Below are 72,089 nucleotides of genomic sequence, written 5' to 3' on the forward strand. Positions count from 1 at the left end.
TATAGCCCGTGTAAACTGTACACATGATCTTGTTATGCTCAGATATGTTTCATAAACTGATTTTGAATGTAACTCTGTATAAATGAACAAACTGTGTGAGTATAAACTTGGTCTCATTGCTATAGGGGCGGTCGGGTAGCCTAGTGGTTAAAGCGTTCGCTCGTCACGCCGAAGACCCGGGTTCGATTCCCGACATGGGTACAATGTGTGAAGCCCATTTCTGGTGTCCCCCGCCGTGATATTGCTGGAATATTGCTAAAAGCGGCGTAAAATCATACTCACTCACTCACTCTCATTGCTATATGGCTGAAATAATGCCCATGCGATGTTAAATTTTAACTCACTCACTCACTTATTTCGTCCGCCCGCTCTCTAGTTAGTTGAGGTCTGAGGTGAGAAACACATACATTAAATATGGATGGCCTTATGTAATCAACAGGGAACTGGGTCAGTGGGACCCGCCATGTTTCACGGATCGAGTTACTTTGGCATGAGGAGCTTCATCGGACAAGTTTGACTTTGCCAAAATACATTGCTACTGGGCAATGAAAACATGTGACAGAAACGACAAAAAACTACTTTCATCACTTGAAAATATTTTTGACCTTAGCTAGGTTTTATTTTACGATCGTTGTCATCCAGATTCCAGATGTTGATCCAACGCAATATGAAAACAACGAAAAAAACCTGTTGAAAACACTGATTGCCGTATATATTGTGAGAAATGCTATTCATAAACTGCAGATATACCGTACATCACAGGATTCTGATTGGTGCCGAGATACATATTATAGTGTTTTGTTCAATTACACGGCTGTTCACGACAAACGCATTTCGTTCTCGTCCAAAGAATGGGAAAGAATTATAATTTGTGTGTTGGACTGTGTTAGATAAATCTTTGACATTCCACAGTATCGTTTTATGAGGTGAGGTGAAATGGGGTTTAACGTCGCGTCTAAGATTATTGCATTTATATAGCGACTATCGTTTTATGAAGATGTTAAGACTAGATGGCAGGTAGATTTTGAAACCATTGACATTTGGGTTTGTTGAAAAATCTTGGAATCGTTTGGATATTTATTACCATTACAACTGACGTGCTTGTAAAACGACCCACGTTGGGGGGTGTATACATGACGTTAAGTGTTTGCGCATTAACAAATGAAATATGTGTATTATCATGACGTCATATTGACCGGTCAGATCACTCGTATAAGCTCCGCCCACTAGAGATGGGGCTTTAAGTAACAGGATCAATAACAGAAGTGTCCTTCTTGTAATGTAAACATTCTCTCGTTGTTAAGAATTATCACAAGGGAAAATTCCAATATATACAAAATATACAATTTTGTATATATGGATAGATTTTACCACTGCTTTATTGATTTTCTTCAGGCCGTAAATAGGTATTTGGGGGGTTGGAAAATATTAGTAATGTTACCGAACAGTATTATTGCACGTGACAATAATACATTAATACTATTTTCAATATGGCAACTATATTTGGAGTGTTATGAAATAATTTGTATTTCTTTATGTTGACATCATTTTACATAAGAAATAGAACATTTGTGCAGATTTTAGTAACAGATCAATGATATAAATAATACTGCTGTCTTAACTACATCGCGGTTAGAAAAAGCACTGTTTGCATAACAAAAGGCTGCCGCTGTTTTAACAAGGTCGGGGTTAGAAAAGTACTGTTTGTATAGCGAAAGACTGACGCTGTCGTAACTAAATCGGGGTTAGAAAAGCACTGTTTGTATAACGACAGGCTGTCGCTGCCTAAACTAGAATAACCAATAAACGAAACAGCAAGAGAGTAGCCTTTTCGCGATTGTCACGATCATTGCAAAATAATAGATAAAAAATCCATGAATATAAAATTGTACAAGGAAACATATATATGGGAAACACTTTGTTGGAATATATTCCTGTTATATTACGTTCACGACATTAGTTCTGGAGTTTTCAAAGTAAATTTTAATATAATCGTTTCTGTGATTTCATGTAATAGTGATTCTAAATATAAAATATTGGTTGATATTGTTTGACAAACAGTTGTATACACCGTCCATTGTGATGCTTCTACTTAAGGATGTTTGTTTAGTCAATTGACATGCGTTCATTGTAAACAAGGATCATTAGTGTGAAAGGATTACTAAGTTTGTCATCCAGTATAATGCACTTCCTCGATTAGCATATATAACTAATGTTATATTTGGGATAACACTTTCTTAGTAAAGTACAGATTCTAGTACTTGATTAGCATAATTAGAACAGAGTTTGTAATTAGTTACATCTGGACTCCAGTTAATCAAGGCAGCTACATCAGTTGAGAATGTGAGCAACTGGAGAAGAGGCGAGCAACTCAATGTGATTTATGAATTAGTGGAATGTTAATAAATTAACGGACGCCTGTCGCAATAATGCATTCGAACATTGAACACGCACAATCGCAGATATTTCTATCGTACATTTGAGGGTGAACGTGAACGAAGTCGTGCAGGATGCCTTACAGCGATTTGTCTTCAGATCCCACAGTGAGCTCAGGTGAGTTTATTGATGATGATATTTTCATTCATTCATTCATAGATATGGCAATCATGAGCGCTGACACTATATGTGTTCGCAATAGAACATTTGGAAGACTAGACACATATTGATTCACTATATGACAACATCAAATCCAGTATTTATTTAATGCAACAGGTTTAAAGCATTCAAAATTGTGCATTATTATAAAATACAATGTGTGTCGCTTCGTCTTCCATGTCAAATACATCAATGATTTTTTAAAAATATAACTTAATATTACTATGACTTTTAAATTATATCTAAAATTAAGGAGCCTTGCATGTCGAGCCAACAATTTATTGTACATATCATTCACATTGGAATTTCTGTTTACTGTGTTTGAGGTTGGGTCCAGACAATTCCCCAAATGGACAATTCCAAATACTACTGCGTAAAATATTAATGCCGATTTGGAGAAAAATACCAAATGGATGAAAGCAAGTAAAATTGAATCCAGAGAAAACAGAAACTTTTCTATTTCACGTTAAAGTCTTCCCAAGTGCAACACCTAATCTTAAAATGAAAGGAATTAATATTTATGGCTTTGGGAATAATATTTAAGTCAGATTCTGATATTGACGATAGAATTAAAAAGGAAAGCCCTATGATTAATTGCCTTAGAAGTCTTAGATACCTTTCTGATGTCCACCGCCGTGAACCATACTCACTCACTCAGTTAAATAACTCCTTTCACGTAATAAGTTATGTTCAAGTATATAATGCCCATCTTTTGGATAATTGTACCAAGAACAAGAATTAATCCTAGAATGTTTATACTAAGATTCATTTCGGACGCTGAAATAATGCCGATGAGACGTTAAATTTTAACTCACTCAATACGGACTATTTGTGGGGCGATAAGGGGTACAGGCCACGAGAAAAATTATAGAGAAAGCCATTACACCTTTTTACAAGATGGAAAACATCTTTGCTGTTAGTGATTACATTTATAGAAATCGAACCAATATACAGGCTATATGTTGTAGAACAGAATGCTATGCCAAGTCATTCCTACCTGATGCCATTAATAATTGAAATAGTCATCTGATATAGAGGATTATTAAACTTGGACAGTGTTACTTGTATACAGTTAAGCCTCGGACTCGGTTGTAGTGATTTAAACTTCCATCAGCTTAAAAGACAATATATTAAGAAACGATTCGCCTTTCTATTCTAAAGGTTAAGCGAGTTTATATTCAGTGGTTTATGGGAAACAATTTGTCAATTTAACTATTTTGAAATCAGTCCATGTACATCCTACGTTGGGTGGATTTGCACTAATGTAATAACTTATTCATATTTTAAGACACGTATTAAGTATTAAACAGTTAAATTATAGCTTTTCTTAGTAATTGAACACCTTTCCATCGACCACACCAAACTGTTGACCAATCGTTTTTGTTCTGTTTTAATGTATATATGCATTATTTAATACAATGTGTATATAGGAAGCTTGGTGGGGACTTTTGGGATATAAGAAATGAATACAGAATGCCATATTGTTTGAATGTCTTAACAATCACCGGGTGTGACCATGTGGACAGGATACTATTCGAATTTCTGATAATTACTCCAAGAACATACTGGGTATTGGTGCTTCGGGATATTAAATGTAACAGTTTGTTATCAGAGGTGATTGATAGTGAACTTTTAGTACCAGTTAGATATGATATCTATATGACTTTTTTCTGTTTGCAAAAGGATTTAGGGTTTGCAATCCTTTCACACTGGTGGAAGAAAGTCACTCAACCAGGTCAAGTTTTCTGCGTTAAATACAACATATATATAATTACAACATCCTCAGGATACCAATAACAAAGAAATGTACAAATTAACAAACATGACCAACATTATTATTTCATGTTAATTTAGGTGTCATGCATGTAATTATAGCTATATAAACATATGTTTATTTTTTCAGTGTGTGTGAAGTTGGCCATAAATACAAGAAACAGTTGATTCTGAAATTCTTAATCATGTACTTTTAAGTATATTTTCCCAATATTATATTATCCCCAAAAGTGCAATTATATTCATGTTATATTTTTTCAGTCAATTTTTGAATACGAATTACGTAATATTTATGTTACTTTGATTGTGTAAGACCAATGTTGTTGTTACAGACCCAGGGACTGACTAGGTTCATTACATGTCATAAAAGTCACGGGACATAATGTGGTGGCAATACATTCTCTAATTTACATATTAACTCCTGGCACAAAGGGACGGGCCATTTGGGTTTGTCCTCAAGGAATGTGTTATGCAATGTACTCACGAAATAACATTCAACAAACTATGTACTTAGTCCGGTGATGTAGGATTGATGCATTCGTACTTCGTAAAAATAAATGAATTTAATTTTTAATGTAGAATACGTCAGTCACTCAACCAGTTCCACTATTATTTTCCCAAAAGATCAAAGATTAAAAACAGTTTGCAAGATTTATTTTCCACATCTTTAGCAATACTTAATCTTTACATGGAAACTGCCATCTTGATGTATTATTCTGTAATACTTTTTTATTTTGAAGTTTACACGATATACGGCTTTTCCATTGGACAAGAGGTCGGTCATGTAACCGCGAAATTGACATTCATAAGTGTATGAACGACACAATTTGACGTTCATACGTTTTTCACGAGATCGTGTTCTTGAAATGACGTAAACACTGACGGTCTACTTCAACATTCACAGTCGCAAGCTCCGACGTTCATACATTGTTTGGCCCTCACGGTGTCCTCCCATTAGTTAGACGTCCCAATAGTTAGACAGCTTATAACAACACTATAAACGGTTGAGTGCACACTAATCCTTATGCTTGTTACCTCAGACTTTAAAATGGAATAGTCCAGATAAGATCTGACAAACAAAGCAAAGCAGCTTTAAGAAGATACTTTAATATTATACTTAACATTTAATGACACTTTACATTTGATAAATATTATACAGTTTGTAACAACACTTTGTGACAGTTTCTGGTATTGTGCACTTTACATTTAATAACTTTTACAGTTTATTTATCCCAGACGAAGCAAGTGTCCACAAGCATCTAAATACTCAAAAGCAGACTTGTCACCCTGCTGCAACTGATCTTTGAGGCGTACCAGGCGGTTCTCTGTCTTTCTGTAGATTCTCTTGCGGCAACGTGGTGCCGCACCAAAGTTCAATTGCATCACCTTAGTCCTTTCACTGAACTCGACTTTCTCGATGACTTCAATGAACCTGTAGATGTTAGAGTGAACATGTGGCAGTAGGTAGTTCAGTTCAGCTGTGGAATCCCTCAAGGTTGTTGTTGGTTCTGTGTCCATCAGTTTCGAAATGGTTCCACATGCGCTTTGGGAATCTGGCGTCGTCATCCACCCAGGTTCTCACAATGTCTCTGACCATTTGTCTTCAATGTCTACCGCTGACTGCGACCTGGGTAACACTGGAATAGTCTTGCGACGATGCCTGAAAAAGAACAAAGGAACAGTTACACACATGTTACATCAAATATTGATAATGATTTCATTAACTTGAAACGGTTAAGAGCGAAACAAGTTATGTGGGACCTAAAAAAGAAGATGTTAATTCTAACCAAGTAAAAAATACGGGATGATATTTACCTGTAAAGTGCACTTTTCACGCTCTGAAATGAAGACATCGCTGGGATGTTGGCTTCATCTACTTGAGTGACTTGCTCCTCGTACAATGCCTGCATCTGTGTGGTTTCTTCTCGCGCTCTTTTATGAAGATTACTGACAAAGTTCACTCTGGTTTCATCTTCAGGCGTATGGTTATGTTCCGACTGATTGCGAAGAAAGTCACCGACAGTCGTACATTTCCCATTGCACGTCTTGACGACACATCTCTACTTTCCTTAAACCAGCCATATCGATACTGATAATGATACGAACCCCAAGATCATTTTCATTTGTTTGATAAGTAGATAATCTTAACTCAACTCCTTCAACTGATCATACAGTAAGACAATTAAGCTACTCCATAGTTCACATAGTTAATCTCATGCCTATTGAACCTGTGCTGAGAGTAAGGTAATTTAGGTTAATTAAACGAAATTGTAACATATATACTCCCTAAACTGTGAGTCCCCTATCCCTACTCAGTACTTTAATCTAATTAGGACTGATCCGTTACACCTGTAGGTATATTCCCTCTTTACCTAAAGAAAAATGTCTAACAATTGGGACGTCTAACTAATAGGACGTCTAACTAATGGGATATAACCGCCCTCACTCTATGAAGGTTCATACTCCAATGAACTCACACAAAGTGAAGGTCAATTCTTAATTGAATGACATTAGATAGATGCTCCTATACCGCCGCTAGTGTCTTATTTGCGAGAATTAAACATTTGGTTTGCATCCAACCATGCGCGTGCCAAATAATACAGCGTCAAGCTTTCAGAGCGCCAACTAAGTTTTACAAAGTAGAAATTAAGCAAAATGAATATTTGTCAAGTTTCCTTTTGCTACAACATATGCATGCTGCTGTGTTTTTTCAAAAAAGTCTTCGTTCTCTCTGTTGTTGACAATATTAAAACAACAAGTACTATAAAATATAATACGGAAATATATTACATATTATTTACGCATCCGGCTGCTCACAATACAATGCTAGTAACCAATATGTGTGTCCCAGGGAGTGAATACCAATTAGACCAAGCCAGCTCTACAGACACTGACTCTCTCAAAGACAGCAAGGTACATTATACAGTTAACTGAAAACTGTAATCTCAAACATATCTAATGCTATTTCAACACTTTATCATATACTTAGCAGTTGAATATTCTGTATAATTGAAATTAATCCTCTATTAGTTTACAGTGACGATTCTTGCAGGCTATATAATGCAGGCATGGCCCGTTATGTATCATTCAATCTTTATCTTTCTCACTTTCTTATAAAGGCATAATGATCGATAATCTCTTGTGTTGCAGTGTGGAATGTTAATTTATTGTGACTAAGGCTAATCCCTTTCTCCAGACATTATTTGATCACTCACCAACAACTGACAAGGGATTTGTCCTCGTTAAGGCAGTACTAAGTGATACAGTATACTGCAAGCTAACTAGATTAATTAACTAATGAAGGGTTAAATGAGATTGGTTACTTAGAGTGTGATGTAATCTGTTTGATGTCGAATTACAAAGAGCGAATCTCCAAAAAGGGTATGCATACCCAACAATACCGGTAGCACCTGCCATTCACATAAAGTGTTGTTCTAATTCACCAAGCTATAATACTGACACGTTGCTTAAGGGTTATTGGAATAATTTGAATTTGATTTTCACATATTTTCCTCCTTTGCTCATGAGCATATACATGGATATACATGCACATGCATTATAAATTTGAAATGCAGTTGTAAATATAGTTGTTGTTTTTCTTCAGAAGAGTCGTAACCGAGTCCTCGGATACGCCGTCGCGACCTTCCCGTCCAGAAGAAACAGAGGTACGAGGACGCATTAAAGATAGCTCAGTTGATGTCCTTCGAGGAAAGTAACTATGACGAAGACGGCATAAAGATTTTTACAGTACAACCAAAGAACTGCGAGTCGACGGAACTGCAGATGGCGAAGAGGCTCGCAGATGAGACATACATGAAGAAGCTGGACAGTACAGCAGCTTTCCCTTAGGCAAGACGTGTCCGTTGACCACCAAAATCCCATTCCCTGACATGAAGAAGGATCTGTCATGGGTCAATACCGAGTATGGAATCCCTTCGGAGCGGTGCGGTGCGGTGCGGTGCGGTGCGGTGCGGTGCGGTGCGGTGCGGGTGTGTGTGTGCAACGTTATATAGATAGGTAATTTTTAAAGAAAGAAAGAAATCAAGATAAACAGATCAAGACTGAATTAGATGCATCCCCAAAACAAAACTTCATGTACATTCATGAAATAAAAATGATTAAATCAAACAGGGCTGCAGTAGAATCTTGGAGCTCCTAGATTATAGCTATAACCCGGGGTAGATTCTGGGAGCTCCCTCATTATACCTCCTGGGGGTAGATTCTGGGAAAGGGGAATATATTCTGGGAAGTCCCCAAAATCTACCCCGGGGTAGATTTTGGGACCTCCCAGAATCTACCCGGGTATACTCTGAAGGGGGGTAGATTTTGGCACCTTACACCGGCACGTATTGGCGTTGTTATGATCTAAAAAGTGCGACTTCCAACAGGATGACGAAGATCGAAGTTAATCATTCATGGTTATACAAAGGTCAACGCCGGAGAATAACCAGTCTCGCTAATCCGCCGAAACGGATTCCATTGTCGTAAAGGGTTAGAATAGGTCTTCAGCAAGCCATGTTTGTCGTAAAAGGCGACTATGCTTGTCGTAAGATGCTACCAACGGGATCGCGTGGTCAGGCTCGTTGACTTGGTTCATGCATGTCCTCAATATCCCAATTGCTTGGATCGATGCGCTTGATATCAATCACTGGATTGTCTGGTCCAGACTTGATTATTTACAGACCGTCATATATTTGGCGTAAAAAGCAATAAAGCGGTGAATTATATGTGAAAAATATATGAATGGCACTAAGAGTTGGCGAAAAAGGATGAGCATGTACTGTCCTCCCGGTAGCACCCAACACTCACTCAATTTGCATGAAATAGTGAGAGTTTGTTGACTACAACCCTGAATTGTGAATGATTACCAATTTTTGAGAAAGTGTTTTGGTTCAACGTTCTGAAGCAAAGATGTAATTTATCCCTGTTTTTGTTATGCGAAAGTAAATTTTAACGTCTTTCCAAGAGAATATTTAAAATTCCACAGTATAACCCGATGGTCCGGGACATTTTCATTTCCTTTATGTTTGAGGGCGTTTGGTACTTCATTATGGGTTAATTCTCCCTCTATGCTATTATGTTAATCTGTAATAGGCTTAGGTGTACCAAATGTTCGAAATCCTCGTGATATTGGTAATATCTTAATACATTTGTACTTGGTTGATGAATTATTTTGTTTTTGATACAGTTGTCCCGTTTTTTGGTTTCAAGTTTCACCAGTGTTTAAAAACGTCTTTCTCTCAATGGCAAAAATATGTTTAGTTTTTTTCAGTCCATTGCCTTTTGATCTAATAATAAAACCTTCGATATTTGTATTAGTATTTCTTTAGTTTTTGTTATATCTATGTTTGGTAGCAAAAACAAAAACCTCATTCAACATATAAATGCTCGTTCACAAAAATCTAATATCACTGTGAGTCTAGACGCTGTTGCCGTGGATCGGTTGCTGTCGGCGTGGCATGTATCCGTGTAGTTGACGACAGTCGCTTTTGAAAGCATTTGGAAAACTCTTTGTAATGAACCAAATAGCACTTTACTTTAAAGTCATATGATCTCAAAGGCACATTCGCTGAAGGATCCGGTTACATGATCTGGTGTCAAAACTTCAGATACAAACGAATTTGATTTTCTATTGGGACTGTTACATGCCCAAGACTAATATAAAGATATCACTTTGTCCAGAGAAAAATGTCTTTAAAAGAAGATCTTGTTAAATGAATTGCCATTTCCAAACCACAACCTGCTTTTTCATCTCTGCCCACTTGTAAAGGCAAAATATATACAAATCTTAACGGTAGTCCTACTGACTTTATAGTCGCATTATGACTTGAAACATTTATCCAGTCATAATATACTTGAACCAGAATTAACATGATCATACATGCAGGTCGTGAGAACCGTTTCTTGGACCTCCGCAGTTTGTCTTGGCATTGTAATTATCTTAATAGCGAGTCTTCCCGCTCGAACCTGAACCAACATGTTCATATGTGCCGTTTCTTGTCTGAAAGTATACCCCCCCACCCCCACCCCCACCCCCACACACACCTTCAAAGTATACCCGGGTAGATTTTGGGGCCTTACTGGGGCAACAGTAACTTCAGTAAGAAATTCCAAGATAAACTAAAAAAGAAACCAAATTCTCCAAAGAAAACAGGCAAGACAACCTAGAAATAAACCAACCTTACACCATAAAAGAACTAAATCACGTACCTACCAAACTACTCCAAACTTTACTTAAACTATACAACCTAGTCTACCTAAACGGACAGGTCCCATCCCCATGGAAGGAAGCTCTAGTAATCCCAATACCTAAACCAAAAAAACAGCAGATCAGGCTAACTCCTATAGGCCCATCTCCCTAACCTCAAATCTCTGCAAAATAATGGAACTTATGACTAAAAATAGGCTACAGCAATACCTAGACCAAAACAACATCATAAACCCCAACCAAAGCGGCTTCACTCCTGGCCGATCAACTCTCGATAACCTCGCCCGACTAGAACAGGATATAAAAACAGGACAGCTAAACAAGCAATACACTATAGGCATATTCCTCGACTTCTCTAAAGCTATGGATATGGTATGGCACCACGGGCTATTACAAAAACTAAAAAAAATAGGACTAATAAAAACAGGCCAAATAATAAACTTCATCCAAGATTTCCTAAACAATCGCAAAATAACCGTGCGTATAGGCCATACGCTATCGCACCAGTGTCCCCTAGAAATTGGAACACCCCAGGGCAGCATCCTAAGCCCTACCCGCTTCATTTTAATGATAAACGATCTATTCGAGGGCTTATCCCCTAAACTAAACATTTCAAAATTCGCGGATGACGGAGCCCTATGCATCCGCACTAAAAGCATTAAAATGGCAGAAAGCTTAATCCAAAAATCTCTAAATAAAATACAACAATGGGCAGACAAATGGGGCTTCTCCTTTAAATCAGATAAAACAACAGGAGTAGTATTCAAACATAAAAACATGAAACCTGCCTACCCAATCCTCCAGCTAAACAACCAAACAATCAAATTCCAAAAAAAAACAAACTTCGTAGGACTCATTTTCGATCAACACCACACCTGGGAGGCTCACGTCCAAAACCTAAAAAACTAGATGCAGCAAAGACCTTAACACACTAAGATGTCTCACCGGCTCTAACTGGGGAGCCTCCAAAGATACCCTCCTCTCACTCTATACAGCACTAATAAGATCAAAACTAGACTACGGCTGCGCCATGTACAATACCCTAAACAACTCTCTATCTCAAAAAACTTGACTCAATACAATACCAAGCCCTTAAACTAATTACAAGCACCATGCACCCAACATGGCACCTCCTACACCTCACTTCAGGCCCTTACAGGAAAAATGCCACTAAATCTACGCAGGGAACATCTCAGCCTTAATTTCTGGGCCGCGTCCCAAACAAACCCTCTCATCCAAAACTTAATTAACCAAAACATTAGCCCAAGAAAACAAGCTCTAGCTCGCAAACACCCCTTACTCACCCCAATATCCCAAAGAATAACTAACTACCTCAATGAACACCAAACTCAAAATCTTAAATAAAACTGCAAAAAATCAAATATCTTCACCCCTAAACTCAAAATACCCAAAATAGACTCAACGCTAGCTAACCAAATAAATAAACAAACCCAAAAATAGCTAAAACCACCACACTTGCATACATACACGAAAATTGGCCAAATTGGTGTCACATATACACTGGCGGATCTTCAGATCCGATCTCCAACCACACAGGCTTCGGAGTCACAACCAGTTATATCCACACAATCTTACCGACTCCCTAACAACCAATCTATATACACGGCCGAACTTATGGGCATGGCCTCAGCCCTGCATAACCAACAATCTAAAAACAACAATAAAATCCTAATTATCACCGACTCCCTAAGTGGACTACAAGCCCTCCAAAACAAAAATACCAAAAAACCACCTAAATTAATAAACCAAATACTTACAATCTCCAACGACCTAACAAAGGCAGGCAAACAAATAACCTTCTTGTGGATCCCCTCCCACGTAGGAATTTACTGCAACGAAAGCGCCGATAAAGCAGCTAAATTATCTCTCAAAATATCAGAAATAAGCCTAAACCTACCCATCTCAAAATCAGAAATTAAAAGTGTAAACAAACAAAAAATAACCAAAAAATGGCATAATCAATATAAATACTCAAATAGCCAAATCAAAAAAGTGCTCAGAAAACCACTAGCCAATCCTAAAATTCTACACCTCTCTAAAAAAATTGACAGATTAATTACAAAACTCCAAACAGGACACACGAACCTAAATTACCACCTACAAAAACTTAAAAGACGCACCACAGGCAACTGCCCCCACTGCAAACAACCCGAAACCACAGAACACGCACTCATCCACTGCACCCACTACCAAACACACAGAACCACACTACAAACCACCCTCAGTCTAATTAAGGTTCCTACTCTAGATGAAATACTAAACCCTCAAAATAAACTAGAAAACTTCAAGGCCCTGAGCGTATTCCTAATCAAAACAGACCTAATTAAATATATAAGCGCATCTAAAAACTAATTAATCTACCAATCCAAAATCCAATAAACATACAAACACCCACCTCACCCGGCTCCCTTAGTTCCCTCCTCCACCCACCTCGGCATTTATTCCAAATTTAAAAATTTCAAAAATTCAATATAAGCAACCCCTAAAAGCCCCCTCTTGGGTTGCACACACCACTTTCACCCTTTTCGGAATACACTGAATGGTCCGGCCAGGCCCGTGTGCGAAATACGCTACAGTCGGAAAGCGCACGTTAAATCTTCTATATCAGTCAGTCAGTCAGTCAGAACAATTCGTTAATATTGGCGTTAGGTTACTAATGCATGTATTAGAATACCGCTCTCCCAGTGCAAAGGCATGACTGTTATGTAAGGCTACTGCATAAGGTACCGTTTAGGGACGGTGTCTCCTGCGTGGGACAAATATCGTGACCGACGCGCGGGAATTTTTTTCTCCATATGTAACACTATGACTACACGGAATATAATCAATAATTAATCACTGTAAGGTTTTAACGTGTGTGGCATATATTAATGTACTAGGCGGCAGGCGCACAGGGCCTCATGTTCTTATGATGCAGTATAACAAGTATAGGCAATGTAAATTCATGTGTAGAAACTTGGAAAATTACACCCAATAGGTTTTTAGAACGAATATAACACACCTTATGTTATGTTGGTAATGACTAATGCTCCATACTGAGTTTAAATAACCAACGCACCTGTACACATAACGCTCCATACCGACTTTGAATGACAAATTTAAACTTTAAATATCACAACCTATATTTGTTTGATAATTAATACCGGTCAGTACTAACTGAGAATATGATTATGTCACATACATGTACGTTGACACGAATTAATTATCGAGTGGATGTGTATGTAGTCGTCATTAAGAAGAGGTCTTAATGAATGAATTATTTCTCCGTAATTCCCCAGTAGAATATCACGTAAGCTCCAATGCACAGATCTAGTCAGGGTGTTTTTCACAAGGCAAAATTCCCATTGTGAATCTATTGCGATTCACTAAGACACTGAGCTCTGTATGAAGACAGACACTGCAGTAGTTGAATGGGAAAAATGTATTCAGCTCCTATAAGCTATGTGTTTTGTTTTAGTTGGAGCCTAGAGATTGTGACACATAGATTATGTGTTAACTGACATGTCTAAAGTTCTTGTTAAACTTACCAAAGTATAAGACTATTCTTCCTATGCTCCATTACATACATAACATGTGTTGGAACAACAAGTGACAAAGTTTCCGTGTCCATGAAATATCGGGGAAACATTCATTCATTCATATTCGGGGATTTAACGTGCGCTTTCCGCATGTAATAAATTACATTTAGCGTATCTCGCACACGGGGAAGCACTTATACTAAATAGGGGGGGGGGGGGGGGGGAGCGTAATGAATAAATAGATAGGAAGTGCGACCCAAAATAATGTAAATTAGGTAAACCTAAAATGATAATCTAGCGGGGTGGGTTTTGGCTGGGTGGGAGGGGGTGATAAAAGAATAATAATAAGACGGAAAAAGTTGGGCTTGGGGGGGGGGGGGGGGGTCAGGCGTGGGAAGGCACGGCGTCGGCTGGCGAGCTGGTGTGGTGGTGGAAGCTGGAGCTTACTCTTTCTCCCCATCCAGGAGCCTCCTGGCTAGGTCAAGCTCCCCTGGAGGGAGAGCTTGGTACATGAGGTGGTGAGGCGGGCGGCGGCGTTGGTGATGAAGAGGGGGCTGACTTGAAGATCGCAGTCGACCAGGAAATCCGAGAGATCCTGGTAGCTGTGGATTTCATGTTCAAATCTCTCTTCTCCCCAGTACTGCACCAGCACCATGGGTGGGCGTGGGCGGTTTCTGGGGTATACCTTGCCGCTCTCATGCTTGTAGCATGGGTTAGGGTGAACCTTGTGCTGCTCCAGGATGAGGCTGGCCTTCTGGGCAAGGTCGACAGGGACGTCTTCCTCAACAACTGGTTCCGGAACCGGGTCGGTTTGGACTTGGCTGGTGTTGAGGGAGGGGCCTGGTGTTACGGTGGTCTGCGTTTCCGTGGTCTTGCTTGTAGGTGCTGATGGGAGGGGGGGGTCAGGGGAGAAGATATTTTTCCTCTTTCTCTTCTTCCTTCCGTGTCCTGTATCTACAGGCGTGCGAAAGGGCTCCTCCCCTCTGGATTCGAGGGGAGCGAGTTCCAATGCTGCCGTTGGGGGCGGAGGGGTGGTGGGTAGGCACTCCTGGATCTCCATGGCGGCGACTGGTGGAGCCTTCTTCACTTTGGGCGGCCTGCCCTTCTGTACCGAGCGTGGTGCAGCAGGGATAGGGGCCGGGGTGGTTTTCTTCTTAGGCTTGGTCTTGCCCGGAGCTTTGACCAGAGGCCTCTTCCTTTGGCCTAAGTCAAAGGAGATGGAGAGGGTGGAGGAGTTGGACTTGTAGGAAGTCCTGAGGGAGTAGTCCCCAACCCTGAAAGCCAGCAAGGGCTCCAGGATGGCAACTAGCTCCCTCGGTAGTGACAGAGCGATGTCTCTCATAGTTGAGCGTGGGTAGCGAGCGTGGAAGGACACGTCTGCACGGGCGATTGTCAAAGCGGAGATCTGTGCGGGGAAACAGATATATACATACTGAGATTTAATATAAGAGGAGACTGAGACTGTAAGGACGCGTAGCAAAAACAAAAACCTCATTCAACATATACTAGCCACATTAAGAAACTGTGCACGGAGAATATATAGATATAAGGGCACACCGTCCATATATGAAATATTGTTTTGAACACAGCAATTATTGGAGACATTCAAACGCTCATGCACGTGCTATGCGATATGACGTCATTAAAGGGGGCCTATGGACGTGCAATGTGTGCCACCTGTGAAACTGTACGCAGCATGTGCAACTCAAAATTCGCTGTCACTTTGGAAAGCATGATCTGTGGTCATTCAAAAATTCAAAACTTCTCAGGCGCAGACACAAGCATATCACAAGTAAATCATGCCAAGATTGACAGCTGCACAGCGTCATGAAGCCATTGGAATGATCCGAGCGGGAATGAGGCAACAACAGGTGGCAACACATTTCCAATGCCATCGTAACACGATATCGGCATTGGTGAGGCGTTATCAGAACACAAATGACGTTGCCGACCACCCACGTTCAGGACTTTCCCTGAGTAACGACGCCAAGACAGGACAGCTGGATTCGAGTTACACATCTCCGACACAGGTTCCAAACGACAGTAACGACGTCCCAGACAATTCCTGGACTGCGCCGTATCCATCCCAACACTGTCAGGAATCGTTTACGTCAGTACGGGATTCGACCACGACGCCCTGCCATATGTCCCATCCTGACACACCGTCATCGAGTCAACCGTCTAAGATGGTGTCGAAATCATGTTCGCCAACCTCGAATATGGTGGAGAAATGTTGTCTTTACAGATGAATCGAGGTTCAACATTTCCCACAGTGACGGGCGCCAACGTGTCTACCGGCGTTTGGGAGAACGTTATGCACGCAACTGTATTGTGGAGAGGAATCGTTTTGGAGGTGGCTCTGTGATGATTTGGGGTGGGATAACAGCACGGCACCGAACCCCTTTGGTGGTTGTTCAGGGCAATCTCACCGGTGTTGGCTACAGAGATCAGATTCCGAGGCTTGTGGTCATTCCATTCCTGCAACGTCATGGCCCGGGATTGACATTTCAAAAGGACAACGCACGGCTAGGGTCGCAATGGATTTCCTTCACCATAACAATGTCATGTTACTACCATGGCCTGCAATTTCTCCAGATCTCTCCCCAATAGAGCATGTGTGGGATGAAATGGAGCGCCGTCTGCGTCGTCTTCCACATCCTCCAGATAACGTCCGTGACTTGGCACAGGATTTGAGGAGGATATGGCAGGCCATTCCCCAGGCCTTCCATGCCCATTTGGTGGACTCCATGCGTCGCCGATGCACTGCTGTGATTCACGCACAGGATGGTCATACCCGTTATTGACTTTGTGACTTTGTCGTATGACCCCCTACTCCATTTTGATCTTCTGACGTCATCGTAACAGATGTTGTTCAGGTCCCGTTGACATTTTCTAATGGTCCGATCATTCAGCTGCTACAGCGTCTGCATCATTTTGTTCTTGCTGTGTTGTATTTCAATCCAGAATATATTTTCTCCGTGCACAGTTTCTTTATGTGGCTAGTATATAAAGGCTCATTCACAAAAATCTAATATCACTGCGAGTCTAGACCCTGTTGCCCTGGATCGGTTGCTGTCGGCGTGGCATGTATCCGTGTAGTTGACGACAGTCGCTTTTGAAAGCATTTCAAAACTCTTTGTAATGAACCAAATAGCACTTTACTTTAAAGTCATATGATCTCAAAGGCACATTCGCTGAAGGTTCCGGTTACATGATCTGGTGTCAAACCTTTGTCTTCCCAATTTAAATAACAGCATGACTGTTTTAAAACTAATTAGATGTGTACTGAATAGGCATTTATGTAAACTTAATCAGATGACAATGTTTTCACAGCAATTGACCCGGAGAGATGGGAGGTAGGTAATATATATGTGGGTGGGTTAGTGACTGAATTTGCGGAAGTTTGTGTTCGTGGTACTTCTATGGGGGTGCTCAACACAGTGCTCAACTTAAAACACTTCATTTTGCACATATATAATAATTATACACGAATACATAACAATTATCTCCCTTTACCAATTTATACAAAGAAAAGAAATTTGGATACATTATATTTTCAAAATTGTATATTTTTGTATATGTCATATATACAAAGATGTATATTTTTGTATATATCATCATTCCAATCTTGTAAATGCTTTGGAAATATCATCATTCCAAAGCATATACAAGCTTGTATAGATGGATTGAAGATGTACTGAAGTGATAAGGAAATTAGGTTTTTTAGGTTGCAGACATCAGAAACGTGGACACCGTGACACCTGCTTGGTATGAATGTTTATTTTGTGTATATGTAAGGTGTGAATGTGGGGATTGGTATGTGTGCGTGTGCGTGTGCGTGTGTGTGTGCGTGTGCGTGTGCGTGTGCGTGTGCGAATTCCTGTATGTTTGTGTAGGTGTGTGAGAGAGTAACTTGAACTATGGCATGCAACCAAGCATGGAACAATAAAAAAGAAATCATCTAACCTTTTCACTTATTGATGAAATACATTTTTAGAAACATGCTCATAATAAAATTGTCTTTCCAACTTTTTTCCAGCCTCGGCCACAATGAACTCCAATTACAACACATGCTTGTTTACACCACAGGATTCTGATTGGTGCCGAGATACATATTATAGTGTTTTGTTCAATTACACGGCTCATCACGACAAACGCATTTCGTTCTCGTCCAAAGAATAGGGAAGAATTATAATTTGTGTGTTGGACTGTGTTAGATAAATCTTTGACATTCCACAGTATCGTTTTATGAGGTGAGGTGAAATGGGGTTTAACGTCGCGTCTAAGATTATTGCACTTATATATCGTTTTATGAAGATGTGAAGACTAGATGGCAGGTAGATTTTGAAACCATTGACATTTGGGTTTGTTGAAAAGTCTTAGAATCGTTTGGATATTTATTACCATTACAACTGATGTCCTTGTAAAACGAACCACGTTGGGGGGTGTATATATGACGTTAAGTGTTTGCGCATTAACCAATGAAATATGGGATTTATCATGACGTCATATTGACCGGTCAGATCACTCGTATAAGCTCCGCCCACTAGAGATGGGGCTTTAAGTGACAGGATCAATCAATAACAGATAACTTTAAGCGTAGTGGTTTTGAACATTCCTTTGTTGTAGAGAAAAATGCTGTACTGAAGTAAAATCAATAACAAATAGATGGAAGTGTCCATGCTGTAATGTAAACATTCTCTCGAATTATATTGTACTGAAGTGATAACGAAATTAGTTTTTTTTCAGGTTGCAGACATCAGAAACGTGGACACCGTGACACCTGGTTGGTATGAATGTTTATTTTGCGTATATGTAAGGTGTATGGGTATGTGTGCGTGTGCGTGTGCGTGTGCGTGTGCATGTGCGTGTGCAAATTTCTGTATGTTTGTTTAGGTGTGTGAGAGAGTAACTTGAACTATGGCATGCAACCAAGCATGGAATAATAAAAAAGAAATCATCTAACCTTTTCACTTATCGATGAAATACATTTTTAAAAACATACTTATAATAAAATGTTCTTTACAACTTTTTTCCAGCCTCGGCCACAATGAACTCCAATTACAAAACATGTTTGTTTACATGTCTGTCAATGACAACCCTCTCTGCTGCAGTTTTCTATTGGACAATTAATTCAGATGTAGATGTGTTCCAACTCAAAACTTTCAATTCAACAAACGTTAACACGTCCATAAGAAAAACGTCCATTCTCGAGGTCTCTCAAAAACATCCCCTCGTACTTCATAGACGAAATGTGGTCATCACTTCAGCCGATTCTCCACATGCAACTAAACGTATTGTGTGGATGAACGTCCCACCCTGGTACAAGACAGTTACATCTTTCGCCCATTGTTACGTTCGTTCGTGTGAAATAAGTACAGACGAGGCACATATTTCATCAGCTGATGCTGTGGTTGTCAATGGTGTTAATTTGCCATCATCAAAACACCCAAACACGGACATGAACCAGGTTTGGATTATGTATGGATGGGAAGCACCGCCTCACTATTATAGTAACACGATTTTCCGTCCTGACTGGAATGGTCGTTTTAACTGGACATTGACGTACCGACTGGATTCGGATATACCATTTCCTTACAATAGGATAGTGTACACTGGAGGCAGTGTGAATATAAGTGATGTTGTAAGACGGAAAAGCCGATCTATTGCTTGGTTTGTAAGCAACTGTCGTACACCCTCAAAGAGGGAAGTGTATGTTCGAGAACTGCGGAAACATATTGATGTCGACATTTATGGCGCCTGCAGAAATAATAAGAGTTTTGACTGTGCAAAAAGAAGGTCCTTCGAGTGTCTTGGTCTGTTAAACACCACGTATAGATTTTATCTTTCGTTTGAAAATTCTCTATGTAAAGACTACATAACAGAGAAGTTCTACAACACGTTCAGGACTTCAGCTATTGCCATCGTTCGTGGAGGCGCTGACTATGCACGTCTTCTGCCAGAAGGAACCTTCATCAACACAGCATCATTTGACAGTCCAAAGAGTTTGGCGAACTATATCCGATATTTGGAGAGGAATGAGACAGCTATGGGGGCGATTTTAGAAAAGAAGCACAAGTATGAATACATTAATTCAGAAGGAACAGATTTTGATTGGAGGTGTCAGCTGTGTGCCAAGTTACATGGAAATTTTACGAGAAAATCTCACACAGATATGAAACAATGGCTTAAGGACGGAAAATGCATTGAACAACCGAAAGATCTGCCTTAGTGCTTGGGAATGTAAAAGACTTGACATAATCTATGTTGTTGACGTTTGGAATCGTGATCACAGTGGTAGACCCATGTTTCATTATCCGTTACTGATCTCTTTGTGAATTTTCCTTTAGATAAGAATTAAGAAACTTTGGCACCCATCGAGCAGTTATCTTATTCATCTGTAAATGTTCATGAAGAATAGTTTCAGTGGATCCATGGCTTGGACCTGTGTCTTCCTCAGCAATGCGTCTATCTGACAGTAGAAGGTTTTCTATCTCTTTGAGTGAATCATCATTGATGGATGTTGGGTGACGTCAAGACCTAGGGTCATCATCAAGGCTTGTTCTCCACTCCGTAAACATAGCTGCCCAATGTTTAACAGTGGAATAGCTATGGCACTTATCCCAATACACTTGTGACATGTGGTCATGAATTTTTTGGGGAGTACTTTTCTCTAAAGCCAAAAAACTTGATGACTACTCGCTGCTCGTTTTTTTTCCATTTATGTGTCCGTTTGGACCCCTATCACATTCAACTGGCTGTCACTCAACAGACCAAATACACTTGCAATGAACTACTCAAGCAATGTACTACATGTTCACTTTATTATGGACCATAGTTAAGAAAGTTAGTCAGGCTTTGAATGTTTTTTATTAGCCCTCGTAACAATTGAAACCTAATCAATGATACTTGATTTCCTTATATAATATTTCACACTATGTTCTTGATTTCATATCTTAAAACGACAGGTTATGGGCAATTGCCCTTAAGACCTTATACTTCATTGTTTTTAACTTTTAACTAAGCCTTACATACCTTGTCTTCTTTACCTTTACCTACAGATTTACCTCTCTGACTGTTTCCCACTCCATATTGAAAAGTGATAGAATGGGAGAGGGCAGGGCAGGGCAGGGGTGGGGTGGGTGGGGTGGGTGGGTGGGAATAGGAGATGATAGGCCTGATACCGATCTCTGTCTATGCTCGTCAATACTTGTGCTCCAGGATCCAGATGGCGCATGTGTCGATGTTGGTGTTTGTGCTGATTGCAATGCTGATGGTCACGCTGGAGGTTAGTGTCAATACAAATTCCAATATAAATATTGACTGTACGAGCTTCAGTCTCAGTCGAATTGCTGGTGCCTAATTTTGGTTTCGGGTTCGAAAGATCGTGACAAGCTGAGAGCGGGCGCACAAGGCACTAGAGTGTCTCTCCAACTGCTCCCGATTTTGGGGGCTTTTTTCCCTTTTTAAACCGGTACCTACGTCACAGTTCTACTCATTTTCCCATCTGTCATTGGTCAACCACCTTTCCCCCCTAGATCATTCGAACCAACCTGTATTCCATACCAGATTCCTTATTAGATCTTTTGTAAGACGAACTCATCGATTCCCCGGAAAATTTATAAGTAAATTATAATATTTTGAAATATTAACAAACGTCCATATAAGTGTCCTTCCTTGTTTGAGTAAATCACTTGAACTTATAATTTAAGCATTTGTTACTTCTGAGGTCCAGGGTTCAAACCCAGCCAGCTGCCTAAATGTTTGATTCTTGGAATACACCAGTTAAAGAACTGACCCTATGTGTTATCTCCGTGTGTGCTCGTCACTATACGTGCTCAAGATCCAGATGTCGCATGTGTCGATACTGGTGTTTGTGCTGATTGTGATGCTGATGGTCACACACTGGACGCTTGTGTTAATACCAATGACGATATAGATATTGATGGTGATGATACTGATGCAGGCGATATCTGCAAGCTGATCTGTAAACTCAGCCCGATTGTGAAATAAAGCCATGTTTTCAGGCTTCAGAAGCAATTTACTTGTATCACGATATCAAATTAAATCGTAAATTCCATATTTTCGTACACAGAAAGAACTTTTGTGACATGTAGTTTCAACTTGTCTGTTTACTTCGTAGTTCTACATCCCTGAGTTAGCTTCGCCTTGAAGTCGCTAGAAATAAATTCGATGATGAATTTTCTTTTATACTGCATACAAAAATCTTAAAGACAAATGTTGCTGTTATGTTAATCTTGTCGGTACTGTGAGGAAGGGGAGAGGATCAGGCGGCCACAATGTCTGATCTATCTGATTGGGTGTCAACCTATCCAAACGTTGTGTCCCATTGTCGTTCACTGGTTAGTACATATACATTAGTGAGTGAGTATGGTTTTACGCCGCTTTTAGCGATATTCCAGCAATATCACGGCGGGGGACACCAGAAATGGGTTTCACACATTATACCCATGTCGGGAATCGAACCCGGGTCTTCGGCGTGTCGAGCGAACGCTTTAACCACTAGGCTACCCGACCGCCCCACATATATTAAGAAATTCCGTATTGCTTTGGCTCAAGCAACTGACACCAACTGAATATAGAAACGGGTAGATACATGTATACGAATACGCCAAAGAAGCCTCAGGTTATGTGAAATGTGTGTCTGTGGATACGTATAGAAAATGGATGTCATTTCCTACTTATATGTACTGCTTTATGATAACATACGTAAAATTATTGTTCTTGATAAATATTGTACATGTCCATCTCTATAAACTTAACACATTAATGTCTATCACAACTCCTGTCATAATAAGAAACATTGCAATGTGTATCTTTCATGCTAGTTGTCTTCACTCTTGCAGACAAACGGCTGTAATTTCTGTAACAATGCAATATGGGCCAATGGCCTACATGCACCTGAATAAAGAGAATTGAGAGCAATGTAAACTTATATTCACTCATTGTCAGTCATCCAGACATTGAAACATTCATTCATTCTACTGTTCATCCAACCTGTATGTGCGTTAAACACCGTCCAAAGAAAGAGACCGCCTCTATGGTCTAGTGGTAGAGCGTCCGCCCGAAGAGCGGAACGTCCGGGGTTCGATTCCCGGCCGCGACATACAAAAAGACGTTAAAAGATGGTACTTGTTGTTACCCTGTCAGTCGCTCGGCATTATAGGGCTAAAACAAGGACTGGTCGGCTCGGAGTCAGTAAACTGTGTCTGAGTGGGATATTCATGTTAAACTGCGGCATGGTATCTCAGTGAGCTAGCACTATAAATCGGCATCAGTCCGGACTAGTACAAGCAGCCACACAAACACACACGTACATGCACATCTCTATATGAGTGTAATAATCTTGGACGCGACGTTAAACCCCATTTCATCTTACCTCACCCAAGAAAGAAAAGTTTCCTTCAATATTGTTTGCCAGCCTGGAGCATGGATGTAACCACGGATGTGCTTGCGAGCCTACAGTGAGTGTGCAAACATAGGTTTATTTTCGGACGGTGCTACACCATACACGCACAGCGTACACACGCTTTACAAATGGGACGGGGTCACTCGGTAGTCACACAGAAAACGCTTTGTGTGCGATCCGTACTTGTGTCGCCTAAGACACATGCAACAATGTACAATTACCAACATCTGTTCACAGACTAAAGTACTGTGGGAAATGCTAGAAACTTGCTTTCCTCGCTTCATTTAATAAATACGGATCAAGGGGCTATGAAAGAAGCATATATCAAAATAACGCAAGTCTACCTAATCAGGTGTGTATGAAGCTTAAGCTTAAGCTGTAGCTTAAGGTAATGACCTGCCATCTGTCCCGAGGTGTTGACCTCACACCGGCCCGTGCATTCTCACAGGTGCAAATGTGACCCGAGTTGGGGATGGTCTCAATATATTACTGTTACTACCACCACTAGCATCAATACTACTACTACTACCACCACCACCACAACCAGCGCTACTACTACCACTACTACCTCCACTACTACAACCACCACCACCACTACTACTACTACAACTATTCCTTCTACCTCTACTACTACTACTACTACCACCACCACCATCAATACTACTACTACCACCACGACCACCACCAGCAGCACTACTACTACCACTACTACCGCCACTACTACTGCCACGACCACCACTACTACTGCTGCTGCTGCTACTACTACTACTACTATTCCTTCTACCTCTACTACTACTTCTACCTCTACTACAACTACCATCATCACCACTACTACCACCACCACTACTACCACCACTACCATTACTAGTACCACCACCACCACCACCACTACTACAACTACGACTACTACTTTTCCTTCGACCACTGCTACTTCTACCTCTACCACTACTACCACCAAGACCACCTACCCCACCACCACTACTACCACTACCACCACCATTACTACATCTACCACCACTACCATTACTACCATCACCACCACCACCACCACCACTACAACTACTACCACCACCACCATCTCCACTACTACTATTACTACCACCCCCACCACACATACCACCACCTCCACTAGTACTACTACTATTCCTTCTACCTCGACTACTACTACTACCACCACCACCACCACCACCACTACAACTACTACCACCACCACCACTTCTACTACTACAACCACCACCACCACTTCTACTACTACAACCACCACCACCACTTCTACTACTACAACCACCACCACCACTTCTACTACTACTACCACCACCACTACAACTACGACTACCACCACCACTACAACTAGTACCACCACCACCTCCACAAGTACTACTTCTACTACTATTCCTTCTACCTCTACTACTACTACTACCACCACCACCACTACTACTACTACTACTACTACCACCACCACCTCCACTACTACTACTACTACTACTACTACTATTACTACTACTACTACTACTACTACTATTCCTTCTACCTCTACTACTACTACTCCTACTACCACCACCACTACTACTACGACCACCATGACCACCTACCCCACTAACACTACTACCACCACCACTACTACTACCACTTCTATTACAACCACCACCACTACCACTATTACTACCACCACCACTACTACAACTACCACCACTACTACTACTACCAAACCTACTACTACCACCACTACAACTACTAACAAAACCACCACATCTTCTACTATTACAAAAACAACCACCACCACCACCACTACTACTACCACCACTAACACTACTACCACCACCACTACCACTACCAAATTCCTAAAAAGCACAAGGGACATGTTTATGGCAAGACAGATATGTTGAATGTGTCATGAAGAAATATTAAGTGAGTGAGTGAGTTTGGTAAAAGGCGACTACGCTTGTCGTAAAAGGCGACTAACGGGATGGGGTTGTAAGGCTCGCTGACGTGGTTGATGCATGTCATCGACCCCAATTGCGTGGATCTATGCTCATGTTGTTAATCACTGGATTGTCTGGTCCAGACTCGAGCTGGAATATTGCTGACTGCGGCGAATGTCTTATAACCCTAACGTTAGCGCTGCAACGTTGTGGAAACGAAAATATGAATAAACTTTTGTGGAGCGTATCGTACTGTGTTTCTTGCCGCAACATTTGCATAATTAGAATTTGGTAGTATTTGAAGCAAATAATTCAACAGAAAACAGTGAAATAACAAACGTTGCCAGTTACAGCATTGTCAACGTTGAACTTGGCGTGCCTAGCGTTAACGCCAAAGCCGGCGTTGCCTCCTTAACGTCATTCCTCAGAAGAGTTGACAGGCCCTGATACCATGCATTCTGTCGCACTAGGCGACGTATATGGGGCGAGCAGTCTGTGCCGATGAAGACACAATCAGGAATCTGTTACGTAGGTGCAAGGCCCTGATACCAGTCTGTCGCACTTGGCGACGTATATGGGGCGAGCAGTCTGTGCCGATGAAGACACAATCAGGAATCTGTTACGTAGGTGCAAGGCCCTGATACCAGTCTGTCGCACTTGGCGACGTATATGGGGCGAGCAGTCTGTGCCGATGAAGACACAATCAGCAATCTGTTACGTAGGTGCAAGGCCCTGATACCAGTCTGTCGCACTAGGCGACGTATATGGTGCGGGCAGTCTGTGCCGATGAAGACACAATCAGGAATCTGTTACGTAGGTGCAAGGCCCTGATACCAGTCTGTCGCACTTGGCGACGTATATGGGGCGAGCAGTCTGTGCCGATGAAGACACAATCAGGAATCTGTTACGTAGGTGCAAGGCCCTGATACCAGTCTGTCGCACTTGGCGACGTATATGGGGCGAGCAGTCTGTGCCGATGAAGACACAATCAGGAATCTGTTACGTAGGTGCAAGGCCCTGATACCAGTCTGTCGCACTTGGCGACGTATATGGGGCGAGCAGTCTGTGCCGATGAAGACACAATCAGGAATCTGTTACGTAGGTGCAAGGCCCTGATACCAGTCTGTCGCACTTGGCGACGTATATGGGGCGAGCAGTCTGTGCCGATGAAGACACAATCAGGAATCTGTTACGTAGGTGCAAGGCCCTGATACCAGTCTGTCGCACTTGGCGACGTATATGGGGCGAGCAGTCTGTGCCGATGAAGACACAATCAGGAATCTGTTACGTAGGTGCAAGGCCCTGATACCAGTCTGTCGCACTCGGCGACGTATCTGGTGCGAGCAGTCTGTGCCGATGAAGACACAGTCAGGAATCTGTTACGTAGGTGCAAGGCCCTGATACCAGTCTGTCGCACTAGGCGACGTATATGGTGCGGGCAGTCTGTGCCGATGAAGACAAATCTGTTACGTAGGTGCAAGGTACGGAGACAGCGGTCGTCAGTGGCGGTTGTGACGCGAGGTCTTACACTTCGCGGCCGGTCTGCAGTTCTGCTAGTCATCTTGTAACGCTGCAGCAACTGTCAGTGTCAGTACATGATACTTGCGACGTGCACAAAATCTTTGCAATTTCAAGATGTCATCAACGTGTTATTTTTCAAGGACTCGGCATACAATTTCGGCAATTAAATGCCCCAGCTTTCCCCCCTCTACCCGACTCATTCATATATTATTGACCTAAAACGACGATAGTAAGATTTTGTTTCCTGTTTCTGTAAACGTCATACTGCTCTCTTGGCCTCATCATAAAGTCGGGCCGGGACGGACCAACGTTATTATTGGTTAATTACTTCTGAATCATTATCGACGGCCATACATATATGCTATTGGTTTAACATACACATTTGGCATTATTGAACAATTGCAAACGTCAAAACTGCAACAAAATTAAGTTATTGCGAGTAAGTCCCTTAAGAACCAGGAAGTCGAGCAGTTTGCGAATTCGATAAACGAATCAGGATTTGAAACGTATTATACACTTCCAGCTTTCCTGATACAAATTTTTAATCTGTCCGACATACGACGTAGCGGTATCTAACTATACACGAAGATAAAATGACACATTTTACATCACTAAGCGCATACAAGGAAGTTTTTCTTTTCTAACGTCTTAGTGCAGTCAGATAGGAATCTCAAATGTTCGGTGCGATACATCTTCCCGAGACAAGGGAATTAACTGACTATGAAAGTCCAGTCAGTTAACGCTCTTGCCTCGGGAAGATGGGGGCGACGTGGTCAAAATCAATTCAAACAGAAGACCACAGTAACTCGTATTCAAAACGAACGCGTTCGTCAAAGTGAAGCCCTCTTTCCTCTATACTCTCAACATAGCCTCCATAGTGTTTGGTCCAACTTGGCCTGGGCTGTCAAAATCAGCTTACACGTTGCAGAATATGTTGATATACAATAGAGTATTATATCTACCTAAAGATCACTTTATTCTGTGGTGAATATTCACCAAATATCTAGCCAGGCACCCGGACTGGTAACTCACTAACGTTACCCACCCAGTTTGAAAGTTGCCAGTCCAGATTTTAAACAAATAATTATTCATATTCATACTCACACGCAAAAGAAACGCAAGTCGAGTATGCAGTATACATGTTATTTATTTTCAACAGTAAAGACAAGAAATACTAAGGGACAAGATTGACAAAAAATTGACTGAAGACAGTTTAATGGATGAAAAGGCAGATGATATAATTGTTTTTTTTCAAATGTTAAGGGCTTACACAGTTTCGGGCCAATACCCAAAATGTCAGTCAATACCTGGTGTGACCACCATTAGCATTGATCACTGCCACGCATCTCCTGTACATTGAGTGGATCAGACGATTTGTGAAGGCCCTATGGATCCTCCTGCACACATCCAGAGCAGCTGTGCGTAGTTCATCGGCAGTTGTAGGGTCTGGGCGCACATTGTGCAGACGCCTTTGAACCTCATCCCACAAGTGTTCAATGGGGTTCAGATCAGGGCTGAGGGCTGGCCACAGTAGAACACGGATGTTGCGTTGTTGCAGAAAGGCCATGGTAGCTCTGGCAACATGGGGACGAGCGTTGTCCTGCTGGAAAATGTGTTGTTGATGTTGTGCAAAAAATGGAACAACGTGGGGTCTGATTACTTGGTCGATATACTGCTGAGCAGTGACGCCGTGTCCCCGACCTTGACCAACATTCAGAAAGCACATGGGTCCAAGTCTCGCATTAAGTCCAATCCCTGCCCATATCATGACGCTAGGTCCACCCCATGGATCCCTTTCCACAACGTTTCTGTCAGCGAAACGATCACCTTGACGTCGCCAAATTCTGACTCTTCCGTCTGCATTGGAGACACAAAAGCGACTTTCATCAGAGAAGATGACACGCCTCCACTCACGATGACGCCAATTGCGATGACCCTGTGCCCACTGAAGTCGTGCTTGTCGATGCCGTGGTTGGAGAACAGGACGACGTGCTGGTCGGCGACATCTGAGGTTGTTGGAACGGAGACTTCGGATCACAGTGTCCCGGCTAATGTGTCGATTATGTGTTCCTATGGTCTGTCGAGCACTTTCACTTGCAGTTAGGAACGGATGTCGCTGGTGTTGACGGGTAATCTGCCGCTCTTGTCGAGGTGTGGTGACCGAGGAAGGTCATCTGTGGTCTGTGTAGCATTGTATCGATGCAGGAGACAGTAAATTGTGGTTATGTTAACGTTGAAATGACGGGCACCATCTTGGACAGACTCTCCAGCTTCCAAACGTCCGATAGCCTGATTTCTCTGAATTTGAGTTTGGCGTGGCATTGTTGACCAAGGAGTGGTAGGTCCAAAAATTGGCCACGGATTTATACCCACTACAGTTCGTGACAGTAAAATTAATGTAGGCGTCACATAAGCGCTCGTCTATTCCTGTTAAAAAAATATTGAACCTCTCTGATGTTAATATTTTCTATTGTACAAATGTATATTTGGCAAGCCATTCAACTCATTCATGCTCAGATGTTCATCTTTTAATTGCAAATTAGTAATGTTTAAATACGATATTAACATTACATGAAGAAAAATGAGAAGACGAAGGTGGTTTTCGGATTACGGTAATTCCAACAATGAATTTCTCAGGCATACTCAGTTAAGAGTAGTATTTTGACACTGTTTTTCCAATGCTTGAAGAGACATTTTTTCACTCATTTATTTCATGACTGGATGTGTCCTTACATGGACAACGCTCACAATAGTACACACATTTCATATGAATTAATTACCACAAAATCATGAAGGAATGCCATGTCCGCCATGTCTAGAGATGTATAGAAGTATTTCTAAACATATACCATCAACACAGTGAGGCCATCTTAATATTCAAAACCCATTGGGATTCCCAAGTAGCCTATGTATGTCTGAAGAGGCGGGGGCACGAGTAGCCCCGTCGTCTAAAGCGCCGCGATTCGCTGTGCAGAGTTGCGTCCCTTGGACACGCCAGAAACCTATGATCGTGGGTTCATATCCCGGTTCGCCCCGATTCTGTTTCTAGGATTGACAGCACCAAACCCGAGCTCGTGGGGTTCACCGAAGTGGTAAACGTCTAAGACCTGCATCACTTCGGGTTTTCCTCCCACATTAAGCTGACACGCCGTGATATAACTGGAATACTGTTAACAACGGCGTTTAACCCGACTCACTCACTCGCTCACGACTTCATGGATGTAGATGCCAGCCTGGGCAACTGGCACCCCGCCCCGTTATATGCTAATAAAGCAAATCATCGTCGTTAATGCACTAGTTTTGGATGCATGTGATAGCTGGTACACATTAATTTTATATCCCCGAGCAATGTCTGACGAAGCCATATTTTGATAGCTTTCATTTTTGTAAAAAAAATACTATCATTTGAACACCAAGACAAATTTGAATGACCTGAGCAAATTCACCCATCTCTGTAATATGTGACCAACCATGAGACGAGGGACTTTATAGGTGAAAAATCACATTTTGACTTTTCATTATATTTTAAACTACAGTATCTTACAGAACAGAAAAATACATTTCACAAGCTTCAATTCATATTTATTACAGAGATAAATGACATCAAACATTTGGACTCGTTTTCCGACTTAGAATTGTTTGTGTAATAATTGCAGTTTTAGGCATAATGCCTGGTGATTTGAAAGAAGACATGTATGCTGTAAGAGTTTTGACATTATGTTTTTATTACATTACTAACTAACGAGAGAAAAATTAGATATGTTTGTACAGTCCGCACATATTGTGATCTTCACTGAATTAGGTTGACGTCAAACTCTTATGACGTCATAAGCACTACTGTATCCTAGTACAGAGCTCCAGATAAACTTGTGGTGTTGTGGGTATTTTACCCATGCATTAAAAATTATTGGGTATCAGTAATTCTATCTGGGTATTCAAATTTCTGTTACCCACTAGTTTGTACACATGTTAAGTTAAATATTTAAAAACACTATGCATCTAGTTCCTGCAAACTGGTGTCGTGTTGGTTCGAGAGCGTTATAGGACTCAAAAATACCATGATACTTGTACAAGAAAGTGTGATGGCAAATGATCATGATGTAACTGTCATCGTGGAGTTTGGCAAGGTTGGCGGAATGTCCGTATAGGATTTCAAAATAAGTTGCTGATTTGCTAATCGAATACGCAGGGTTACTTCACAATATTTTGATGATACGCACAAGTTTTATTTTTGCAGCGTATCTGTAATGTTCGTTGCGTATTTGATACGCTTGAATATTATTTCACTGCGTATTTCTGCATTTATGATGCGTGTTTTACGCAGATACGCAGATACGCAGCTTATCTGGAGCTCTGCCTAGTACCCATGAGGACCCTTTTCTCCTGGTGGGTCTCAAAGTAGTTACATGTCCTCATTACAAGTTCTAATAATTAATTCGGTACAAATATATTTTATTAATCTGTTATGCTAAAAATATGTTGTTGAATTTTATGTCTTTACTGCAGCATATACTACTCTGGTCTATGACAAACACATTTTTAAGTATCGCAAATGGACTAAGTTGTCCAGAACACAATATCACATAAAATAAAGGTATGTGAATAATTTGTTTGGAAAACGGTAATTAATTAGTTTCTTTTTAAACTCCGTGTAGAGCATACAAGATATATTACACAGAAAGTCTTTCTGGAAAGCCAGGTCTTGTCATTGCTCAGATGTACGGATGTCGCAGTCCTGTACATCAACAAACGCACTTTGAACCTATCATCCAACATAGCCCTACAAGTAACAACATCAATTTACATAACACATTTCTGTTAACAGATTACACTGTGGCGTGGAACTGACAATCTACATTTTTCTACTGTTATTAAATAAACGCATATAGCCAAAATTAATTTAAATACTCTGGATTATATTCATCGAAGTACCCATCTCCTAACGCCATTCTGGTGAGGTTTGCGCCGTTCCGAAGTATGGCGACCTTCGAGGAAGGGACGAGCCTTCTTATAGTGTTGGTTACGGAAAGATGCGAGTAGGAACGAATGTAGGTTACGGAAAGATGCGAGTGGTGACGAATGGCGTCACTATTATTTTTGACATGAGTCTACAATGTTGGGACAAGGGAGTGTGACATACAGTTACAATGTTGATGAATTAGAATTAATTCAATATCATATGAGGGGACTGAGCTATTATCATACATTTCACTCATAACTGCGTTTTGTGAGTATTTAAGGGTATCAAACATTCTGCTCGACCACACAACACATACTTAATTAGAAGTAAGGTGGTGTCCGCATATATGCCTTACTTATATTTATTAACAATAAAATAATCAAACTATAAATAAATTCTTAAATGGCTCAGACTGTGATGGTTTGTAAACTAAAATTAATTACTACTGTACATAAATGGTGTGAGTCTCCAGAAATATGTCATGTAATAAAGGTATACAATTTTGGGAATCATATCGTTTACATACTTTACATACTTTGATTGAAAATTAATTACCATTACGTAAATAATATGGACACAAAGTCATAGTTAATGGCAATATGTGTGGAACAGAAGGACGCTTTGAAACTCGAACCAAATCAATAATATGAGATTTTACATTAGGTTAAGTTTGACAAACCTGTGATGTTTTCAGACAGACGGCCTTCACTGCTAACATTAGTCGTCTTCCAAGTAGTATGTTGTCTTGACGACAAGGGCAAGCGCGCCGAATGAGATAACGCTGGATACCGTTGTGAAAGCCTGTGAGCGTAACCGTCGTTCAGTTTTTGTGATCTGGATCTACTTAGCAGTCGTAAACTACAGACTGTCTTCATGAAAATGCGCCTTGACTGGTAGAAGTTCATATCGACATACGGTATTAGTATCCGCTCAGTCGATCGGATCTCTGCAAGGTGAAGGCCATACGCTTAAAGTGTATTTGCCGTACAACTATTGTAAACCAATGTGAATTTTATGTTTTTTAATCGATATCGTCTTTTGGTAAACGTTTTTTGTTTGTTTGAAAGAAAGCTTTCTTATTTGGCACCTTAAAAAAACGAGTTTAGAATCAATGTATTATTTAATTACAATAATGGTGATGATTAAATAAGTATTGTGAAGACCCAAACAAATACAGTGGCCATAGAGTGCTGGCGGGATAAACATGACGGATATGAATTCAATGATAAAGTACAGAGTAATGAATGTTATAAATAACACACATTCCGTAGCTGCAGATGTGAAATAAACGTAAGCTAGAGCCTATTCACAATTGCCGGATATGCGTATTATTTCATGATTGATGCGCACTCTTGCGCAGTGATGATTTTGCACTACACCACAACATAATTTGCATACCACGTAGCCGGACTTTGTAAACAAACGCGCTATGTTGAAATCAGAGCAGTCTGGCCTCATAGGAGCAGTTCACTGCGGTTTACATATTGTTTGCGCTACTACAACAGCAACAGTGAGCATGACCCTATACAGTAAACTACGGTTCTAACGAACTTAAAGGGACTACTAATTTTACTTCGTTATAAGCGTAGTTCGTTATGAGCATATGTACAGCATAACTACAGCAAATAGTCGGGGCCAAAAAAATAAGTTCGTTATATCCGTCAGTTCGTCATGAAAACTAATCATTTATGTGATTTGTTGGATGGACAGTGTACGACGAATCGTCATATGTATCTCGTTTGCCAGTGGCAGAGATAAAAGGTTCACTGAAGGAAGTCTGCGTAGGTGGGTGTGGTGTACCTGGGGTTCAACTATTTCATTGTTGAGAAATCAATCTCGAATACCTACAATTTCACAGGAAAAACATTCTCTCAAACGGATTATATTTTCAGTCCAACGTACTGTTATAAGGTTAAAAATGCATCTCAAAAACATTAGAAAATGGTAACAGTTATAGCTGCAATGAGGAGTTGCATTAGATATAGTTTGTGACAAAACTTTTCGTTTGAAAGGTATCAAGAGATAAAAGACATTTCACATTTATCACAAGTGTATTTTGGACATTTCATAATTATCATTGGATTGATTCCTGGTTATCGTCCATTAGTTAATGAAACAAATAGAGAGTTTCAAGGTATATTTCATTTGGAGCGTCCGGATGCGTGTCACAAAATCAATAGAGAGATGAGCAATCTGGCACGTAGACTTCTGTATTTTTCCGATTACGACAAACATGAGTTCATGGTCAGATCTAACTTTTAACGAATCAAAATGAGGTATTGTGACATGTGACAAAGACAGGTCAGACCTGAACACTATAAAATGATACCTTCAACATTAGGAGAGGAGAGCGCGGTTTGCAATCGATCGAGTCGAATCCCGATCGTTCTAAGTTTCCTCCAGTTAATGGCGAGTCTGGCCAGTCTGATCCTGTCCTGTATTGATAGATAGGCTGAGAGTTAGTAAAACTATGTGAGTATAAACTGGTGTTGCGTTTCTTTATTATGCGTGTGTGAATGCTGATAGAGACAACTTGGAGTAAGTGTCGTTAGACCAATCACTCCTTGACGGAGTCGAGCCGCGGCGGACAAGGCGAGTGGCAATGTCATGGCGTAATTGACCACGAGGACCAGCAACGGCAATACATTAAGTAACTGTATTAGGGTCGCACTGGACGCCCGAAAGCAGTTACGACAGTACGAAATCTGAAAAAAAAACCATTATTTTAATGACAAATAATTTACACTTCATCAAACATCTTATTCACACACACAAAAAAAAAGAAAAAAAGTCAATGTCATACAATAATAGGTGTATGTGTTTATGTTTTGTAAACACTGTTCCCATGATGCATGCTGCATAACACATGCATAAAAGATGTGGTGAACGACATAGAATTGTCAAGTCATGGTACATTTACAGCGTTAGAAATTGGCACTAGTCCTATAGTCCTTGCCAAACTGCCAAATGGTAAAGATATCATAAGGACTAGTAGAAATGTGCCCTTTTCAAGGGTGTTGCTATATGTTATCATTATGAGGACTAGTGGTTGAAAACTGTTAGTTTCTAACCCTGATTTACACCTGTGAGATGACACAGGACATTTACACCTCTGAGATGACACGGGACATTTACACCTGTGAGATGACACGTGAAATTTACACCTGTGAGGTGACAAAGGTCATTTACACCTGTGTGATGACACAGGGTATTTACACCTGTGAGATGACACGGGACATTTACACCTGTGAGATGACACAGGACATTTACACCTGTGAGATGACAAAGGGCATTTACACCTGTGAGGTGACAAAGGGCATTTACACCTGTGAGATGACACGGGACATTTACACCTGTGAGATGACACAGGACATTTACACCTGTGAGATGACACAGGACATTTACACCTGTGAGGTGACAAAGGGCATTTACACCTGTGAGGTGACAAAGGGCATTTACACCTGTGAGATGACACGGGACATTTACACCTGTGAGATGACAAAGGACATTTACACCTGTGAGATGACACAGGACATTTACACCTGTGAGATGACACGGGACATTTACACCTGTGAGATGACACGGGACATTTACACCTGTGAGATGACACGGGAAATTTACACCTGTGAGGTGACAAAGGGCATTTACACCTGTGAGATGACACAGGACATTTACACCTGTGAGATGACACGGGACATTTACACCTGTGAGATGACACGGGACATTTACACCTGTGAGATGACACGGGGCATTTACACCTGTGAGGTGACAAAGGGCATTTACACCTGTGAGATGACACAGGACATTTACACCTGTGAGATGACAAAGGGCATTTACACCTGTGAGATGACACAGGACATTTACACCTGTGAGGTGACAAAGGGCATTTACACCTCTGAGATGACACAGGACATTTACACCTGTGAGATGACACAGGGTATTTACACCTGTGAGATGACACAGGACATTTACACCTGTGAGATGACACGGGGCATTTACACCTGTGAGATGACACAGGGCATTTACACCTGTGAGGTGATGCTGGAAATGTACACCTGAGAGGCGACATGATATTTAAACCTATGAGGTGACACGGGACATTTACACCTGTGAGATGACAAAGGACATTTACACCTGTGAGATGACAAAGGACATTTACACCTGTGAGATGACACGGGACATTTACACCTGTGAGGTGACACGGGACATTTACACCTGTGAGATGACACAGGGCATTTACACCTGTGAGGTGATGCTGGAAATGTACATCTGAGAGGCGACATGATATTTAAACCTATGAGGTGACAGGACATTTACACCTCTGAGAATACAAAGGACATTTACACCTGTGAGATGACAAAGGACATTTACACCTGTGAGATGACAAAGGACATTTACACCTGTGAGGTGACACGGGACATTTACACCTGTGAGATGACACGGGGCATTTACACCTCTGAGATGACACAGGACATTTACACCTCTGAGATGACACAGCGCATTTACACCTGTGAGATGACAAAGGACATTTACACCTGTGAGATGACACGGGACATTTACACCTGTGAGGTGACACGGGAAATATACACCTGTGAGGTGACACAGGACATTTACACCTGTGAGATGACACGGGGCATTTACACCTGTGAGATGACAAAGGGCATTTACACCTGTGAGATGAAACGGGACATTTACACCTGTGACTTGACACAGGGCATTTACTTCTTTGAGATGACACGAGGCATTTACACCTTTGATATGACACGGGGCAATTACACCTGTGAGATGACACGGGGCATTTACACCTGTGAGATGACACAGGGTGTTTACACCTGTGAGATGACATGGGACATTTACACCTGTGAGGTGACACAAGACATTTACACCTGTGAGATGACAGGGGGCAATTACACTTGTGAGATGACACGGGGCAATTACACCTGTGAGATGACACAGGACATTTACACCTGTGAGATGACACAGGACATTTACACCTGTGAGATGACACAGGGCATTTACACCTGTGAGATGCCACAGGACATTTACACCTGTGAGATGACAGAGGGCAATTACACCTGTGAGATGACACAGGACATTTACACCTGTGAGATGACACAGGACATTTACACCTGTGAGATGACACGGTACATTTACACCTGTGAAATGACACGGGACATTTACACCTGTGAGATGACACGGGGGATTTACACCTGTGAGGTGACACGGGGGATTTATACTTGTGTGATGACATGGGGGATTTACACCTGTGAGGTGACACGGGGGATTTACACCTGTGAGATGACACGGGGGATTTACACCTGTGAGGTGACACAGGGCATTTACACCTGTGTGATGACACGGGGCATTTACACCTGTGAGGTGACACGGGGGATTTATACCTGTGAGGTGACACAGGGCATTTACACCTGTGTGATGACACGGGGCATTTACACCTGTGAGGTGACACAGGGCATTTACACCTGTGAGGTGACACAGGGCATTTACACATGTGAGATGACACAGGGAATTTACACATGTGAGATGACACAGGGAATTTACACCTGTGAGATGACACGGGACATTAACACCTGTGAGATGACACAGGGGATTTACACCTGTGAGATGACGCTGGAAATGTACACCTGAGAGGCGACATGATATTTAAACCTGTGATGTGACAGGACATTTACACCTCTGAGATGACGCTGGAAATTTACACCTGTGAGATGACACAGGACATTTACACCCGTGAGGCGACATGATATTTACACCTGTGATGGGACAGGATATTAACACCTGTGAGTTTTACGCTGGAAATTTACACCTCAGAAATGACACTTGACGTTTACAACTGTGAGATGACACGACATTTACACGTGTTTGGTAAGCGTCTCCAGCTTTTTCATATAACAAGTTTATCGTCATTTTATCTGGCAACAAAGATTTTAGGAATATTCACAGTTTCAATGAAAAATGTTAGATTACGTATGTTTGGTAGTATAATTTTTTTTATATATTTCGCTCGGAATCGTATTTTTAACCCACAACAGCATGTCAACCGACCATTTTTTTCCCACAATAGAATATCCACCAAACAATTGTTTTTTTTCACAACAGCATGTCGATCGAACATTTCTTTTCCACAACAGCATTTCCACCGAAAAACATTTTTTTCTACAACAGCGGCATGCCCACCAAACAATTTGTATTTTCCACAAAACAGCAGCATGTCCACCGAACATCTCCCCCCCCTCCCCCCCCCCCCCCCCCCCCAGCAACATGCCCACCGAACGCATTGTTTTCCACAGCAGCATGTCCACCGAACAATAGTTTTGTGTGGTAAAGCCTGATGACATGGCAGCGTGAACTGAGACATCACAAGAACGAGGGTGATTGCTGTGTAAAACATATGGGGTCTGTAAGAGAGAATAGCCCAGTGCTTCAGATAAGAGTCATATTTGCGTTACAAAGTAAAAAGAAACTGAGGCTGCTCACACGGCTGGGGAAATATGCACGTGATGATCAAATTCAAAAGTTGTGTCAAAAGTTTCGCCATTCACTTCAAAACACTGAACGATTTTAGACCACATAAGAAAAGATTCAATATATTGCGTTCAATCAGAATCGAGACTCGTTACTTCTCAGTACGAATGAGCGAAGCATTCAGAGGAGCATATCTGATTTCGGTATTTCGAAAACGAAGTTCATCAGCTTGTTTCGAATGTTAACGATAAAGGCCGCGTTGTTGTGTCCTTTCATAATCAACAGTGGTGTGTATCAAATACGTTTCTGGTTATATTTTGTTAAAAATAGACATTCAGACGTGTCTGTCTGATGAAGTCAACAGTGAGGCAGGACGCGAAAATCTGACACTCGGAGAAGCCAGGAAGTCTAATAGGTATTTATGATCCACTTGGTTCAAATTATAACCTTTCGGTCATTCCATCCTCTTTGATCGTCAGGACTGGATGGATTCAGAAATGGATGGGGGCACGGGCGGCCCAGTCGTCTAAGGCGCCGCTATTCTCTGTGCAGAGTTGGGTCCCTTGGGACGCCAGGACCTATGACTGTGGGTTCGACTCCTGGTTCGCCCCGATTATGTTTCTAGGTTTGTCAGCACCATACCCATGCTCGTGGGTTTCACCGAAGCGGTAAACGTCTAAGACCTGCATCACTTCGAGCTTTCCCCCAACATTAAGCTGACACGCCGTGATATAATATAACTGGAATAATGTTCGAAGAGGCTTTAAACTCAACTATCACACTCACTCATACATGGCTACAATGTATGAAGTCCATTTCTGATCATCTTCCCGAGGCAAGTGAGCTAAAGTTCTGACTATAAAAGTGGAAACTGGACTTTTAAAGTCAGTTAACTCTCTTGCCTCGGGAAGATGATTTCTGATCTACAAATCCGTAATATCAATGGAATATTTCTAAAAATCATACGCTCTCGCTCGCTTTTAATAAAAAAAATCTGACACGTTTCTCGTATGTAATAATACCATCATCTCTCGCTATGAATTTACGAGGTAATCCATATATGAACGACTGCACTTGAAAAAGGAAATGTACATCTCATATACATAAACGTTGAAAGCTGGAAGTGACCGGGTTAGAATAGCATCCTCGGCAACCACAAGATGGAAGTGATACAGTTACTAGACTTAAGTGCAACAGACGCGGGTATGGTGCTATTAGATCAAGCATCGTGTATTTAGCAAATCTGGGATTCAAAGCCATGATTGTAGGACCCTGTCACACCAAAGGGACGAAACTCTGCATAGAAATCTACGACGACTTGGCTGTCCATGCTGAATTGAGTGAGTGAGTATGGTTTTACGCCGCTTTTAGCAATATTCCAGCAATATCACGGCGGGGGACACCAGAAATGGGCTTCACACATTGTACCCATGTAGGGAATCGAACCCGGGTCTTCGGCGTGACGAGCGAACGCTTTGACCACTAGGCTACCTGACATCCCCATGCTGAACTGAAAGAACAAACAATAGTATATGATTCACGTCATATACGTAAATTTTCTGTACTCGTGAGAGCCATGTACCCGTACTACTGACTCCGTGGTCTAGTGGTAGGGCGTCCGCCCGGAGAGCGGAAGGTCCGGGGTTCGATCCCCGGCCGCGTCATACCAAAAAGACGTTAAAAGATGGTACTTGTTGTTACCCTGTCTGGCACTCAGCATTAAGGGGCTAAAACAAGGACTGGTCGGCTCGGAGTCAGTATACTGTGTCTGAGTCGGGTATTCATGTTAAACTGCGGCATGGTATCTCAGTGAGCTAGCACTATAAATCGGCATCAGTCCGGACTAGTACAAGCCGCCACACAAACACACACACGTACATGCACGTCGCTATATAAGTGCAATAATCTTGGACGCGACGTTAAACCCAATTTCACCTCACCTGTACCCGAACTGCACTATAGCCTTGCCTCAGTCGACCCGCTGTTGCGTGATGTTTACATCTACTTCAAATGATGAACATGTTACGGTGGCAATATATTATTCATGATCAGAACGTGTGGCCGACTTACAGTCACGGGATGGTTTCGCGCCAGCTGGAATCGCTTTTAGCAATGCCGAATAAATAATACATACGTCCGAGCCATGATCCTGCGCAAGAACCCAGCGCGGTATCGTGAAAACAGTGGACTGTATTTTCAAATCATGTCGCATGATTCAGAAAAGCTTATCATGGGAAAAAAGTAATGAAACAGAAATAAAACAAATCAGTTTTTAAAAGATATACACATCATTTTTAACCCCCAAAGCACAAATTTAACGTTATAAAAACCTCAAGAGGCTGCAAACAGCCGCCGTACACTAGTCATGACCCAAAACAGAACGGTGACACCTGTATTAAAATAGTGTGTGATGGGAATGGTTTGCGGCGCTTTTAGCAATATTCCAGCAATATCACGGCGGGGGACACCAGAAATGGGCTTCACACATTGTATCCATGTCGGGAATCGAACCTGGGTCTTCGGCGTGACGAGCGAACGCTTTAACCTATTGGCTACCCCATCGCCCCTATATCAAATGATCACCATCGAGCAAGCATTTCTTGTTTGTTTCATTTGTAGCCACCATCAAACATGGACGGAGGCTTTCGTTTGCCCAGCGGTGTAAACAGTATTCTACCATGACATTGATGAATGCTTGATTTTGATTGGTTAAAAAGAGGTTTCCTTTTTGCTACGGAAACCCCTTTCAAATATATTAAGCCTTTTCACACAAAAAAACGTGCGTATGAATACATAGATAGCCTACATATCGATTCACAGAAAATGGCTGCCGATCGATCACCCCCATATGAACTGTAAAACATATCTATATTTCCTCTAATACACGCTTGGTCTCTAATACCAGACAGGTCTCTAATACACGCCGAGTCAAGGGCTCTCGCGAAATTAATAGACGGCGTATAGTGTCAAATAGAGGAAATACGGTAGTTTGATATCGGATGTTTGGGGCGTTCTAGGCCACAACCCTGACTGCTTCGATGATGACATTAAAAGATTTAACGAAGGCATATCTTTTGCATATAAATGAAATGTTTATGAAACTGTTAGAGAAATGTTCTATGGTGACCAGAATCGGAACAATTTAAGCTATTTCCTCATTGAAACAACCGACAATGAAAGTAAAATATAACATAATAAAATGTGTTTGAAGACATTTTATTCATGACAACATGGTGTTTACAAACCTTTTTCTGATCGATATCCATTACCATCTCCGTCAACCACCACCGTTAGAATTTGGCAGGAGGGGATTTGAAAGTGCATCAGAAAACACTCCCTTTCGAAATTCCACGAAAACAATGTCCCAACTGAAGTGACAGCTTATAAAACTTGATGAAATTCATTTCAGAACACGCACAATTATGAAAATTATACACGACCTTCTATTTCTTGACCAGAAATGTCTAAGTTCTGTCACTATTTGGCTTTGGATCCGTGAAATCTTGAAATTGACAGGTCACACCATGCAGATTCCTCGTTTCAAAATATCCGGCTCGTCTGCAGCCTAAACAGCGGCAGTTCAGTCATACTCGGTTCCATTGGTAATCATATGGATGTACCAGCAGGCTCGATCAATCCCAGTAAATCTACAGGTAAATGTCGAACCACATCATAGATCGGGGTTGTCATCTTGCTTCTTTTAACTAGATCAAGTTAATGTAAACACATGATTGTCAGCCATTGACAGCTGTGAGGTGTGAGTAACCGTGATTTAGGTCAAGTTCTGCCACATCCAAGTTCGGGGTGGAGAGGCATTTACTTTGATGTTATTATTGTTTACTGGGGGTAATTGCTATCCAACTAATAACTCTTAGACATGTTAAATTGTATATTAGAATGTTAATTCATAAAGTTTGCTGTAGAAATATATTCGTTTAGCATTTTAAAACCTTTTTCTATTACCCGTCACCCATACAATTGAAATGATGGCATGTTCGATTTCCAAGAAATGACCGCTCTCACAAATTTCCGAGAAACGACAGCCAGTCCACAGTGTTCAATAGTGTGCAACAGTTTGAAAGAAATTAAAACATCTCTCTTTGGATAAGTTAGGAGTGTTATTTGTCAACTTCGTTTGAAAAACTATGTGTTTTGAACACTTATTATGAACTACTCACGACTTTGGTGTTTTTTAATCTTGAACTTTAGTAATATTTGTTACATATATAACTACCTGTGACCACTTTTCGGAATGTTCTAAGATCGCGGACCTGTGCACCTGTGTTATTACGCGTTGCAAGAGAGCGCCGTTTTCAAAGCGTTATTGCCGTCATGGTAGAATGGCGATAAACCTACTGTGTTTTGAAATTTGATGTAGTCCCACTGTAGAATAGAAACCTCTTTATTATAATTTGGAACCTCGCGCTAAAGCGCTCGGTTCCAAATTATAGTAAAGAGGTATCTATTCTACAGTGGGACTACATCAAATTTCAAAACACAGTAGGTTTATCTCCTAATTATTTCTCACCATGTTTTTTGCCTTCATATTTGAGTAAATCCTCCTGAAAGTGCTGGGTTTCATTGTACATTTTTTGTACATTTGAAAAATGTTTGACTAATTTGACAATTTACAAATGTATTATAGCTAAATTGGATAGAATTATCATTAAACCGCCCGCATGTTATCAGAAATGAGCGGGCCACTGTAACTTGATAATGCCCTCATATTACTTGACGACGGGCCATTATGACGCCGGTTGTTAGGTAACGTCATAGGATAGGGATTGGTGACGTCACGTTCGATAGTGTCGCCATCTGGTTTGTTCTATGACGTTTCCATATTTGTAAAAGTGGGTCAGTGACATTCGTGTTGATTGCAGTGAATGTTTCAAAACTGATATTGTTGTTTCTTTTTATTTGAAAACAAATTCAATCCATTTTAGCAATAATAACGGTAATGCTATTTTTCAGGGCATCCTTCGTCGGGCAGTTAATGGAAGACCTTGGGCTTCTGCAAATGATAATGCTTGTATCCGTACATGTGTCCCATCGATACATCCGATCACTCCAGGAAATCGAGATGTATTGTAGAATTCCTTTCTAATGTCGCCTATATCCCTCTCGGACGGCCAGGTAATAAACTTGGGCACAAGAGACGCAATGGCAAGGGAAACTTTCCTCACAACTCGTGAGGCTGTTGATTTGTCTATCCCTATTGTGTCGCCAGTGATTTGTAGGAAACTTCCACTTGCAAAGAAACGTAGGGCTACCAGAACCTGATAAAATGATTATACAGAGGCTAATGATAGGTTTGACAAATTTTCAAATATTTCCATAATACTTATATCCACTTTGTTATTTATTTGGCTTCGTTTTCATTATGTCTCACTAAGTAAAGTGTTAATTATTGATATAAGATGTGCATGCTTTAATTAATCAAAAGGTTCTTTTGGCCGGAATCGAACACGCAAAACTGTTCTCTTCAGTGTGCACGACACATTTACTTTAAGTCATTAGAGTAACTCCCCCTTATGAAATTGATCATGGCTGACAACGCCAAGTTGAAAACGTATCTTTCTGGAGTGAAGTGAAAGGGATCCATGAATTTACATTACTTTCTATTGTGAAATATATTTACAAGGTTGGTATCATTAGGCTGCACATAAGACTTTACCAACACAGACCAGTGAGCTGACCCACGTAGAAGTGCGTTTGATTCATTGTAAAGATTGCCGCTATAAATTTGGCGCTATAATAATATGTTTATTTCAAACTAGCTGAGTTTCTATTGACGACATTTACCTGTAGTTCAACACTTAGTGCTTGCGATCTTGCAGATTTGGGCTGTAATTCATCTCTCACAAGATCGCAGATATATCTGATGCTTGCCTTCCCAAAACGGTAGCGTGCCCTTACTTCTTCATCGCTCATGGATTCGAGGTGTTGAGTTCGTTTTCTGAAAACACGGTCTTTCCTTGTGCGTCCTAAGCGTTCAAACAATATGTTCGCGGCCATGTTTGTTGTTAATGACACGCTAATGATGCCCCAGAACCTTCATTAAGTTAATGACGCGCTATAATGACACCACGACGTCATTAAAACGTTAGTACAACTGGATTTAATGATACATTAGTTAATGAAGGTTTAATGACACGTTAATGCATCATTAAAGTTTGATACAACCGGGTCCTGAAAAATAGCGTTACCCTTACAATAATATGGGGCCCATTAAAACCCCCTCATATAATCTGGTTAAACAGGGGGCGGTCGGGTAGCCCAGTCGTTAAAGCGTTCGCTCGTCACGCCGAAGACCCGGGTCGATTCCCGACATGGTTACATTCTGTGAAGCCCATTTCTTGTGTCCCCCGCCGTGATATTGCTGGAATATTGCTAAAATATTGCTAAAAGCGGCGTAAAACCATACTCACTCACTCGCTGGTTTAAACAGAATACGTAACGTAATTATTGGTGGCTGTGTATCCCAAAAGGCCGTTGTCGTAGTGTGCCATAATTGTCTCCCTTAGAGGGTATGTAAGACCACATAATTCGTACGCATATTCCTACTCCTGTTTTAATCGTAGAATAATTCTTTTAATTTTGACTATTGCCAGCAACTGAGGAATGGTATAAATCCTGCTGGGGTCCATGCAGGTAGCAGAATTACCGTAAGTCCCGATGCTTTCTCGTGTACTTTGGTCTTTGGTGCTTCATGACCCCGTTTTTATAATATATTGTTATTAGAAATATTTTTTACGTTGGCATCCTAGTTTTAAATACAACACTGTGATAATCTGGTTGTTTGACAGATTTCATATTTCGAATTGTATATATTAGTATTGTATCATTGCCACATGGCTGCGATATTGCCGATGTGTTGTAAAATGTAACTCCCTCGCCAATGTCGGATGTACTCCCTCGTGCTGGTACGTTTGCTGAAACAATAAAACATCTCAGATCCTAGAGATACGGAAAAAACTATGGATTTGTTTATGGCGTAGTGACTTTGCTCTGGTTTGCTCTTAACATGACCAAAGGGATATGTAATGGATCTGTAACTACCAGATGACGCCATCTCTGACGAGGCGAGTACGACCAGATTATCATAGTATTTAGGCTTAATCTCTTAAGCTCCGACTAGCTGGGTATGCTAGCAAGGATTATACACACTCATACACACAAGTGGATTCGTGTTGCCCAGTTGACCAAGCGACGCTTCTCTACCCATAGGTTTGATTCCTTATATGTGTAAAAGTATTTGTTTGTTGTTTAACGCCGCACTCAGCAATATTCCAGCTTTATGATGGCGGTCTGTAATTAACATAGTGAACACCGATCGATACAGTTAGGATACGATGACATGCATTAACCAAGTCAGTGAGCCTGACTACCCGATCCCGTTAGCCGCCTCTTACGACAAGTATTAACCAAGTCAGTGAGCCTGACCATCCGACCCCGTTAGCCGCCTCTTACGACAAGCATAGTCGCCTCTTACGGCAGGCATGGGTTGCTGGAGACCTTTACTACCCCAGATTCTTCACGGGTCGTGTAAATAAAGTAAAAATTGGTAGCATGTTAAGAACTAAAGCGTCAGCTGAGGCGTTCGATCGTCACGGTGAAGATCGGAGTTCGATTCTCAATAGGTGCATCACTGGTGTGGTGCACTCGTGCCCGTTGATGCTATACTGCTTATTGACTAGCACACTCACTCACTCATTCACTTGCATGCTAACTAACTCGCACATTACCTTCTCTCTCACACACTCGCAGTAACACATTTACTTCATCACTCCGGGCGGTAGGGTAGTCTGGTGGTTAACGCGTTCGCTCGTCACGCCAAAGGCCCGGGTTCGATTTTCCACATGGGTGCAATGTGTGAAACCCATTTCTTGTGTCCCCCGCAGTGGTATTGCTGGAATATTGCTAAAAGCGGCATAAAACCAGACTCGCTGACTCATGCATTCACTGTGAGGAATAACTACAAGACCCGTGAAGATCCGGAATAGGTCTTCAGCAACCCATGCCTGCGGTAAAAGACTAGGCTTGTCGGACGAGGCGACTGACGGGATCGGGTGGTCAGGCTCGCTGACTTGGTTGATGCATGTCATCGTATCCCAATTTCGTGGATCGATGCTCCTGATGTCAATCACTGGATTGTCTGTTCCAGATTCGATTATTTACAGACCGCCGTCATGTAGCTGGAATATTGCTGAGTGCGACGTTCAACAACAAACAAACAAAAACCAAAATCTATGGTGAGCTACAATGTGGCAACACCCTCACTCTTCTGTGAAGATATAGTAAACTACGCTTATAACGAACACGCTTTTAACGAACTGACGGATATAACGACCATTTGCTGTAGTTATGCTATATATATGCTTATAACGAACTACGGTTATAACGAACACAAATTACAAACAACAAACAAACAAATAAACAAACAAACAAACAAACAAAGCATAACTGCAAGGAGTGGAAATTAAGACTCAGTCTGTAGTTCCCGTAGCTATGGTGATGGAATATTCGAGAAGATACTGCTAATATTATCAAGTTTTTATTAACACATCTGAAAGAATATTTTCTAAGCTTCTGTCTAAGCGTAGAAAAATTGGACTTTAAGTCATTGCATCCTCCTTCTCAATTAATACTGTTTGTAACTGGGGCAAGTGTGTAATATGTATAATAAAACCAGGGACAACGACAGCTGTGCTGCTAAATTAGTTCGACTCGTATAAAACATTTGTAAGATTCGGAATGATACTAAGGGAGACAAATGCTACACGACTAAATAAATATTGCATGCATCAACGCTGATATCGTGTCGTTTCAATCTTTCCAACATGTCCCCCACGTTGGCCCCACGAATCAAGCAAGATGTATTCTTGGAGCTAGATTCCACAGGGATGTGTGTATCAGTCACCTGCCATCTTTTATAGGTAGAAATAGATTATCTGATAGTCTGTGTAGGTAGTAGTTGCCGGTAGTTCATCGCGGAACGCTGAACGAGCAGGTAGGTTCATTTACAATACAGAATAATAAGTTAAACTTTGTAATGAATGAAAAGTATTATAATGTTAACTTCTACACAACCGCGCTGAACATCATTGTAAAAGATTTGCGAGACATATTGTCGTGGAAGAGACTTATTTGATTTTCATTGATTTTTTTTATGAACACGTTTTACGTCGAAATTTTGGGACATACGTCAACAAAACAGAATGATACTAGATTACCTTTTTTGGCAGGATGCGCATTGTTTGCGATGATCACGGCCATAAGGATGACCACAACATTTCTGAAAAGTAGTAGAGTGTCGCGTACACAAGTGGGTCATTCCACGACATGCATGATTGGCGTGGGGTATTCAATACGTAACTTGATATAAGGATACGCGTGAGAATAGTTCGACAAAGTACATAGTTCGTTAAGGAAATATACAATAACGGCGATTATCCTGAAACAAAATATCTGGAAACACTGTACAAATGATCATGTTTGTCTGAATATTTATGTAGAATTTCCTGGATAAATATTTAAGTTTGAGAAAGGCAATCAAGAAAAGTCTTTCAAATATTTACAGTTTTCGTAGGACACTGTTTATGGCCTGAACGTAAAATATATTTTAGATCGATTTTGTCCAGTGTCTGATTAATACCAAGCTTGTTTCTTTAATTTCTAGCGACAACTTTCGATATTACCATAACCTTTTCGTTTTTAAGTTACCATTTTTAAGGATATTTTCTGTAATCTGACTGATAAAAGGGGACTGGATTCTAGACTTGATTCCAGTCACTCCAACCAACCAACCAACTTACTGGGCGGTGGGGTAATCTAGTGGTAAAAGCGGTCGCTCGTCACGCTGAAGAAAACGGCTCCTCCCGGGCGATATTTTGGGAACAAATTGATAAAGACATTACATTAAACCACGATTCCTGGGATTTTATCGAAAAACATAATTGTCCGAAAACGTTTTGAAACAAAATAATTATTCTTCAGACTGTTGAAATCAAAAGAAACTGCCTGCCCAAAAACCATTGTTGCAAGGTGTTATTTGAAAACAAATTCTGGGTCATAGCTTTAAGTAAAAACATTTCATGTTTCGTACTTGCAGCTGAAAAAAAATATCTAATCTCGATACAGAATCCCATATTCCACGTTACGGAATATGCCGAGTGTACCCGAATGCCCATGGGTGACATCGATCATCCTCAGTATCTTGTTGGATGTCGTGATGATGTGACGTCATAACGTCCCACCTGCCATCTCCCAGTGAGAACACACGGCTATAAATAGCTATATTGTCCAGTTTCGGCTGTTCTTCTTTAAGAATTAATACCTTGCAGCTGTGTGAAGTCGAGAGGCTATCGCGTGATAAAAATGATACCGGACGTATTAATGAAAGGGTGTGCCGGACGTCAGAATATATAGAAGCCATTGATAGCTGGTTACCATGTTCTGACTTTAATGAAATCTCTTGAGTCGCGATTCTAAACAGTAGTTCATGCTATGACGGAATATGAGGATTATATATATCGGGGAAATTGCTAAGTTATAAGGTAAGAACGATATTTGTCAAACGCGCTGTGGGTGTGATTAACGTATATATATATATATACTGTTTGTCCTTTGACACAAGGAGCAAGTACTAAACCGTTCAAAATCCACTTCGTCTGACTAATTCATACGTTATAGCAATTAATGATACATTTGATTACACTGAGATTGTCTCGGTTCAATATCAATTGCAACGTTGATACATAGACTGGAAATGGCCATAAGACTTTGGAACATATTTCTGGCGATGCAGCAGATAAATCTGGAGTTTTCTGGCTGTCTAGTCTTAGTGTAGCGGTAGTACGTGCTCCTGTGCACAGCCCAGAGTTTGCAAGTCTGCTGAAGTTGAACAGCCTTTGTCCTTGGATAGGTAACTGTGTTCGACAGCTTGGCAATTTCAAGGGCTTCGGTCCTGCCCCACACTGAAGCACATGTAGGACATTTGGTGTCCCCTTGATCGAAATATGATTCACAAAGGGGTGCATGGGTACCCGGTATAATGACAGGCAGGTTGGGGTGTGTACTCCCCAAGAAGCTGAGAATCAAATTCTGGTGCACAATGATCCATTGATTGGGGTAATAATGCGCAGCACCATACAAATGAATTATTATTATTACAGCTAACATCTTAAGAACGGAATACGCTTTCTCAGAAGTTTACATACATACGTTACTGTAAAAATACTAAACTCTCTCCATTTCCAGAAAGCGATCTTAGCAATACGCCTGTCGAAGATACTTTTAGCGCTTAGATCGCTTTGTGAAACGGGTCCCAAAACTTAAAGAGGTATTTGCCTTTATTTTCAAACAGTATGCCGACTGACCAAAATATTTAACACCAAGTAAAACCAAAATATATCAAACTGCACATTTTGAGCAAATGTTTGATTTTGACCGAACTGATCTATATGTAACGCATTCCCAGCATTCCATCAACAATGAATTAATAAAAGTACGGCCTTCGTGAAGGAAATGTTAATCAACAGACATTTCAGTTCCTGCGTTCTCAACAGGGCTATGATTCCCCGCTAAAACATGCACAATGCCCAGGACAGAAATATTCCAAACAGGCCCCTTGTAAACAAACACACCAGACTGTCTTTACCGGTTGGAGAAATGTGATCATTCTGAGATCTGGTGATGCCCCCTAGGACACAATGACAAAGACCCTCACAAAAATATCAGATTGAACTCTGCCATTCGGGGGTATTAATACCTCCCAGCTTTTGAGTAGGGTAGAGACGTTATCGTGGCCTTTTATCGGTGGATATACTGTTGCGAGGTTTTCTATAAGAAGGATCAATTTATCTGTAGCCCAACAGCGCGTGTCGCGTTAGTAATGCTTGTATATTATATTTAATCTGTAACCTGCGTTTGTGTCGCTTGAGCTGAGATTGAGATTATTTACAGACCGCTGAGTGCGGCGTTAAACAACAAACAAACTACTACTACATCTACTACTACATCAACTACTACTATTACTACAACTACTGCTTTTACTACTACTACTACTACTACTACTACTACTACTATTACTACTACTACCACTACTACTACATCAACTACTACTTCATCAACTACTACTACATCAACTACTACCACTACTACTACTGCTTCTACTACTACTACTACTACTACTACTACTACTACTACTACTACCACCACTACTACGACATCAACTACTACTACTACTACTACAACTACTGCTTCTACCACTACTACTACCATTACTACCACCACTACTACAACCACCACTACTACTGCTACTACTAATACCACCACTACTACTACTACCACTACTACTACTACTACCACTACTACTACTGCTTCTTCTACTACTACTACTACTACCACCACTACTACGACATCAACTACTACTACTACAAATACTGCTTCTACTACTACTACTACTACTACCACTACTACTACCATTACTACCACTACTACTACAACTACCACTACTACTGCTACTACTAATACCACCACCACTACTACTACCACTACTACTACTACTACTACTACTACTACTACTACTACTACTACTACTACTACTATTACTACTTCCATAACTATACAATTACTCAGGTTGCTGGTCTTCAGTGAGTGTTTTTGATTATTGCTTTTATTGCTTTTGATTATATAAAAAGAAATCGTTCGTCCATCAGTCATGCTTAACATTAAGTCATACCTTGTGTTCAGACAAGCAGGGCGGCCTAAGCCTATTACTTCCACACATCACTGATCAAGATCAAACGTAATCACAACGGAAAACATCAGAACAAGTGCCGACATAAACTCGACGGTACTGAGCCGTCCTGCGCATGTCGCTGAATGGTGTAGCTGTCAGGTGTAGGAACACCTTAATTACAGGTGTGCTTTGACAGTAGGTGATTGTAAATGTTTAATGGATTTCGATGGCATAAAATCGATCGCCCAGTACAGGTACATAGAAGCCAATGTACCTTTTGTATGGGCGTAACATTCTGGGTTACATGCGCAACATTGCAGTGTTATATTATGATTTTGTCCCGCGGATGAAACCAGTGTACCTTTTGGTTGTTGTACGGATAGTTACATAGATACTGTGTAATAAAGAATGTTGTTAGGAAGATAATATCATGTTCGCGTTAGGTATTTTCAGATTTACGGGTGAAACCCGTGGTCATGGGTAGTTTTAACTTCCAGCAAACGAAATTTACGGGTTTCAAATGTTCAATAACAACCGCAAACAGTATTTTTCTTCTAAATGTTGTGAGGAAAGTATTACCATGTTTTGATGTATCATGCTATTTTTATTTCATCATTGATGAATTTTGTACGGAAATAAACAGGTTTAGAATCACCGCGTTGTATAATGATGTTTGGTGGTTCCTGTTAATGAGATAGGTTGTCACGTCCCAAGATGGGGACGTTAAATATATGGCCTTTTTAAAACGCGTACAGCATTACAAGAGAACGTATGTATTTATTTCTGAAATCTCTCTGAAATTATCGAGAACAGTCTTGTTTGGTCTTGGTAGCCTATCATTCTGGGACATTGCGAGTCAAGTTAAGGACGAATAAGAAGCCTTACGGAAATAGACACTGAAATAGTTTTGCCTAAAGTAGAATATATTTTACGGAAAATGCTAAATGTCCTGATACAATATGTGTCATGGTTCGAAAAGAAACTGTTGGATTTTCCTCCTTGCAGAGGAAAATACACATATACTGCTTAAAACAAGTTAAAGAACACCCATTACTGGAAGGGTGTGTGTTGCAATACCCGCCAGGCCCCACTCTGGTGCAGTGGTGACTCAGCATAACACCACTGACACAGGCTAATTTGCATATCACGTGACCGGACAATTTTCTTGTTTGTAAACAAACGCGCTTTATCAGAAATCAGAAAGGAACGGAATAATGCAAGTATTTACGGGTGCTTTACATATTGGTTTGCATAATTATATATATATGCGAATACAAATGCGACGGTGGGTTGCATGACAATACATATTTACACATCAAAGTGAAAGTATCGCTAGCTCTCCGTAGGGCTTCGATGACAGCACGTGGAGCCGTACAACCAATGTAAACATAGGATAACTACACAAATGGAAATAGTTTTTCACGATTTAGGATGTTTTCTCGATGAAAGTTAACCATTCTATGACATATGTTTATCTAGATAATGTAGACTTGTCAAAAATGAAACAGATGAAAAACATATGCAATATCTTGAATGGACTGTGTAAGATGTGACGAATCGTCACATGGCGCTGGCCTGTGGCAGAGGTACTATGCTGGTCGCATGGAACTCTGGGTAGGAGAGCGGCGCCAGTCACGACAGATTAACTATAGTCCTTTCACCGTTTGAGTAGTATGTGTCTTGAAGCAGTGATAAATACATTATGAATCAATATTCAATTATTGTTCAAAATGTGTTTTCTTTGTTTGTTGTTCAACGCCACATTTATTTATATTTAGGGCGAACAGGGTTTGGAACCCACGATTATAGGTTTCTGTCACCCCTGTGATGGAACGAGACATTGCACAGCGAATTGCGACGCCTAAACGACCATGCAGATAATGCATAATTGTGTTTCTGTATGTGAGGTGAGGTGAGGTGAAATTGGGTTTTACGTCGCGTCCAGGAATATATTGCAGTTATAGTGTGAGTGAGTTTGATTTTACGCGGCTATTAGCAAAATTCTAGCAATATCACGGCGGGGGACACCAGAAATGGGCTTCACACATTGTACCCATGTCGGGAATCGAGCCCGGGTGACGAGCGAACGCTTTAACCACGAGGCTACCCGACCGCCCCCATATTGCAGTTATATAACGACGTGCAAGCACGCACGTGTGTGTGTGTGTGTGTGTGTGTGTGTGTGTGTGCGTGTGCGTGTGCGCGTGCGTGTGTCTGCTCCCCGGGAAGACGCTCTACCACTAGACCATGGAGGGGTTGGGCTCAATGATTAGATCAATGATTTGAGCCATATAATCAAGAAATATTTGAAATTTCAGGAATCGGTGGTGTATATAGTTCTGTGTTTTTCATTATTCCAGTAAGCTTTGATTATCAATCAGGACTTTTCTTTGCAGGTATATGCCATGATGGCGAACGAAGAGCCAGGCCATTACGAAATCATCTCTCCGGTCAACGAAGAGGACAAAAATCTCTTTAACGTCATCTCGTACGGAAAAGTTCAAAGATTGAGCTCATTGTTGTCCAAAACTGAGGACTTGGATGTTCGCGACTCGTGCATGAGAACACCCTTAATTCACGCTATTTTTCTCCCAAAGGATGACGTCAGAGCTCACGTGGTACGTTTGTTGTTACGTTACGGAAGTGACGTCAATGCTCAGGATGCGGAGGGAAGAACCGCGTTAATGTACGCCTGTATGGAGGAGGGGAAGGTCGATTCTGTGAGACTTTTAATCAGGTGCAAGAAATGTGATGCCAATATACAGGACCGGGAAGGTTACACAGCCCTCATGCACGCTGCTGTCAGTGGCAATGCCTCAGGAATTCGAATACTTACAAATCACGCAAACACGAAAAATGTGCTCAAGATTAACGCTGTCAGCAAACAAGGGTTATCTGCCCTTGAATTGGCTGTGAAACTGAGGTTAAGTGACGTGTGCAAAGTTTTGGTGCAGGAAGGATGCGCAGACACATGCGTGAAAGATAAATCAGCGTTATTTGACATTCTCCGTGATGAGACGAGGACGAATACCCCTTTTAATCAGCGATTAGTCTCCCGATACGGATTCTCCCCGAGGCCAGGAGGGACGCCGATTAACCCCATATCAATGAGAGCGTCGCCATTTTTGAGACAAAACAGCGATCTCGTTCGAAGGGTTCTCTTGTCACCATCGGTCGAACTGACTTCCCCGATCCCAGGGAGAGTTCAGAACACGAGTGGGATTTATCAACGGCTGCTCAACTCCCCGAATGCCCAGTTCCCGATTTCCCCACGGGAAATCGTAACTCCTGGAATAGCCCATCTAGACTTCATTCACAAGCCAACCTCTTCAAGGCGACCTTTGACTCCTATTACCCCCCGGAACTCTGCCCCAAATGCAAGCAGTCCCTCCCCCGTCAACACGTTACCTCAACCCAGTCGACTTCCCAGCATACCTAGCGGTAAGAGGGTATACCCAGCAAACAGAGCGGACTCTCCGGAGGATTGTTAATGGAAATGTTATGTGAATGTTTGAATATCAGCATCAGTATTTATGTTTCAGTGGGATTGTGCAAAACAGATATTATCTCAAGCAATGGGGGATGTGAATACAAAGATATAGCGCATGTGAATACAAAGACATATGGCATGTTAATACAAAGACATGGCATGTGAATACATGTCAAAGACATGACATGTGAATACAAAGACATATGGCATGTGAATACAAAGCCATATGGCATGTGAATACAAAGACATGGCATGTGAATACAAAGAGGGCATGTGAATACAAAGATATAGCGCATGTTAATACAAAGACATGGCATGTGAATACATGTCAAAGACATGACATGTGAATACAAAGACATATGGCATGTGAATACAAAGAGGGCATGTGAATATAAAGACATATGACACGTGAATACAAAGACATTACATGTGAATACAAAGCCATATGGCATGTGAATACAAAGAGGGCATGTGAATATAAATACATATGGCATGTGAATACAAAGATATGGCATGTGAATACAAAGACATATGGCATGTGAATACAAAGACATTGGACATGCGAATACAAAGACAGGGCATTTGAATACAAATACATATGGCATGTTAATACAAGGAAGGCATGTGAATATCAAGACATGGCATGTGAATACAAAGACATAGGGCATGTGAATACAAAGACATAGGACATGTGAATACAAAGACATATGACATGTGAATACAGAGACATATGGCTTGTGAATGCAAAGACATTGGGCATGTGAATACAAAGACATAGGACATGTGAATACAAAGAAGACATGTGAATATAAAGACATATGGCATGTGAATACAGAGCTATAGAAGATATTTTTACACACTCTGTTCCTGGTTATAGCTCATAACTGGATAAAGTCAATCAAGGATGAAAAGTGAAAGGATCAAAGGGGGATAATTCAGGTGAAACACAGGTCAAGTCCTTCCAAATCCACAACAGTATTATGGTATAATTCTTGTGACGTCATCATACAAATATTCAGAATGTGACCCTGGGGCATGTCAATACCGTTTGCAGCATTTGTCCGTTGTTAATATGCATAGTTGCATGATATAGAATACTATAACAAGTAAAGTTGGGCATTTCGTCATTGTTAATCTCTATTGGTATGTTTTACAACGTTTGTTCAGGTATATTTCATCCGGGTCAGAAGGCCATGGCATTGTCTGTATGTGTCTTGCGTGGACATTCCACATTTGGCCATTCCATTGTATCTCTGTCCATGTGTCATCCGTTTTTATCATTCTCGGGTAGAACCAATCTCAATGAAATCTTAGTTCCCGCTACGGTTGAATAAAGGTCTGAGGACATACCATTACTCAAAAGCGACTTCCATACCCACATGAAATATCTGCCAAAAGCAGAGTCGACCGCACGACGAGCATGTGTCTGTGAATCACTATCAAACAGCGACACCAGGTGCTCGCGAAAAGGCGGACGCAACCCGACCCCTCTGGTCACGTCAGAACGAAATTTCGCGAACTTTGACCGTTCAATGTAATGGCTAGCATAAAGTCGGCATTATCCAATCAAAAAGCAGCTTTATGGAGCTGCGCGGCCAAGATTGACAGAGTTCTCGATTAAATATTAAACAAAAGAACATTCTGTAATGTCTCATAGATTGCCGAGATTTAAAGCAGTACTTCCCACAGGATATGCTGTTCTGTTCAATCTTCCATTAAAGCGAGAAATAGACGATGGTTTTGCCGGAATCAGTCCGTAACTGTCGTTCGGAATACCCCGTGTTATCCTTTCCGAGGTTGCATGATCAGAAAATATATTCCGACTGTCAGTTTCCTGATCTCGTAAGCGACGTTCTGATTAGTCGTGACCGTAATGGATGGCATCTGATCTTTGTTTAGCGGTACCATAACTAAAATCTGAGTTTATTGAGATTGGGGTAGAAATCGTCCCTTGTGGGCTACGTTAGCAATTGACGACCTTTTGTCCTAAAGGGAGATAACTCCCCTTTGAGGGACGATTTCCGGATGGATGAAGGGTTGCAGCAAGGGATTGCCACAAGGGTGACTGAGTACAAAGCAACTCTCATCTCCAACGTGGCTGACTAATTACTCCACCGTGCCCCGAGAGTTCATAGGGATGCTCATGCCATCATTCACTAGTTTAAATATTTCCGGCGTTCGCTATACAATCGTCCTGCGATGGATGCAATACGTCAAACTGCTATGTACAACGCTGATTAACGACTATGTTTACAAAGCGATCGAACCGTTCGATCACCCTGTAAAGAATTACATGAAAGCGAAAATCGAATGTTAAAATAAATTCAACGGAAGTGTCATTTCCATTACGTGTGTGTTTGATCTCATGAAGTGTCTGTATGTTACAAATGCATAAACATTGAATAAATGTTGATTTGAGTACCTTCAAGTCTCAATCGATTTAATTACAGCGGTTCCTCTATAAGTCGAAGTCAAAGTGGTTCCTCGATAAGTCGAAGTCAAAGTGGTTCCTCGATAACTCGAAGTCAGAGGTAACATTGACATAAAAGAAATACTCTTCTTTCCCATGATTTCCTTTCACAACTGACTGGGTAGAAAGACAAGATTAAATTTGTCAATTAGATTTTACAAGTATATAAAAGTTAACCTGATTCTAATGTTCCACCTGATTCTAATGACCACGACCTGCGACTCGCAGTCTGATGTTGACCACGGCTACATGTCTCCCTGTGAACTGACCACACCATGAATGGCTTGTCATTTGCCAAAAGTTGGAAGCTGGTGAAAATATTTGAAAATGTCGTGTCTTAACAATGATTAAGAGTAATATGAAAACCTAAGGGACGGGGTAATTGTAGGGACGGGCAAGACATGCAAAACATTTCTTTTAACAAGCAGATCGCCATGTTGTACGTCTTGTGGACAGGTAGAAAACCCAGACAGTGGGACGAGAATCTCACATTGACGCTTTACGACTACGATTCAAGACTTTGGCTATTAATTGTAGATCCAGTTATCCTTTTGCCGATATAGTTTTCTTTATATTTCACTATATATTTCCACCTGTAAACATGAGTATCGGTTGTGTGGGAGATTGGCATCAACCCTGAACGCAGGGTTGTGAAAACGCCGTACACAATCGAACTCATCAATACACTCACCAGGACGTTAGGAGACCTGGATTCGAATCTACACATGGTTACATTGTGTGTGTGCGTGTGTGCGTGCGTGCATGCGTGCGTGCGTGTGTGTGACGGCGGTTTGTAAATACTCAAGTCTGGGCCTGATAACCATGTGATTGGCATCATGACGCGCAGTTAGGATACGATGGTGTGCATCAACAAAGTCAGCGAGTCTGACCACCCGACAGTCGCCTCTTACAGTTGCTGTGGGCCTATCCTCTACCTAGTCATGATAACAATGAGTTAACTACCTGGATACCGCAGTGACATAATATACATGTATGACCCCTGTTGAGACCCTATTACATCACACACACACATTCATCCATGAAGTCCGCATACGTTTTAGCGTCAAAGGACTATAGTAAGTGAGTGAGTGAGTATGGTTTTACGCCGCTTTTAGCAATATTCCAGCAATATCACGGCGAGGGACACCAGAAATGGGCTTCACACATTGTACCCATGTCGGGATTCGAACTCGTCTCTTTGGCGTGACGAGCGAACGCTTTAACCACTAGGCTACCCGACCGCCCCGTCAAAGGACTATAACGAATGGTCGAGATGAAATTATGCGAAGTAAATCAGGCGTGGAAACGAAGGCTGTGCTATGAAAACCGTACAGTAGAAAACATAATAGTTTAAAGGGCAAGTTCACACGAAAATGAACCTATTTGTCTTGTACTTTTTCCAATTAAAAGTATAAAAATATCAGAATTGATTATAACATATTTCTGCATTAAAACGATTTATATTTTTCACATTTAGCAAGTGTTAAATTTCCATAATAAAAACACCATGGCTTACGCCCCTTGCAAGATGACGTCATTGGTGCCAATTAATAAACAGTATGACGTCACCATGCTTTATTAGAGCCGCTTCACGTGGTGTAGTTACAGGTGTTTGATTCTAGCGTCTCAGATGCGCAGCCTACTTATCATGGTACACTGTTCGGTTCATCGCTGTTCAAATTACAACGCAAAGAAAAAACATTCTAAAATTAGTTATTTTCGTTTGCCAAAATCGTCACGGAGAAGACGACAATGGATAAAGTACTGTAAGATTCACGATGGTGGATGGAAAGGTCCGTTGAGTGAATCTCGCGTTTGTGATGCTCACTTTGACACTTGCTGTCGTGTTTCGCGAGCGATGCCGGTCAGTTGTTCGACTGATCGGAAACAAATACGCCCGGATGCTGTACCATCCTTATATGGAAACGGGATCAAGGGACAGCACTCACAACAAGACCCTGACTGGAATACTTGTGTTAACAAACGTCGTAAAGTCGACGCATTTCGGGTAAGTTTGATGTATGAAATATCACATAAAATCTAAACACGGCGGTAGCATATAAGGTATCTGTTTAATGCAGGAATATAGAGGTTATCACACAAGTGTGTTTGGAGATGGTAAATATCCTGCATTTGGAATAACAATGCATTGTATCTAGCGAGCTAAATACACAGTGTTTATTGATTTCCTAATACAAGAGTGATAACCTCTATATTCCTCTATATTAAACAGCTACCTCTTTATCATATAATGTCATTCTTTAATTCTGTGCTTGAAAATCGCTTTCCCTCACTCACAAACATTACCGAAACATTGCGAGTTTTCTTGGAATGCGCGCATTAATATTAATTCTACCATGAATTTGGAATTTACTCGATTCTGATTGGTCAATCAGAGGCTATTAAATCACAATAAACCCCCTCTGATTGAAACAGCTGGTTTGACGGCCGCATCACCGCGGAAGCTAAAATTGATAGAATAGTACTATTTTCAGTCATTGTCGGTAGGCACATCTAAATAATTATATCTACAATTACAGGTCACAAAATGCACAGATGCGGTTACTACAATATTCAAAGGATGTGTGGCAATACATTTCGTGCAGAAAAATACGACAGAAATCAACAAAGGGAATGTATTTACGTTTTGGAGACAACAGAGAGCTTGGAATTTTGGCGCTTTTCTATATACGACTGTGACGTCATATCTTTTGCGTCACAATGAACGATATGACGTCATAATGGTGACGTGCGATTTAGAGCGAAAGCCTTGCAAAGCTTGCTTTGTTTTCTTTAGGGATGCCCACCTCATGTTAGCTTATCAAGTTGCCGTGATTATATACTTTCCATGCCTGTCATATGTTCGAGCGAAGTATTACGGTGTAAACAAACTGCTTGCGTATATACAGCACCATATTTTGTTCGGTGATTCCGCAATTCAGATCGATAACCCACTCAAAACACTGAACTCAACCCATGCCGCTTCACTCAGTATATTTGCTAACACCAAAGAGTTCGCGTTTTATTTAGTCATGGTAGAATGGAGATAAACATACTGTGTTTTCAATGTAGAGCTAGCTAGGTTACCTGTAGATTAAACCCCGCGTAATTTAACATTTGAAACCTCACGCTGCGCGTTCGGTTCCAAATTCAATTTAGCGGGGTTAAATCTACAGGTAACCTAGCTCTACATTGAAAACACAATATGTTCATCTCCTAATTACGTCACAGGGTAAGTGATGTGTCAGTCGGACAGTGACAGAAGTCAACATAGTTCCAACTGAAATCTGTTTCTGAAGCAGTGGTGAAGCAACATATACGCAAAACAACAATAATTATTGTTTTTATTTGCCTTTCGCGGCAATCAATCGGTCTGTCCGCTAGAGTAACTGCCCTTTGGCAAAGGGAAGCTACTCTCACCCTAGTCTGAGTCGTCGTGGCCACGTTCAGATGTTGTTGACAGTCGGCCTGTCCTGTCATAAAGCCACGAAGTGCAGTAAGATGTACACTTAGCGACAAAACGAAACAAGGTAACGATTCAAACATATTTCGGCCAAATCCAACTATTTCAATTTGTGGAAAAAGGTTTCAAACCGCAGAGGTCTACAAGCACAGATATAGCTACTGATCCCGCTTGGCTAGGCCTAGTGCCCTCGCAAAATTGCTTCGAAATTTATATCTCCAAAGTTGCCAAAACTTATAAAATGCCTAAGCTACGTCACAGTAAGAGACTGATTTTCAGTATTTTAGACTGTTCTTTTGATAATGATAACAATTATCCTTGTAGTTTATCCAGATTGTTTTCTGACTCGATCGTCGAATGACAAGGGCGACGCCATGTTTGTTTATAAACGCTAAAAGTGGTCCCTACGTGACCTTTGATATTTGCATCTCTATCCGCATATGGCCCCAACGGATATCGTTGTTATCCGTTGGCTTTATCCTGCTGAGAAACCTACCCATTATATGATAAAAGGTAGTATTTGTTCATAGTTTCACTAGATAATTAGACACATAAGACGTGCGTCTCGTTCACAACCTCCTCACACTTTGACATCCACATCGGTTTTGTGATTGTGATGGTTTACTTATGTGTGGAAAGTAATTTCACATAACAAACTTCATCGCTGTTTTTGTGTTGTTTTGTTTTTTTCAAATTTACAGTCGTTCACTTTCACGAGCGATAACAGTGCAAATAAATATCACTACCCCGAGGGCAGTCAGTGTGGAGATGTACCGTCTGAGAAACATAACTCACGCACGTGCCCCTCTAATAGGTCAGCAGTTGCAGGAACTGACACAAACCATCTCATTCTGGTTAGCTATTTAGCGACAACAAACAAATTACACGTATGTCATTTAGCATGATTAGACTGATTTAGCATTAACTGATAATTCTCATAATTTTGGAAAGACGTACATACATGACTGTACACATCTTTGGCAGTTAAAATACACAAATCACTGATATATATAGTTAATTCATAATGTGATATTGTTGAATCATTGTGAATGACATAGATTACAATTTAAACTGAAACTTGTAAAGGTTTGTACTATATCTTTCAAATCTGAGTGTCGAAGCTAGGGCTGGGACGAGTCCAAGTTTACTACTCGGGTACCCACCCCTCTATTACCCGACCCTAACCGGGTACCCGCTGTAGGTCTCAAAAGGTAGGTACAAACTGTCCGATTGGGAAAAGCTTGACCGCAGCCCTGGCAAAATGTGTTTAGATACACGTGTAAAACGACCCGGTCATGCATACACTGAAGCTGACTGAAGTTTTATTTTTATTCAAACATAAAAAGGTCGGACGGAATGGGCGAAGAAGTCAGAGAGAACTCCGAAAAATTAGTGACTTGTAGTTTAAACGTAGAGAGAGTTCTAGATAATTTTTGTTATTAAACAATATATCACTTCACCAACCACGGGTCCGGAAAGTCCTGTGGTACCCGGGTCCTACTCAGAACCCACCCGACCCGAGTACCCGAGTTACCCATCCCAGGTGGCCCAGTCGTCTAAGGCGCCGCAATTCGCTGTGCAGAGTTGCGTCCGTTGGGCACGCCAGAAACCTATGATTGTGGGTTCGAATCCCGGTTCGCCCAAATTATGTTTCTAGATTTGTCAGCACCATACCCGTGCTCGTGGGTTTCACCGAAGTGGTAAACGTCTGAGACCTGCATCACTTCGGGCTTTCCTCACACATTAAGCTGACACGCCGCGATATAACTGGAATACTGTTAAAAGCGGCGTTAAACCCAACTCACTCACTCACTCACCAGCCCTAGTCAAGCAAGTTATGCCAGACTCTGATACTCTCAGTCAGGTCAACAGGTACTTGAAGAGCCTAAAAGACATCCTGGTGCAATGTCGCTGTCCAGTGTACACCGCCATCATGTGAACATGCTACACAGTATGATGTAACACATTCATATTTCAAAATAATCAAACATAAATTTATATAAAATGATTTTTTTTTCAGAATTGAAATATGTTGTTCATCTGTTGTGTTCTTGTGATACTGTAACTGGATTGTCTGTTAATCTTATGTAGTGTGAATGGTATGTCTCTGGATGTAACCGACATTTCCTACATCTATGGCCCTAATACTATTAGTGCATTGTAACCTGATGACATTTGTAACCAGACACCAAATGAGGCTGACAGCAAGCATGATATACCTTACACAACTGATGATGACAGCAAGCATGATATACCTAACACAACTGATGATGACAGTGATGAAGACTACCAACCTCTTTCATGCAAAGTCAAGGGCGGTCGGGTAGCCTAGTGGTTAAAGCGTTCGCTCGTCACGCCGAAGACCCGGGTTCGATTCCCGACATGGGTACAATGTGTGAAGCCCATTTCTGGTGTGCCCCGCCGTGATATTGCTGGAATATTGCTAAAAGCGGCGTAAAACTAACTCACTCATGCCAAGTCAAGTTCGAAGATACTCAGTTTGTATTGATTGTACCATTTTCCAGTTCATATCATATGTTACAGTACCATAACATGAAATATTAAAAAATCACAATCTAACATGCTCAATCACTTCAGTCAATCAACAATGTAATTTTCCAGTTGTTATTTTAAATTTTAGGTCCATCAATGATCATACTTAAGAAACAGTTGGTACAGGCAGGAACACAGATTCTTGTCATAACAAGGATTCATGATACATTAGACTGCAGTATTTGGGTCCGCACTTCGGAAGGAACGTTTTTACGTGTTTACGGAAGTTGTCGAATGAAAAACGTTTCACGCATGCGCAGTTCGTTATTTACGGTCGAAGCGAGAGGATTTGTTGGCCGCCATTTTTCTACCGAACGCTGTCTGCAGTTCAGTATTTTCTTACACAGACAACACACGGGGGGTACAAGGGGGGTTTGTCCCCCCCTTGTCGAAATATTAAAGTAAAATACACCAACTGCACGTGATGTGACATGACCATGTTGAGTTGTGTCCAGTGATACTTTCTGAAAGTGTTGATGTTGGTCATCTCTGTACAGCTGTGAACAGCTGAATTCCTGTTGCTCTATTTTCAGTCAAAGGAGGTGGCCCATTCCCATGGAACTTGAGGAATTAAAAAGGGGCCTTGCACTTCTTCAGGCAGCCAGGTTGGATGACATCATTACAGACAGGCACACTCAGATTAAAGCCTACTTAAGGAAGGAGGAAGCTGGCGTTCACCACTGGTTTGATGTATGGCATGTAGCTAAAGGTGAATACATAGCTTGTAACTAATGTATTTCATCACCTGAAACTTAATAAACACACATCCAGGTAATTTCTGTTGAATATTATCATTGTATGACATCACTAGCCATTGTACAGTCAGTTGTTAATGGTTAATGGTGAGTGAGTATGGTTTTACGCCGCTTTTAGCAATATTCCAGCAATATCATGGCGGGGGACACAGGAAATGGGCTTCATACATTGTACCCATGTCGGGAATCGAACCCGGGTGTTCGACGTGACGAGCGAACGCTTTAGCCACCAGGCTACCCGACCGCCCTAATAATCATGAGAACTCGCTGCTAAAAGCAGAATCAATTGTACGATTCCAACTATATCATAAACAAGCAAAATATGTAAACGCAAATCAAGTGTTCACCTGGACAAAAATGAGAAGATATGGTACACGTCAAAGTAGAAAATTGCATCGGACATCATCTTGGTCACTGAAGCGTCAAATTTGGAAATGTCCTCCGCAGGTTTTGAAAACGTTTTGAATGCTTTAACCCTGACCAAACAATTTTGGGGTAAGAGTTTACATTGTGCAGCATTTCCTACTATTTTAGAGATCCATGTCTTTATTTTCTTTATTTGTCGGTTACATTGACTCACATTATTGAGACTACGGCACGTAGGAGATTAAGATTAGATACAATACAGTGAATTGGAAAGTTATTGTAAAAGTTCCACGTGGCTAAAACTAAAACGGATTATAATAAAAGAACAGAACTGATAATATTTGTTGTTTCTGATATCCACATTATTTAAAATAAACGAACAACCTATCTAATTTTCTATTGGTTCTAGGCGTTATTTACATGACAAAAACTTGTTAAATGTTGTGCCAAAAATAGTTTCAAATTGTCTCTTACAAATCGTGTTTTTTTCCGATACGAACGATTAGGTGAGAGTCAAATTACACTTACACAGTCTGAATTGATAATCTAAGGTAGCAAATGTTATGTTCGGGAGATGACTTTCCGAGTAAAGTACAGGTTCGAGTACTTTTTAGTTGAGTCCTGTCCGGGATTCGAACCCACACTGCCAGAGTGAAGCACCTAATCCCCAGCACACAAAGTCAGCGATCTTACCCACTCAACTACTAAGGCTTCCACAAAATGAAAGTCCGACAAGTGGTAGGCTGGGACTCAAACTAAAAAAAAGAACCAGAATATGTACTTTACCAAGAAAGTGTTATTCCAAATATAACGTGTTACATGTGACCACTTTCTAAATGGCATTGTGTATTCATGGTAGCCTTAGGACTGTTGCGAGTGCCGGATAGGACCGTCGATTGTGCTAGTACTCTATTCTCTGTGTTGCATGATGCGTGATGACGCCTATTCGCACATGGTGTCAATGCCGTGAATACAATGTATCACTTTGGTGGGAACAATTTGAGAATATATAGTCGTGATACAAAGCAAATTACCATCAAGGGCGCTGCTCTGGCTAAGTTCTAAGCATAGCGGAGTTATGTCCCCTTTTAATTATTTTGTATCATTTCCGACTTGGCGAACAATAAATGAACTTTTATCGTTTAGTTAAGGATTTTTTTCGTTTTACAAATAATCAATTGTGGATTTTTTTTAAAATTCTTTTTTTTTTTAAATGTCGATTAAAATTGTTATGCATATAAAACAGTATCTCTGCCGTTCCTCTTATTGTTTAAATAAATGCTCGAATGACATGATCAATGAGAGAGAGAGAGAGAGAGAGAGAGAGAATTTTGTTTGCAAAGGTTGTAGGGCTCCACTTGTAGACAGACGTCGAAGTACAATTGAGGGCTAGCGATAAGGTCACTTTAATGTGTGAAGACATGTTGTGTGTGTGTGTGTGTGTGTGTGTGTGTGTGTGAGAGAGAGAGAGAGAGAGAGAGAGAGATCATGAAGTGCCTTGGTGTTGTACAAACCAACCTGAGCGCCACGACTGTCGTAAGTCTGTGTTTTAGTATGGGAGTGACGACCTCCTTAGCGCAATGATCGCTTTGTACATTACCACTTTGGACGTATGTGAGCACTCACGAAACAGTATGAGATTTAAAAACGGAAAATAATGTCAGTGATACATTATAACTGATATTTATTCAGTGAGTGAGTGAGTTGACTTTATTTCGGTTATATCCCGGTGTAGGAGGAGATCCCGATGTGATGCAGGGCTTCGATTTCGTTGTGAAAACAGAGATGATGGGTATAATACTGACGGACCGCGACACATAATCAGGGCGAACCTGGAATTCGAATCCACGAATACCGCGCCTTAGACAAATGGGCGACCCATACCCCCGATAAGCATTGCGTATCACACCTCGGTCTCAAGAGGCACGCCGTACGAAATGCGTGACATGTCTTCCTCCGTCCTCAGGTCCCTAGTGGGGCTTTCAGGGTTTTTAAGGTCCTCAATCTCAACAAACACCACGCCCTCAGGAACGTCTTTAGGTCCAGAAAATGTCTTACACGGTTTCAGTCTCACGGGCTTCACCGGAAGGAGTGAATACATCTTCGTTTTCGGTTTTTCCGGGCTTGGTATTCCGCTATGTTGCAATCTGACGTACTTCCGGTAGACGAGCAGCTCGAGGTGTTGCAGCGCCCTCTGTTTCTGTCGGACAGTTCTGATGAGATTTTTGCAGTCGGATGGTGTCTTCAGGTTGGTGTATTTCTTAAACAATAAAGGCTCCTTCTTCTTCACTTCCACCTCTGTCTCTACATCAACTGAAAAACAGATCACGGTCAGCAAAAACACAAAACACATCGTTTGTTGTTTAACGGTGCACTAAACAATATTCCAGCTATATTAAGGCGGTGTGTAATTAATCGAGTCTAGTCTAGACCAGACAATCCAGTGATGAGCATCGATCTAATCAACTGTAGTACGATGACTTGCATCAAGAACGTCAGCGATCCTGATCACGCGATCCCTTTTATATACGTCAAACATGGGTTGCTGAAGACCTTTTCTACCCCGATCTTCATGGTGGTAAAAAAAACACGTTTTAAACAATGTATGCTTACAAGTGATGTAATATTAGGCCACAGTTTATCATTGTGCATAGGGGTTTAGGGGACATCTTCGAAAGGCAACACAGGCATGATGGGTGATTGAGAAACACTGTTTTGCAAATTTAACGTTTTAATGCCATAGATGCGTATTATAAAGGCATTGTTTGCCTTAACATTATGTAGTCCTGAAACTTGAGAAGCATTGAGAGTCCTGGGTTTGATATCATGATCTGCGCGATATACCAACATTTGAAACATCCGGCTCTCTTAATTCCTTCCAACAATTTCACTTTTGACATAAGATCAACGTTAATTGGCACACATCAAGACAGTCTGATTTAATTTACCACGTTTTAGAACATTCTCCAGCTCTCCCAGTTTTTCCTTTGCTTCGCCTTCAACCGCCTTTATTTCCGCTTCCGTTCTGGTGAGCATGCGCTGTAACTCCTTCATTTCTGACTCCATTTCCAGCAGACCTCGCTTCATGCGGGATAACTTCCGGTGTCGTCTCCTGCACAGATCACACGAGATTTGATGAAATCCTTTCGGGGCTATGTTACTATGTCATTGACATGGATGACTTAGCTAGTGGGTGAAATTGTGGGTGTGTTAGTGGGTAAAACAGGTTAACGCCACTTCCAAATCTTTCTCAAGGCTGGTCAGTTAAAAGGGTTAAGAAAGCCCGAAGTGACGAAGGCTGCGGACGTTGCAGCTTTGCTAAAACCAATGAGTAAGAGTTCATTCTAAATGTTATCATAAGCGCGAATCTTGGATTCGAACCCACGACCATCGGATCCTGGTGTGCGAAAGGGACACAATTATGCACACCAAATTGCGGCGACTTTAAAGGGGAAGTGTACACGCAAAAATCACTTTCTTTCTTTTTCTAAACAAAACGCAATTTTAGGATTAGTTAGTATATGTGTTTGAAAATATACACTCATTTTTTCACAGTGAATGTAGGAAGCTCACAATAGTGTGAAAATGCTATGCCGTTATGAGGCCTTCGTTTTTCGAGGTAAACAGGCCTGAGTTATCCCCCTTAGATTATGACGTAATTGGTGCCAATTCAACTGTGTCCCTGTCTATTCTCAACGCAAAAGATATCAAGTACAAGTTTGCGGTAAAACAACATGGCCTACGACACACTCCGGCGCAGTGGTGACTCAGCATAACACTATGCTGGCTGGCATCTGAGACGCAAGAATCACACACCTGTACCTACACCACGTGAAGCGGCTCTAACAAAGCATGATGACGTCATTATGTTTATCAATTGGCACCAATGACGTCATATTGCAAGGGGCATAAGCCATGGTGTTTTTGTTACGGAAATAGAACACTTGGTAAATGTGAAATATATAAATCTTTTTAATGACAAAAATATGTTAATTAATTGTGATATCTTTATATTTTTGTCTACGACACTTCTAGGTTAGCACTTTTAATGTGGAAAAAGTACAAGAAAAATAGGTTCATTTCCGTGTGAACTTGCCCTTTAACCATTGAGCCGTCCACCCTCCATCCGGCCCTCATCCTGGATATGCAATAGTGTTGACAATAAGCTTTGGTAAAGTCTTGGGTTTGTTCCAGAAAGTGACTTTAGCACTGCGACTGTCGTAAGACTAATGAGTGGAGCGCTAAGATCGACTTTTGTGGAACGACCACCTTTGTGGTGAGAGTACTCGCACGTCACACATGACTTAGGCATATCAGTACATAGAAACCGTTACTAAGGAATGAGCTCGTGCACATCCCTAACCAAAATGGCGGTATCCGGTATACTGCATTCTTGCCAACCATACCAAAAAACAAGCAAATCATTTTTCTCTGCCTATGTGTAGGTCATCGCCCTATTTTAAAAGAATTGTCTCGTTGTCGCGTGCTGCCATATTATATCAAACTAACATAGCCTGTATTCTGTAGGTGTACCGGAAATTGATTTAATACTTAATATAGACCAAGGCAAGAATGCTATGATGTTCTTTGATAGTTGAAAGTGTTAAGTTGTCACACTTGTGTACAAAATAGATTAGAAACGTTTCAGAAATATCTGTCAACTGTTCCTTTCTTCACAAAATACTAAGAATGTTCCGATATGTTATAATTATCGAGTAACATAAAATTTTACCTGTGAAGTGAAAAGTGTGAGTTTAGATCGACCCTTTTGTCGTCATATTTGATGTCATCAATGAAGATGTCGATGATGTCACACACGCTGTCGTCTGCCTGAGGTACCTTCCAGTCCGTGTTGTCGTCACTCACGAGAGAGTTGGTGCTGTTTGATGTTAAACTGTCTTTGGAGTTGCGTTTCGTCACACTTCTCGGTAAGATATGCCTAAAGAGCGCCATGTTGCTTTTTTTATGGTGACTGCTTTGCGTCGAGATGGTGAACAGTTACTAACTTGACGTCATAGGAACGACTATGACGTCATAATACTGTGACGTCATCATTTCAATTACGGAGCCTTTTCTAAAGCGTTGCATCAACACGGCGGCAAACCAGCTCTTTGTTCATCAGATTAAATTAAGGATTGACTGTGTATTCTTTTCGATTCATACCTCAATGAACCGAAATAAATACACAGTCAATGCTTATATAGAGAATACTATACTCATTCTCGTTAGATACCATTTTTACGAAACGAGTGGACTTTCTATGGTATCTGACCGCGCGAAAGCGGGGTCAGATATGACAGAAAGTTCACGAGTTTCGTAAAAATGGTATCTAACGAGAATGCGTGTGGTAATATAGAATACTAAACGAGCTCTCGTGTAATACCAATTTTATGAAACTCGTGAATAGTTCTGGTATCTGACTCGCTTTCGCTCGTCAGATACCATAACTATTCACGAGTTTCATAATATTGGTTTTACACGGGAGCGAGTTTGGTATTTTATTTATTACTGGCCATTTATAACGTTATTAGAATTATACTGTTGAGTGTGAATAGGCTGACACCTACACGATCCACGGCATAATCCAACTGAGTTTAACACAGTAATACTTCAAATACGTCAAAAGTTGAAACGTATGAATTTAATACCATCCAACGGTCCACCTTTAGAATTCAGGGGTCCGTTCCACAAAATTATCGTAGCGTTAAGGTTATCGCAACTCATATACTTTAACTTTGACCAACGACTGTCGTCGCGCTACCGTACGATCGCCTTGTGGAGCGGGGCCTTGCACCTCAAAGTTTACAATTACATCACAATACCCGATGACGTAATTTGTGGAATTTTGTTGCAAGATCCTTCGGCGAAACAATGCCATGTGACGTCAACCTAGCAACAAGGTTGCTGGGGTCATCCAGTGTGCATAAGCTCCTCTCAGTGATCTATCATCTCCACACGCAATGTCGTTGAATAAGCCAAGGGATGTTGAGAGCTTTCAATATTTGTTCGTGAAACGTGTTCCGAGAGTACATAAGCACGCGTTTTGGTATTACACAATGTTTAATACAGCTGTATGTTTATTAAACGGGTGATCTCTTCACGGGCAAGTAATAATTTTATTTATTACCCACGTTAAATATATACGTCAGTGTAAAAACATAACAACTTTTGTTTTTTGACAGACCAATGTTAAGCCCATTTCTGGTGTCCCCCGCCGTGATATTGCTGGAATATTGCTAAAAAGCGGCGTAAAACCATACTCACTCACTCACTCAATTGACAGACCAAACCGAAACCGGTTGCAAAATCTGGTTGCGCATGAATATTGATATATTGACATTTTTATGCATACGCATTAACAACATGCGCCTGCAGTTGTGTTTGCAAACATAACAACACCGACGCTCAAGATCCTTTTGGAAGAATTACTTCAACTTATGAGAATTCAAGCGCCATGTTGTTAGTTCGCAGGACATCTATAAAAAAAATAAATGAAAAGTCACATTAGTGCCGCGCTTTGAATATCGGACCAACAGTCGGTCACTCGCACTTTATACTGAGGGGGGCGCGAATATATCCGACCGGGGGAGATTTTATTTCAGAACAGATTCTCCGAGGGAAAATCTGAACCGGTATAAAATCCCCGGGGGTAGAATTTGTACGATGGAGAGTTTATACCGGGACACCGGTGTCCCGGCTGTGCATTCAAAATGGTTCCGTTTCCTTGATCTATCAGCTGAATTTATATCATGTCCGTACCATTTTGGAAGAGGGAAATCAGAGTGTTCGCCAAAGACATTCATGTTTACTGTACTACCCTTTACTGAAGACGTAAAAATCAACACGCTCAAGTCTGCTTGCATGTCAGTGACAGCTTCGAACGAAGGGCAAGGTTACCACAGGAATACGAAAAGACAACCGTGATCTACTCCGAGTTTTACGCTAGACACAAGGAATGTGATTGTTCACCTTTGGGATATTTTGGGCCACATAATCAGAAATAAGGGCACACTTCTACAGAGTTTTCGAATGATTTGTATCGGAAATGTTCACTTTGAGTGATCTGGTCGTGCAGTCGTGAACAAACAACTCCCGAAATAGTGCAACAAAATACGCTTCGAAGAGGACACTGATGGCACAACCGGATCATCTCAAGTAAGTCTAGATATCTGTCCAGATAGTTTAAACTGACTTCATTTAACCACGTAAATTGATATAGCTCAATGCATAACTTATATACGATGCAAGATCGAATCTGATGCGTTTGACAGTCTCGTTTGGTTTAATAAAGTGTTTGTAAATATCTCTCTCATGAGATTGCTTCAGTTCTGCCTTGTAGTTGCAAAATGAATGACGTCTCGCGATTTTTTATGAATGAAAAGTAGACCCGGTGTGACAGAGGTCACGGTTATCCAATCAAAACGAATAAAACAAGGTCAAACTTGTACGACACACGTGTGACGTACTGATTTAGTATCTGACCACCTGTATCTTCACCACGTGTTTAATAAAATTAAATTCGACAACGTAAAACATGTTTTATCTACAATAGTTTAATCAAAAACAGTTTGATACATCAAAACAGACCAAAATGACGAGATTGATAAACATTCCAGGTGTATGAATAGTTGAATACATACCGTGGCGTGACATGAATCAGGTTATCGTTTAATTTATGCACATAACTTGACACGCTTACAAGTCAGTAGCCAATCAACGCAGAGTAGGATCAAAACAATGTTCATAGGACCTGTCAATTAAGGCAAGAGGCGAGAACATCCGCAACAGTCAAACTGTAACGAACCGGAGGAATATGTCT

At 41.1% G+C, this 72,089-nt stretch overlaps 5 protein-coding genes across 5 annotated transcripts; 4 read left to right on the forward strand and 1 right to left on the reverse strand.

The window, feature by feature from the left end:
• The first annotated feature begins 18,868 nt into the window (after positions 1-18,868).
• Positions 18,869-20,454, forward strand: LOC139448349 (glycoprotein 3-alpha-L-fucosyltransferase A-like). The gene is made up of 2 exons (XM_071229892.1): positions 18,869-18,901; positions 19,155-20,454. Exon 2 carries the CDS (start codon positions 19,166-19,168, stop codon positions 20,345-20,347), a length of 1,182 nt encoding a protein of 393 aa, XP_071085993.1. The 5' UTR covers positions 18,869-18,901; positions 19,155-19,165; the 3' UTR covers positions 20,348-20,454.
• An 889-nt stretch (positions 20,455-21,343) lies between these two features.
• Positions 21,344-36,007, forward strand: LOC139448725 (uncharacterized). Its single transcript, XM_071230269.1, has 2 exons — positions 21,344-21,403; positions 35,156-36,007. Exons 1-2 carry the CDS (start codon positions 21,344-21,346, stop codon positions 36,005-36,007), a joined length of 912 nt encoding a protein of 303 aa, XP_071086370.1.
• Positions 36,008-36,301: 294 nt separating this feature from the next.
• On the forward strand, positions 36,302-37,594 carry LOC139448727 (fibulin-2-like). The gene has a single exon (XM_071230270.1). The coding sequence runs from the start codon at positions 36,302-36,304 to the stop codon at positions 37,592-37,594; it is 1,293 nt and encodes a 430-aa protein (XP_071086371.1).
• Positions 37,595-53,578: 15,984 nt separating this feature from the next.
• On the forward strand, positions 53,579-54,664 carry LOC139448213 (2-5A-dependent ribonuclease-like). Its single transcript, XM_071229732.1, has one exon. It carries the CDS (start codon positions 53,579-53,581, stop codon positions 54,662-54,664), a length of 1,086 nt encoding a protein of 361 aa, XP_071085833.1.
• Positions 54,665-66,173: 11,509 nt separating this feature from the next.
• Positions 66,174-69,223, reverse strand: LOC139447961 (uncharacterized). Its single transcript, XM_071229466.1, has 3 exons — positions 69,003-69,223; positions 67,219-67,382; positions 66,174-66,583 (listed from the first exon to the last, which is right to left on the reverse strand). Exons 1-3 carry the CDS (start codon positions 69,221-69,223, stop codon positions 66,174-66,176), a joined length of 795 nt encoding a protein of 264 aa, XP_071085567.1.
• Between the last annotated feature and the right edge of the window lie 2,866 nt (positions 69,224-72,089).

This window comes from Haliotis cracherodii, unplaced genomic scaffold (assembly GCF_022045235.1).
Source record: "Haliotis cracherodii isolate W230 unplaced genomic scaffold, xgHalCrac1.p SCAF_7, whole genome shotgun sequence".
Lineage (NCBI taxonomy): Eukaryota > Metazoa > Mollusca > Gastropoda > Lepetellida > Haliotidae > Haliotis > Haliotis cracherodii.

Excerpts from the sequence above, each read along its gene's own strand:
- LOC139448349 (XM_071229892.1), top strand. The coding sequence starts at position 19,166 with ATGAACTCCAATTACAAAACATGTTTGTTTACATGTCTGTCAATGACA.
- LOC139448213 (XM_071229732.1), top strand. The coding sequence starts at position 53,579 with ATGATGGCGAACGAAGAGCCAGGCCATTACGAAATCATCTCTCCGGTC.
- LOC139448725 (XM_071230269.1), top strand. The coding sequence starts at position 21,344 with ATGGCGCATGTGTCGATGTTGGTGTTTGTGCTGATTGCAATGCTGATG. Across the intron at positions 21,404-35,155 it reads TGCTGATGGTCACGCTGGAG|GGTATTTACACCTGTGAGAT; the intron begins GTTAGTGTCAAT and ends GTGATGACACAG.
- LOC139447961 (XM_071229466.1), bottom strand. The coding sequence starts at position 69,223 with ATGGCGCTCTTTAGGCATATCTTACCGAGAAGTGTGACGAAACGCAAC. Across the intron at positions 67,383-69,002 it reads TCACACTTTTCACTTCACAG|GAGACGACACCGGAAGTTAT; the intron begins GTAAAATTTTAT and ends TGATCTGTGCAG. Across the intron at positions 66,584-67,218 it reads GGAGAATGTTCTAAAACGTG|TTGATGTAGAGACAGAGGTG; the intron begins GTAAATTAAATC and ends TCTGTTTTTCAG.
- LOC139448727 (XM_071230270.1), top strand. The coding sequence starts at position 36,302 with ATGACAAAGGACATTTACACCTGTGAGATGACAAAGGACATTTACACC.